This window comes from Melozone crissalis, unplaced genomic scaffold (assembly GCF_028551555.1).
Source record: "Melozone crissalis strain CALT ecotype California unplaced genomic scaffold, PUWL_Pcris_2 ptg000081l_1, whole genome shotgun sequence".
Classification (NCBI taxonomy): Eukaryota; Metazoa; Chordata; class Aves; order Passeriformes; family Passerellidae; genus Melozone; species Melozone crissalis.
This window is the reverse complement of record NW_026535858.1, coordinates 15,272,275-15,333,417: the sequence shown is the minus strand read 5'-3', so window position 1 is coordinate 15,333,417 and position 61,143 is coordinate 15,272,275. Positions and strand designations below refer to the sequence as shown.

At 43.9% G+C, this 61,143-nt stretch overlaps 1 protein-coding gene across 1 annotated transcript; it reads right to left on the bottom strand.

Moving 5' to 3' along the window:
• Nucleotides 1-467: 467 nt before the first annotated feature.
• Nucleotides 468-28,036, bottom strand: MRPS5 (mitochondrial ribosomal protein S5). Its single transcript, XM_054290231.1, has 11 exons — nt 27,965-28,036; nt 26,731-26,868; nt 16,522-16,647; nt 15,987-16,220; nt 13,568-13,602; nt 6,216-6,306; nt 5,350-5,396; nt 4,613-4,670; nt 3,705-3,767; nt 2,447-2,583; nt 468-1,036 (listed from the first exon to the last, which is right to left on the bottom strand). Exons 1-11 carry the CDS (start codon nt 28,029-28,031, stop codon nt 812-814), a joined length of 1,221 nt encoding a protein of 406 aa, XP_054146206.1. The 5' UTR covers nt 28,032-28,036; the 3' UTR covers nt 468-811.
• Nucleotides 28,037-61,143: the final 33,107 nt, after the last annotated feature.

Genomic DNA, 61,143 nt, shown 5'->3' with positions numbered 1-61,143 from the left:
TTGAAGGTATTTTTTTTTCCTGGCAAACAGGAAAAAACCTTCATCCCACTGCTCAGCAGGCATGGCCTTGGAAATAGAATTTTCATTGCAAGTGAGATAAAACTCAACTAAATTCACCCTGCCTGTCTGTATATCCACAACTGCTGTCTTTAGAAACCTGCATTGAAATCAGTGAAAAACACTGCTCCTAAATGTCTTTACCATCAGAACTCCAAATGTAACTCTTGAAAGACTGCTAAGGTATTTTCTCCCATAGTAACAAAAGAGGTGGCCCAAGCCTCTTTTGGCATTTGGGGAAATGCCATGACAGGCACTCACAGACTGGGAGGGACAGAACTGAGCTCCTGAGCCTGGGCAGTGGGACACAGGCTGCACATGAGCCCCCACTGCTGCTGCTTGCTGCAGCACCTCCCACACACCAGCACGTAGCAACAACAACAAAAAAAAAGACCCAAACAAACCCAAACTAAACTCACTCTGATGATTCTTTATTGCTTTCACTATCTTGAATTTTCAACAGTTTCCCAAGAGCTTGTGAAAGAAACATGGACAAACCATCCTCTGGAATGGAGTAAATGCATGCTTGAAGCCCAAGGCTCATTCTCTGACTGCTTCCATCTGAACATTCCCACCTGGACAGGCTCAGAGGAATTGTGGGAAAGCAAACAGTGCTCCTGGATGGCAGCAGTGACACGGACAGCATGAGACAGCTCCTGCTGCCCTCCCTGGAAGTCAAACCCAGTCAGCCTTGTCTTGAGCCAGGCTTTGCCAGCTGCTGTGAGCTGGAGACACCACGGCGGGACCGAAGTTGTCAGCACGCCGCCCGTCTGACCCTGGCCCAGGGGGATTTCAGCATTCCCTGCGCTTCCTTCACCTCCCTCCACTCCAGCTTTGTGTTGGGAACCTCATCCTCAGGCTCGGGCTCCTCCCGGACAGGCCCCTGGGGCAGGGCCACCACGATGGGCAGGGGGCCCTGCTCCTCCCGGAACTCCACCACGTAGAGGCTCTTCTGGTCTGCCAGCTGCTGGTGAGTCTCCTGGCAGCAGGGAAAGGACAACCAAAACCAGGATGAAAACTAGGATGGCTTTGCTTCAGCCCAAAACCTACACCTGATGTGGGGCAGGGCAAAAAGGCCCCAAAAAGTCATTTCCCAATTAACAGTTTAAGCACTGTGGAAATGAAATGACTTGTTGGGCTTATCTTACTGGGCAGCAATTCAGATAGCCAGACCTCAGGTACACTGGTCAGCCCTACAGTGTCATCCCAAAGGAACTTGCTTCTGGAAAGACATACCCTGCTCATAAACATGCCTGTTGGCAGGAACATCTTTGTGTCTTTATGTGGATATAAATTTTGCTTTGGTAACAGAAAAGTGCCTGTTACTGCCCAGACAGGTGGCATTAACTAACATAAAGGTACATTCATAAAGACATGAATGCAACATTATTTTCAATTACACCTGTCCCTGGCCTACAAGGTGTTTTGATCACACTCAGATTTTACAGAGTAAATGTTTACAGGTGACAGGAAAGTTTTCCTTCTCAGGGCAGTGAAGAAAACATATCAAATGCATAACTCCAAAAGCAATAACTTATACAGCAAGCCTTTCTTCTGTTTGTTCTGTGGAAGATTGTCAGATACAATAATTAAAAGTACAATGCCAGACTTCCCCAAGTGTGACTGCCCTGAGGTATTGCTAAACTGGGAGATCTGTGACTCCCAGCAGGCAAAGAGGATCACAACCCCTCACCTCCTGAGGCTGAACTGATGACATTGGCCAGGACAGCGTGACAGATCTGACAGCTACAGCTCTCAGGGCTGTATTGGGAATGGAAGCAGCTAAACCTTGGCAGCCACCAAAACTGCAAACAAGGGAGATAACCAGGAATTTCCAGAGGGCTGACTCATCCTGAGGCTGCTGTTCAGAGGAAGTAGGATATAATGCTGCATGTTGGAGCTTTTCCATCAATTCCAGGCAGCTGGCTCAGACAGAGACATCTCCACTGTGAGCACTCAGAGGTGGAGGGAACACCACCACCACCTCCCTGGCTGAATTCAGAGATCTCAATTACAGCAGCAATAGAAGCAGCTGGGGCTTCAGTCCTTGCTCAATGAGAACTTGGAGCACAAACAAGCAGCAGTAACCAAACCTGGCCCACAATTCCCTCTGCCCAGGATTTTTCAGTAGTCACCAAAACCCCACCAAATGAAAGCCCAGGAATCCAGATGTCCCCTGCAGACACCTGGCTGTGGAACAGGCAGAGTCACACACAGCTCTTCCTGACTGGACAACTCCATAAAACTGCTGAGGAATGACCTCCTTTGCTGATTTTGTTTGTAAGATCACCTCATTTTAAGCCTGGAATATAAACTGTTTGCCCACAAACTGTTACAACATCCATCCCCTCCTGTCCCCATACCCAAAGGGCACTGGGAGTGCACCCACCTGTAAGGTCAAGCCTCTAAAGAGAGCTCTGGTGATGTTAATCAAGTTTTTGGATCCAGTGACCTTGGCATACATGTCCTTAATGCCAATTAGCCTGCAGAGGGTGATAATGGCTCGGTGGCAGTGCAGGCCATACCCTGGGGGAAAAACATAAATGAGCATTGTGTGATTATTTATAAATACACAATTTAGTCAGAAGAGAGCACAGAGATGTCTTCTTTGTTGTTTCTGTTACCCAGCATGGTAGAACACATTAGATGTTGAAAATAGCTCCAGGGGCTGTGCAGAGGCATCACTTCCCTTTTCCTGGCCCAGCAATTGGAATCAGTTATACTTTGTCATAATTTTAGTGGCACAGAGTGAAGGAGAGACAAACATATTTCAAAATCCACAAACACAGAGGATTGTGTGTGACCTGCATCCCTCTCCATCACAGAGATGGAGATTTTATCAGCTCCAATGCATAACTGTACTACACTGCCATTAATTGCAGATGGTTTCTTACACTTGCCAGGTTTTAATGGAGGAGATATTTTTTTGAAGAGTCTACTTTTGTTCCAGAGAGGTTTGTTTCACATGGCTTAGCCCTAGTGATTTTTAAAAACTGCAGGACAGTCTTGCTGCTGCTGCTGCTGAGTAAAGGACACAAAAAAAAAGAAATACATCCTGGGGACCAAATGGCTGGAAAGCTGCAGAAAAGGTGTAGAATGTTTTATTCTAGTGAGGTTATCTGATTGGAGACCTTGCCAATTAGGAAATTGAGGGAAAAAGAGGAAACCAGAAACAAAATATACAGAGACACAGATCTGAAAGAAACCCAAAGAGACAAGGAAAAGAAAAAAACACCCCCCTAACTGATGAGCTCTCATGAAACTTCAGGTGCCACTTCCAGGAAGATCAAACTGAATTCACAACCACCAAGGCTGTAAAGGAAGGGAGACCTGGAGTGGGAGGGGTGTGAGAACTTAGAGCTCTGTACAAACCCACCAGTGGCTGGAGCAGGACCAGGCTCCACACCCAGGTAATTTAGGACTGAAGGAATTACATTTAGGAAGAGTGAAGAGCTCCCACCAGTGTCAAAGGGACAAATCCCAATTCTCAAGAGCAAAGCCATGTCAACAGCAGCAGGTATTTCTAAAGAAAAATAACTGATGATTTTCAACATTTAAAACATGGTAGACTAGACACTACGTAAGTTTATCAAATAAATATCAGTCAGTAATTATGAAAAATTCAAAATTTAAACTTCTTTAATTACCTTTGTTTTGTTTCTTCATGCGGATTTTTGTGCTTTTAAATTTCACAGAAATGTCGTGGTAAACTGGAGGGGGAAAAAAGGCATTACAGATAAATTCTGTACAGACACATTACAGATAAATTCTTTCTTCTAGGAAAGCTTTAGTTAGTGCCTTTCTTTTTTTGAACTGGGAAGTTGGTTTTACTCTCCCCTGACTTCTTTAAAGAGGATGATTAGTCTAGGTAAATTTCTGGAATAGATTATGAAAGCTGAGATACCAGTGAGTACTATGTTACTATTGAAAAATAGGTAGGTGTGCCTCCAGTGAGCCTCATTTAGTTTTGACCTGAGCTCACATGACACAGTTTGACTCATATTTTTTTAATAGTCTAGTTTTTAACCTAAGATTTCCCCACAGGCATCAGCATTCTTGGATTTCCATGCAAAATAGTAACAAAAAACTAACAGGAAACTTCAGGCTGACCCTCCAGCCCAGGTTCCCCTGGCTGCTGGGTCAGCACACATGGACTGAGTCACAGGGAGTCATCTCTTCTGACACAGTAAGGGGAAAAGCACAGGAGTTCACTGAAAAGAAAAATGCCCTGACAGTACCTGACTTCCTTAACTCAAACTGTGCCAGAAAAGATCTCATCTTGCTATTAAGAGCCTGAAATAGTATGCATGAGGTATCCAAATTCTAAGCACAGAACCATGGACCTGTTTGGGTTGGAAAGAAACTTTTAAAGGTCAGCTGGTCCAACCCCTCCACAATGAGCAGGGAAACCTGCAACTAGACCAGGCTGTCAAGAATTATAATACAACGCATCAGACCAGAAAAACTCGATTTAACATTTTTTTATGCTTTGCAAGTAGTTGCAACCAGTTCTTGCTGGCATATTCAGTGCTTAGATTGAAAGAATAATACTTACTTGTGTGGTTCTGATACAGTTCTATAAAGTGTAAGGAGCTTATTGCTTTATTCTTTGCCTAGGGAACAAGAGCAGAAAACGTTTTTCCCCTTGAATTCTTCAGCTGAGCATTTGCAATTTACCATTATTCAGTTAATTAGATATAAAAAAAGAAAGAGAAAAACAACTTAGGAAAACAGATTTGCCACATGTAAACCCTGTGGAAATGAAGATGTTTGGTCTGGAGAAAAGGAGGCTCAGGGGAGACCTTACTGCTCCCTACAGACTCCTGAAAGGAGACTCAAGTGAGGTGGGGGTTGCTGTCTTTTCCCAAGTGGCAAAGGATGGGATGAGAGGAAATTGCCTCAAACTGTGCCAGTGGAGGTTTAGATGGGAAAAATTTCTCCCCTGCAAGGGTTACAAGCACTGGAGCAGGCTGCCAGTGGAGTGGCTCAGTCACCATCCCTGGAGGTGTTTGGAAGATGTGCAGACAGGGCACTGAGGCTGCTGGTGGACTTGGCAGTGTCAGATCAACAGCTGGACTGGGTGATCTTAAAGGGCTTTTCTAACCTAAACCATTCTATGATTATCCTAAATCATTCTGTGATTATCTGTATCCAGACAGGCAAAGCAAACACATGGATTTACTTCTTTGCAAAGACTACAAATTATAACTGATTATTAGGGAAAAAAACCCATAAGTGTAGGTATGAATTATTTGTAATTGTCACCAAGTAAAAACAATTCAATCAACATACTTTCCTTAAAGCATTTGTCCTGTCACCTGCCTTCCCTATGGCAAAACCTGCAAGACAGAAAGAGGCATTTTATTGCTGAGAAACAGATGATGCAGATGATCTTCAGAAAGAAAACTGGAAAAAAACAAAGAACTTCACAGCCAAGTTTAGCATTTAAATTTCTGCTCCACTGCACACACCAAAAAAACCCAAAAGTAACCAAAAAACCCAAAGAACTTCACAGCCACGTTTAGCATTTAAATTTCCACTCCACTGCACAGACCATACTCAAAAAGTGGTTCAGAGAAAATCACAGAGACAAACAGTTTAGGAGTTATGAACACCTAACAACTGGATGCCAACTGCTTGTTGTCAAAGGAAAAAAAACCCAAGGCTTAAGCTGTTTTTGTGTGTTTGACCAAACTTTGTTTCAGACAATTGAGTAGTGGTGACTGCTTCAGACAAAATAAAAAGTCTACTCTGTTTAAAAATTAAGAAGGGAATGAAGAAAAAAAGCCTGGGACAACTTCAGTTCCATCATTTAGGACATCTGGATTACAGCGATAACACATTCCATGAAGAAGCTTTCCAAAGAAGAGGCAGGAAGATTTTTTTCAGAGTAACACAACAGAACCACACCTTCCTCTCTTTACAAGATTTCCTCCACTCCCAAGTGCAAGCAACATTCAGCTGGAGGAACACACGAGGCCTCGAATCTTTCACAGAAGCAAAGTTCAGCAAAACTCTGGCTGACCATGAACACAGCTGTCTTATGAGAGCTGCCACAAAACATTCCATCACCAGATGTTACCTTGTTCATACAATAAATACATACATACAATAACTACATACAATAAATACATACATCCAATAAATACAACACATACCTGCAGCCCCTTTACCATTCCCAACAGCCACTAAGGCACGGACTGATTTTTTTCTGCCTTCCTTTGCCTTCATACAAAACACATTTCTCACCTGAAGAAAAAAAACAACACGAAGTTTCCTGTTATTCTACATAATCCAAATGGGTTGGGTTTTGTTAGTTTTTATTTCTTTTTTTTTTTTTCTTAAGAGAATCAAGTTTGCAAAAAAAAAAAGGTACTGGAGGTCTGCAGTGTACACTTAAAATATCTATACTGTCTTTGTCAGTAGGTAGCATCTGCAGTGGGAGACTGGCTTCAAGGCATTAAATACATAAAGGTTGTTAAAAACCCACACTCAAAGAAAAAGTTACCTCATGAAAGTTACCTTTAATGCAAGCAACCCCTCTGTTGTCAGCTGCACAACAGATAATGCTCTAATGCTGCCAGCTTTATGTGTGATTTCAAGCATGATGAAAAAACATGGGAAAGAAATGGAAAGTAATGCTAATATTGAAAAAGTGACACCAATATTGAAGTGCCCTGCCCTCATATTTTAATCTAATTTAGAAGCACTCTCAGGAATTGCTCAAGGTCTGTTGTTGCTCTACACGAATTAAAATTTAGGACTGAAATCTACTTGCATGCTGCAGAAGGCAGTCTCAATACAGAGATGACAGCTGCTGAAAAGGAGATTCCATTTAGGAGAGGGGAAGAAGAAGGAAATAGCTTCAGGAATAGCCTGAAGCTGTGTCCCTGTGCCTGAAGCTCTGTCAGAGGAGCTTTAGTTTGGATATCAGGAAAAAGCTTTTCACCCAGAGGGTGCTTGGGCCCTGCAACAGGCTCCCCAGGGCAGTGCTCACAGCACCAAGCCTGACAGAGTTGAAGAAGCATTTGGACAACAGTCTCAGGCACACGCTGTGACCCTTGGGTTGTTCTGTGCAAGGACAGGAACTGGACTGGATGGTCCTGATGGGTCCCTTCCAAGTCAGAATATTCCATGATTCCATCAGCAAGTCACTGCTTTACAGCCCTCCCCTCCCTTATATGGTTCAATACATCTCAAAGTGGACAAGAGACAGATGTACAGGTGGGAGGGAGAGCACGTTCTGGGAAAAGGGAGGACAACCTGACCTAGAGAATGCAGAATGTGGCAAGAGGTCACTAAAATGATGAGATAATTGGAAGAGACTGGTTACATGTCAGCCCAAACCAGCTTTGGTCTGCTGGGGTTTAGAAATACTTCAGAGTTTGCCCTTTGGTGAACCTGGCTCGTTTGGATGTGCAAACCACAGCTCTGAGGCTGAGGCTACCTGCCTGTGAGTGGGGACCCCTAACACCAAACAGGAATTCAGAATGTGCTGTACCCTTAATTCCAGGTGAGAGACAGCCAAGCAAGGAGCAGCTTAGCCAAGCCGTGATGTAGATTCATGATGCAGAACTGCAAATAATCAAAAACTGTATAAATATGTTTGTATTTCTGGCTTTCAGTGTGCTAGCTTTACCCACAGCACCCCTGTTGGAGCAGAACTATAAATAAATCAAATAGCTCCACTGTGTGTGCACTGACTTCTTGCATACTGGGTGAGAGAACCCAATTTTGGGACAACAATCTGAGATCCTTTGTCCATTTGTTCTAGCTCCCCTGGTTTTGTTTATATATTGAACTAAATGTTTATTTAAATACAGACATACAGTTTATATGCTGTATGTAAGACATGAATAATATACCAAGTACCAAAAGATAACATGTAGCACATATAAAAATCCTTTTCCCTACATGTAATTCATCAGTAAGCTACTCTGCTTGTAGTGTTATGCATCTGAAAGTAGATTATTAGAAAATACTTGGTCATGGTTTAAACATTCTTACTAAAATTCACCATAAGAAATACAAACAAACAAACAAACAAACAAACCCAACAACCCAAAACCAACAACCCCTCTCAAAATTTCAGTGTCTTCACTAGGTACAGATTATGGTTAGGGTTTCAAAAATTTCACCTTGCTTTCATTAAAATAAAGATGCTGTTTAATTCAAGGTGCCCACACATTCTAGAGAGCACTTTGAAGAAATATCAGCCTTGCCAATTGCTTATTCCAAGCTATTTTTCTTTCTTCAAACTCACTGCTGACAAGAACAAGCTAAAAAATCACACCCCATAAGATGGAAGTGGCTGTGTAAATGGGCTATTTAGAGAAAATGCAAAATAATAATGGAAGAAAAGAGAGTGAAGCAGCATCATCTCCCCAGGAGCATCAAGAGAATACTATTTTTGCTTTGCACACACTTTTATCTTCTGCTGCCAATCTCCGTAGGTATCTGTACAAAAATAGATTCAGCACATCAAAAATAAAGGATGTAGAAATCTCATCATGGATTATTCCTCTCCCTTTCCAGAATGTGGCAATAAAGACACATGCAAGGAGCTTCTGTGCCACTCTTCAACCAGCACAGCCTCTGGAAAGTGACTGAAACCCAGGCACAACCACCCCTATGATCAGACTGCCACTCAAGTTAGACTGAAAGCCAAGTTTTAAACTTTGAAAGCAGATGCAGCACATGCTCAACCTAAATCCCAGTGTACCTCAAATTATCTGTCTCCTTGTATCCAGCATCCAGTGGTGAAATGCTGCAAACCCAGCCTTCTTTCTAGAACTGAGGGAAGAGCAGCACCCCAAAACCAAAATGAAACCACCTCAAACATCTGTCCAGAGGAGAAATGACAATGTGGAAGCAAGTTACACTCAAAGAAAGGCTGCTACACATTATTATGCTTTCAGCTGTTGCACTTGGTTAAAAAAAGGGTCAAAATCCAACACTTCCAGTGAGGTTTTCTTTCTGTAAAAGCCAAATGAATGACTGGCCAACTTTATTGCCCTTGGGAATCCCTCCTTTCTAGAAATCCCATTTTAGCCATGATTTCTAGGAACCTGCCACCTCTAGACCACGTTCCTGACCCCGCCACTGTTTTGCTGCTGCTATGCAGAGAAAAATCTGCACAGGCTGATCCCCTCAGGGGACAGCAGCCTCTGGTGCCAGCAGCTCTCCAAGGTACAAGGGGAAATGAGATCAAATGAGAGCAGGGTGCAGGGCTGAAGGAAAAGCACTTCCATGCCAATGAGCCCAGACAGGTCAGGGGCACAGCTAAAAGGTTTGGGAATCCAGTTACCTAAAAGAATTGAGCAATCAACTTGTTAACAAAAGCCAAAGCCATGGTAGCTACACCATGTGCCCATCAGCACTCTGTGCGCCAAGGGTGGAGCAGATTGGTACCACAATGGCAGAACCCCTCCCAGCTGCAGTGTTTGCACTGAAATGGTTCTTAACCTTCACCCTCAGAGCAGGAGATGCTCTCCCCATCCCAGCACCCTTACAGAAAGATAGGGATACAATCCCACACTGAGCCCTGCAAGCCAGCACAACAGAAATAACAACACTCACACAAAGACAAGCAGCACTAATAACCTTGTCCTGCTCCTCTCTCTCTCCTCTCAGTGTGGCCTCATGGAACAGCTCCCAGCTGAGTACAGATCCTTTGGACTGAGCTCCCAGAAAGGCATCCTCAAAGTCACTCTGCATCTGAAATGGCTTTATTTCCTTTTCAAAGGATGGGCCATAATTATGGCCAATTAAAAATCACTCAAAACCTTTTGGGTGTTCCAAATGTCAGTTATTCCTTCCATACAGCCTGACCGGTAAGAGATAAAAATCATTCAACAGAACCAGTTGAGGGTAGCATTCCTAAACTCTACTTTTAGGGCAGGCCAAAATCTTTTGAGTACTCTCAGAGTATCAGAAATAGTGCACAGCTCTGACCTCTCATGTTTTCCTGTCACAGGTAGCTCCAGGTGCTATGTTAAAAACTGTCTGAAATTTTCATTGCCAGTCTAAAGACACTGCCAGCATCATCTAGGGAACAGAAGACTTCCCTGTATTCTAAAAGCAAAATTTAGAGCCTACAAATACCCCAAAAGTACTTCTGAGGCAACATCTCATTAGAAGTAAATTATGACTCAAAGAGTATCCTTTATACCATGTAATTTTTTAGTCAAGGCTGTCAAACAATGGATCTCAGACACTGTAATTCATGCAGCATTTCTTTCACACAAGCCTTTTTTTTTTGCACTCTGCAAAAACAGCTTCCAATGACTTATAAAGAGAAACAAAGGGGTTTAGCCTGTGCATTAAAGAACATTCTTTTTGTCACAAGTAACAAGTCTACCAAGCTGAGTCAAGAAGAGTCAAGAAGAGGCCTGATGCAGGCAGGGAAGGACCTTCCTCATGTCAGAGTGACAGCAACAAGGCAAACAAGATGTCCAGGAAGGAACAGGAGCCATCATGCAGCCACTGCCACCCACAGCTCTCTGTCCCCTGCAGCCACCACCCTTTCATGCTGTGTTTCTGGCAGTTCCTCAGAGCCCCATAACTGATGGCAGTGGCACAGATGACATTTCCAGGCTGTGTGACATCAATGACACAGGTGCCTCTCAGTGCCACACCTGCACTGCAGCAGAGGAGGAAGGAGGAACACTCTGACTCTTGGTTTGGCAATTTTTTTCCTCACAGCTATCAGTTATGAACAAGGAACTTTCCAGTTAGAAACCTGATTAATTGAGTGAAGCACTAGTGAATTCCTGTGCTAGATGAGTCAGTACAAAGGGGATTGAGTGGCTGGTTGTTTTCCAGCCCAGCAAGCTCATGAAGTGAACTTTAATTTACAGGTTATATTGCTCTGCAAATCTGAGTGATCCAAATGGACTGAGACAAGAACACCTATTGCTACTCTGCATTCTGCAGTTCAACACTCAAACACAAATCTCTGTTTTTGTTGGTTTATTTAAAAATGCTATCACCATATCTGGCTCAAAACCAGATCTATTCTGACCCTGGAAAGGTTGCACTGATCCTGCTAAAATGGAGCTGTGCTTGCCCAAAATTCTTCAAGTTGTCTTCACCAGAAACAGGCAATGGAAACAAAAAACCATGAACAAACCAGCAAGTGATCACCAAGATCACAGTTTCCACAACTGCTAGGAGGCAATTTCAGTGTTGGACAAAACCCTTTTGAGATCTGTTTTTCACAAAGGGCTTTATTTATAACTTTATCTTCTCCTTAAGAAAGTTCCCCTTAATGAGAGACTCAGAGGGCCACCAACCTCATGCTCTGTGCCTTCAGGCCCTACTGAGCACAAGGTGTCACTTTCTACTTTTAATTGCACTACAAGGCAATTACTATTAAAGCACAGGATGTCATGTAGGCTACTTTTTTTTTCTGTGTTAGCATGCTCATTTTGGAGAAAAATAAAAGAAAAATTCATCTGAGGGTTGATGACACATGAAATGAAGCCTTAAAGTGAAAATAATAATGGCACATGTCAGCTGCACCTGTAGATTTTAATTACCACTGTGATTATATTATGTTAGAACACCAGTTAAGCATTACCATCAGCTCTATTTAAAGAGATTGTTCTTATCTCTAATATATGAGTAGAACTGGAAATGTTGCCTTAGGCTGGCAGGGAAAGTAGGAAAGTTAACCCAAGTTCTCTACAATAACTTTAGTTCTAGTTGACATGAAAATCTGAGCTTGTCTCTATTTTTCAGTCAGGAGAAATCAAATTACAGTTTTTCTGTTTCTACATTATAAGAAAACACTTTAATAAGCAATTTCTCTCTTTGATTAGCAAAACAGCACAGCCTTTTCAGTAGCATAATCACAAGAAAAAGGGCCTATTATACCTTTGTTCATAAGGCAGTCCTTTAAAAATGGCTCTGAGTTTCTTGCTGTGAAGCACAACTTGCCAGCAAACATTATTTTAATCTCCTGTACTGTTGTGAAGGCAAATATAATGGAAAACACATCCAGAAATAGCAGCATGTCTCTCACCTATTTAAGCCAGGAATGCTAAAATGATCTATTTATTTCAAAACTCATACTTGTTATCAGAAAATTGTAAGACTCAATTATCTTGAGCTCACTGCTGATTTTGAATAGAGAATTTTTGCTGCTGCTATTTTTCTGCAAAAACATTCCACTTTCTCAGATTGTCACAACTGTGGCAATCTCATGTAACAACAGAGCCCCAGCCTGCTTTCAAAAGCTTTTTTATTACTCAAATATAATAAAGCATTGAAACAGATTTCTGCAGCACATGGAACCACTGCAGAGCAACTCAGCTCTGCTGTGTGTAAATAATTCTGCCAGTACAGCAGGGCAAAGTCCCCTGCTCTGGCACCCAAAGTGAGAGCCAGCTGTGACAGCAGCATCCAACATCCTCTGCTCTGCCATGGGCCCCTTCAGGCAGCTGAAGGCACTGCCAGCTCAGGGCTTGGCAACAAAAATCACTTCTTTTAGAAACAATTCCTGTGCAATTCCATTTTTACAAATGGCCTTCAAACACAGACTCAGCTAAAGGCCAAGTGCTCCAAATGGTCTTTGCTGTATCAGTCAAAGCCCATGGTGTGGTCCAGTCCACTCCAAAAACCCACTGAGATATGAAAATGGTTTAACAGGTCACAGATTTTGTCTCCCCATCCCTTCTGAGAGATTAACTAACTTGTTTTTAAAAAGCTCCAATGACAAACATTCCATATAGTCCCAATTCATTCCAGCATTCAAATTCCCATTTGCAAGTCATTCTTTATGTCTAAATTTACCTTGCTTTTTATTTATATCCATTGCTTTTTATCTTTTGCTTTTTATCCTTACAGCAGACATCTAAAACAGTTTACATCTTTCCCCTCTACAGGATTAAAAAAAAACAAAAACAAAACCAGAAACAACCAACTCATGATTTTTAACTACCCAGACTGAGATTTCAATACAGCATCACTGTTTTTCTCCACATCTCAGGAGATACCAAAACCCACTGCCACAAGCAAAGATTTGGATTTATCCAGAAAACACTCAAGCCACTGGATAGAATTCCAACTGATGGTCATCTCAGCAAAATGCAGAAAGATAATCAAGGGCAAAGAAACCCATTTGCACATTTACCAGTGCAATGGGTAAATTCTTGGCTTCTCACCTGGAAGAGAGAAGGAGAAGAAGGAGAGAAGCCTCAGATGCATTTCTGGAGTACAGCTGTCAGGTAGCTCAGCTTCTGACTTGCCTGGTTATTCTTTTAACTTTCAGACAAGGAGCTGTTGTGAATCAGGCTATTTTGTTAAGAAAATGTTTCTCTTAGCCTTTCTCTCTCAAATGAAGGGCCAAGGTAACTCACTTTCTCATAGGTTGTGCAGCTGAAACAGAAAACCAGACTAATTCCTACTGCTACCATTCTGACTTAGCAAAGACTTGTTAAATAATTCCAAGGTCAATATAAAGTAGTGATAATTCTTCAAAGTCCCTGGAAAGATTTGCAATGCTTACCTCAATGACTCTTGCTTCAAAATCTTCATAAGTTTCTGTAGGGAGAAAAACAGAGTGTTACATTTCCTTGTGTTCCTTCTCTATCAGCACACCCTCCTGTAGGTGGTACAAATGAAGAAGGACACAACTTTTGTGGAGCTGTAATTTATAAAGCAGTCTCAGCAAGAAGTAGAAAAGGTAAGATAATTTGAACCAGCAGTGTAAACTGCCTTCTTCCCTAAATAACTGCTCTGAAACTGCAAATAAACCTCAAATTTTATATATACAGAGCAAAAGCTGTAAATCATTAAAATCACCAGATGGGTCACTTCCACTATGACTAAAGCATTATCCAAAATTTTTCAGAATATTCTGAAGCTTTTATCATATAATTAACAGGGATTCAAAGAGATTTGGGGTTTGGACTAGATGACCTGATAAAAAGCCTCTTCCAATTCAACCTGTTCTTTGATCCTATGGAAATGCAAGCACTTCTGTATCCACACTTTTGTGAAACTCCAGAAAGGGGAGGGGGAGCAAGAAACAAAACAATATATGATCACTTCAAATAACCATAGTCCTTACAAGCTCTTGCTTTTCCAACTCACCCCATGAACAAGAGTATTTCAGTATAACACAGGAAACCTTTACTTGGTGTTGTTACAGTGAGATTTTGGAGGAAAGCTTAAAAAGCTGTAATGGTGTAGAACTGGGGCCTTAGTCCTTGACCAAACATTGGTTTATTATTTACCCAAAACCTCCAAGATGTTTATAAACATGATCTTGGCACAGTTTAGAGACCTGTCAGGCTGCACAAAGCAGATTTCTAGCTGACAGTAAGGATATGAATCCCAGCAGGCACTCTCTGAACCCTCTGAAGCTCTTCAGCTGCTGAAGGAACACTGCAAACCTGGGAGAAAAGCAATTTGATTTCTGAGCAGAATACACTGTTCCTTCTGCACTCCTAGCTGGCACAAAAGTGCCACCAGGGAATCCAGTCATGGCACAGCCCCAGCCCAAAAGGATTCTTTGGGTTTGGCAGTTTCAGGTCTGCTCTTCCTATCACCTTGACATTGCTTTGCACACAGGGATTGTCCCAATTCCCCTGCAGAATCATTAATCCTCTGAATAAAAAGAAACTGAAAGAACTGTGGGGGCCTGAAGATCCCCAACATTTTTAGCAGACTAAAAGGAAATCAGTGCAGGCTAACCAGAAACTGCTTTTTCTCAAACTCATCTATAATGCAGGCTGACAGCTTCATTCTCCTATTTTGATTGCAGTGCCCTTTCCTCTTTTTGGCAGAACTTGATCTGACTGGAACAGGCTCCCCACTGCCAACTTTAATGCAAGTAATCCATATCAGTAGTACCAGCCAAAAGCAAAATCAAGGAAAACACCAGAAGGTAAAATTCACAAATGCATAAGCACTGTTTACAACAGCTGTCACTTCTTTTAGTGGGATAAACTCAACACAGTCTTGTGTTTAGAGTATGGAACTAAAACCATGGCACTTCCTAGATTTGCTCCATGTTCCACCACTGACTTATGGGGAATTTGGAGCAATTAATCTCTCAGATCTCCTATTTTTACATTAACAGATTCAGTGACAGCTGGCCAAATCCACTGCCCCATCACTGCCTTCCACAGAATATTTGCTTTTAGGGTAACAAAATGAAATGCAATAGTGCTAGAAAATACCACCTGTCTTTCTTAGCTCCTCTTGTCAGTAAGCAGAGTTTCACAATAAAAACTCAGCCCAACAGGATTGACAAGTCTTTTTCATGTTTAATTAGTTGAAAAAGATTAGGTTTCTAAATGTTAAAGCTACTATAGAATCTCTAGTAGTCTGAATAACAGCACTGTAAAAAAGTTACCTCTCTGCTGTACATATAAAAGCTCTAGCTTCACTATATTGAACTACTTAGGAAATAAGAAATAACTTTTATAGTTATTATGGTAGTTGTTTGTTGCAGCTTCTTCTAAAAGCTACATTCAAACTACATAATCTTTAACCCTATTTCATTATTTGAACTAGAATTTCAACAAGATTGATTTATCCCACAGGATCCTTTAAGAAACTATAAAAAAACCATGACTATACTTCATACTCAAGACAATTGATGGTGCACACAGAAGAACATTTCCATCCTTTAAGACTCCTGTAGCAGTCTGACAGAACAGAGTGCTCTGTAATACCACATAAAATCATTGTCTGTAATGGAACAGAACAGTCTAACAGCTGCAGGAAATAAAGCAGTGAAATTTTAACAGATTTCACTGTGTGAGCTGTACCTGCTCTTTGATTTAGCTTGCTTGTGTGTGGGCCTGGAACAAAGTACAAAACCAATTTTCATTCCCAGCAAAAGTCTGGATCTCACTTTCTCCAAGCCTCCCCTCAGAAAGGCAAAGGGAGAGGCAGAAGATAATTGGTTTTCTTACCTCCATTGGGACCAGGGTCAGGAGGATCCAGAATAACACCTCCCCAGCACTTTCCACTCCATCCTCCCTCTCTCTTAATTTTTATTTTCTTTTTCTTCTCAAATGTATCTCTCTGCTGAATGATTTCAGACTGAATTCTCTCTCGTTCTTCTTTTTTTCGTTGGGAAACTTCCTGCACTTTCCCAGTTTGCAGCACAGGAGCATTTAGACCAGGCCAGAGGAAACCAGAACGTCCTTAGAAATAACAGAGAAAAATTATGCTTTGCTCCAAGTGAGAATTGCAACTCTGCACTCAGGAAAATTGCAACAAAATGGAAAATTCTCATGTATTTCAAATGCATTCTATGATGCAGAATTTGTAACAGGAAAAACAAAAGCAACATTAAATAATCATATCAAGATTTTTTTGTTTAAAGACAAAAATATCTCAAGCAGTTCTGGCATCACAGAAAGGAACTTTGTCCATTTATGAAATCAAGAAACACTGCACACAAAAACATCAAGATGCGTTTTCAGCTTTGTATTTGGGATCTACCTTCACCAATCTCTTGGCCTCTATTGAGATTCTTCCTTAGCTTTTTCTTCTTTTTCTTTCCTCTTCCTTTCTTTACTCCCACGCCAGTCTCTGCCAAAGCTCCTTTCCATAGCTGATCAGCTGTCACTGAAATAAAAAACAAAACTTCCTTAAGTTATATTCAAGTACAGCTTACACTGGAAACTGAAGCTGAACAAAAAATAACCCCAAACTTGAAACCTGCCTGATCTTTGCTTTGCTGGAATTTAAACTGTAGCATTACTGCCTTGCCAAGAAAGTGATTTCCTACTCTGTGCATATGTATTTGGTGCAGAGATGTGTCTCTACTCCTGATTACTGCACTGAGAGAGGCCCACAGCCAAGGGCATGTTTTTTACAAGGTTTTTCAAGAGTGATTTAAGGACAAGTAACCACTATGGTATTCATTTCCAGGTCATGAAAAGAAAATCATTCATTAGTAACTCAGAGCAGCAATACCTTGCAGTACTTATCCAAGGACATTGATCAGTGACAGTCAACTTAAACCACCCCTAGAAATATCCAAGGGCTACCCTGCTTTAAAATGCACAAAACACAAAAAATTAAGCAAAACATAAACCTGCTGCTTTTCACAATTCTGAAAATATAATGTCCCCCTTATTGCCTGTGTGAGTGGAAAGGAAGGTAAGGAGAAGGAATACAAAACTGTTAAACACTTTAACAGCATCATCACAGAGCTCTGGCTCTGTCAGGCCTCCTCAGGGCCAGGACCATGAACTGCCTTGGGGCTTCACCTAGCACAGCAGAGCAAGACTTAGGAAACAAATTCAGTGATTACTTGTAAATTCCCACTCACCCAGCTGATGGCAATACAGGATACCACAGCAGCTTAGACCAAAAAAAAAAACAACCCAAAAAAACCCAAAAAAACCCCACCCAAAACAAAAACAAACCCCCCAAAAAAACAAAAGCAAAAACTATACCAAAAAGAAACTGATTATGTGAAAAGATGCCATAGATAATATTTCTCAGAATCCCAGGATGGGTCAGGCTGGCAGGGACCACTGTGGGACATCTGCTCCAACCTCCCTGCTCCAGCAGGGCCATCCCAGAGCACAGGGCACAGGATGGTGCCCAGGTGGTTCTTGGCTATCCCCAGTGAGGGAGACTCCAGAGCCTCTGGGCAATCTGTCCCAGTGCTCGGGCACTGCACAGGGAAGCTCTTCCTCATGTTCAGGTGGAACTTCCTGAGCCTCAGTTCCTGCCCCATTGTCCCACTGCCTCTGGACAGAGCTGGTCCATGCTCTGGCCCCTCCCTGCAGGCACTGGCAGACATGGATGAGGTTCCTCTCAGTGTCTCTTCTCCAGCTGAGCAGGCCCAGCTCCCCCAGCCTCTCCTCAGAGCTGAGGTGCTCCAGTCCCTTCCCCATCTCTGTCCCCTCTGCTGGACCCTCTCCAGGAGCTCCAGGTCTCTCTTGTCCTGAGGATGCCAGAACTGGAGCCAGCATTCCAGACTGGCCTCCCCAGGGCTGAGCAGAGGGGCAGGATCACCTCCCTGCCCTGCTGGCACTGCAGCTCCTGGTGCAGCCCAGGGTCCCCTTGGCCTCTTGTGCCCAGGGCAGGGCTGGCCCATGGACAGCTCCTTGTCCAGCAGCACCCCCAGGTCCCTCTGTGCAGAGCTGCTGCCCAGCAGGGCACCCCAGCCTGTGCTGGTGCCTGGGGCTGTTCCTGCCCAGCTGCAGGACCCTGCCCTTGCCCTGTTCAGTTCCAGGAGGTTCTTCCCTGCCCATCTCTCCAGCCAGAATGCAGCAGCATCACCAAGGTTCTGTCTGCAGACCAATGCCATTGTGTGCTTGACCCAGGGGCAGTGTAAATCTTGTCTTCTCTGATTAAAAACTGATTTTGTTTATTTAAAGAAGACAAAAAAAACTCAGTAAAAACTTTTAACCGGAGGAATTAAAATAACAATAGAATCGCTACCACTTCCCACCAGCAATTACTTATTTTCAGAATAATGTGCTTGAGAGATCCTGCCCCACAGACTGGAAAATGCTTTGGAACTGGGCAAGCTCTGCCATCCTGAAGGACAGAAACAATCCAGGATGCCCAGAGATGCCACTGAGTGCCCAGGTTCATTTTTGTACTAAGTTTGTTTAAGGTGTCAAGGTGGCACTTCCAAGAGTTTGACACACACCTATTCACTCAAATATCTTTTTCCAAGTAGGAAGCATTACTGATTCCTTTTTGAGAATCCTGAATCCAGCAGTCAAAGCTCAGCACACAAGGAAGGACACACAACTCTGCAAGCCCAGGGAGCTACAAAACAATATTACCTCAAGACAGCCAAGAGGAGGGTGGCCTCCAAAGTCACCACATACCCAAAAACATGGGGTATGAACAGCTCAACAAGGCAAAACATGTAACAGGGATTTTGGCTCTACTGCAGACAAGTGCAAATCTGTGTATTACAGACCAGCACAAATGCCCATGGATAACAGCAAAGTTTATCCCACTTCTTATATGCTGTGAGGCAAGAATTGAAAAGCCTCCTAGGTAGGCTTTAGTCCCTGTAAAAAAGATGTTTTTGTCTCAAAATTACATGCTCTTTTCTACACATTCAAGTGAATCCCAATGTCCAGAGGTTTGGAAGTTAAAAAAAATCCCACAAGCAGCAGCTGCATCAAATGGCTTAAAACCAGGGTCTGAACTGTCAGCCACTAAAAACCTTCCAGCTGATTACAACACACCAATCCATGTAGCTGTGAGTTAAGTGTGTGGGGGAAACAAAACCAACAAAAAACCCCACCAAAACCAACAAAAACTTATATAAAAATGCATTACCTCCCTAGTGCAAATTTTTTTTTTGGAGAAAAAAAAGCAAAGTAAGTAGGTAATGTGTTTTTCAGTAAATCATGCTAAGTTAACTATGGGGCTGTTCCATTAGGTGGAAGGCAGATCATCAATCCTGTTAAGCTTCTTAGCTGATTCAGAAAACACTGTGTAACCAGCAATTCTTTTTTAAAAATGATAATCCTGCTAGCCTATGGAATCATAATAAAGGTACTCACATTTTTCTTTGCAAGACTATTTTTAAGCTGGGACAGTCCCTCAATCTGCAGTTTGGGTGACCCTATAAAGGGTCAAATACTGACAAAAGAGGCTGCAGAGGGGCAGCAACAAGAGAAAAGAGCAGCTCTGGAGCTGGTAAAATATGCCAAAAAAATCCTGCTCTTTGAGCTGCACTCCAAATATACATACAATCAGATCACTTTAATTCCAATAGAGGGAAGTAGCAAAGGTCACAGAGTCAGGACATTGTGCTGCACCAGAGGAGAACATTCAATGCCAGCACATCCATGAAGAACAGGTCAGGCTGAGTCAAGCTTTGGCCTCAAGCACTGCACAAATCCTGACAAAATTAGAACCAGATGAAAACATCACATTTGGTCCCAAAGTGCAGCTCATCTCATCAGTCTACAATAATACCATCATGTGTTTGGAAAGCAGCTGCATTTAATGAAACACATCAGAAGCCTGCAGGCTGCTGAGTTCTTTATAGGATGGAGGTATCACGCTGATTTTAAGACAAAGTGACAAGAATGGGATGTGAAAGGGATAGGCTGTCATCAGGAGCACTGTAGTGCTGGGGACATTGCTTATGACAGACAGACAACACACCACTGGAGAAAATAAAAATCTGTGTGTAAGAAAGGTCAATCTGACTTGGCAGCAAAGCACCAAGGTGATTAGTGAGCACACTCACAGGCAGGAGGAGTGGATGATTTGGAGGAAGTAACTGCCGGCAGAAAGGAGCACCAGTGCACTGCCTTCACACTTGTGGAGATGCTCTGGAATTAACACTACAGCAGACATGTAGTGTCTTTGAGATTTATGGGCTTATTTTATTTTGTCTCTGTGAAATAGGATGTTGCATGCATTCCTCAGGAGCTAAAATAAAACCAGTCATAAAAGCCACTACACATTTTTAGTCAGTTACCCAAAAGCACAGAGCTACTGAGTGGGGGGAAAAAGTGTCATCTTTAGGATTTTATTTTATAGACTAGAAAAAGATCCACTACTGAACAGAGCTGAAAGCATGCTTCATGCAAGCTGATCACTAACAACAGTTAAGTCTGTGTGACATCACTCCCTTCTGCTTAATCTACACAAAAGGTATTTGTAATATTCTAGAAAGGATTTGGGTCTTTTTATATTATCCCTGAATAGCTGGAATGAGACAGGTAATTATCAGATTAATATTTGGCCACACCTCAGTAAACCAAAAGCATTGAAATACTTGCAGTAAGCCCCATCAGAACCCAGTATCCTAGATACTCATTAACTGAGATTAAAATCAGATTTCTTTGTCTCCTGGAAGATGAGTTCACAGCTTGCTGAGCATACAAAGAAAGACAAAGAGCAGTAAGCTGGAAAACTGAAGGGAATAAAAGGAGAAGAAAGAATCAATTTTCTAAAGCGGCTAAGTAGGCTCACTTCTTTCCAATACAAGTAATCTTTCCCTAAGGTTTTTGATAACAAATAGCTTGTGGCAGCACAGCAGCAGATATAGAAAGACATTAATATTGGCATAATAAAAATACTAAAGAACTTGTTATAATAATCATACTTCTACTTACAGTAAACAGTGCCTCAGTGCACTGCTGTCCACTAACACCATTACATTTGTGCACCTGTACTACCTAAGGAACATAGTAAGGTCTTTTCCATCACTTACATTCTCTTCCAAGTTTCAGCCTGGAATACACACTTTTATTAACAGATGAAATCTTAGAAAACACCAATTTCCACCATCTCCAAACAAAAACAGGATTTAGAAAGAAATGCTTCATACATATGAAATATGAACGAGCAGAGAACGTGCTGCTACAAATTTAATGATAAATTACAGTCTATACACAGCTGATTAATGACCACAGTGAGACATTTCTTCTTGCATGCAGACCTTTAACTTCATTAACTTACCCCTTTTACTTAATCCAGAAGTTTAACACACTTATCTGGAACCAGGAGACCCACACACTTCCTGATTTGAAGGACTTCAACCTTGGTCCCCCATTTTCTACAGGAATATACATCTCCCTGTTGTTTCACAAACAACATTCCAAAAATTAACTTTCTGCTTTCAGCTCCCTTTCCACGTGTGCTTCAAAGATTCCTAGGACAGAGGCTGGCACAGAGCAGGCCACATCAACCACTCTAACCAGGATTTGGCAAAAAACTGCAATTTAAGTAGCTTAGGTGAGGAAAAGGAGTGATCCAAAATCTAAGCTTATGGTATCATATTCTCTCTCCAGCATCTTACAAAATGTGCCTGACAACAATATCCTTAACTACAAAGCATTTAGGGTAAAGGTGCTAGGAAAAAACATAGAGCAGCTGTCTTAAGAGCAAAACCTACAACTCAATGCAGTGGCTGAACATGACTGAAATAATTTAGATGTCATTTCCAATTGAATGTATTAACATTCAACTTCAAGCTCAATTCTTATGAGTGGCTGCAGTCATTCTCACAATTACATTAAAACCCACTTCCAAAACAACAGCAGTGAACCATCCAAAACAATGATGGAGTTTGACTTTATCCACCTTAATCATCTTCAGCTGAACTCATACACTGCTCAAAACCTGTCAACTCAGTTCACACCATCTGTTATTCCTGAGGAGTTATGTTTCTAATGTGTTTTCCTCTTAGCTTTAAACATGGAAGTCTTTCATTCCAAGACCTACTCAGGCTTTGTAAAGTTACTTATGGAAAATGCTTAACTCCTCTAGGTTGAATCCTCTCCTCCATGATTCAAAAGGAAATATTCTGCAGATGAAAATACAAAGAGATTTATTAATGAGAGAAAAATGGAACAATGGCATTCCAATACCAGAGGGATCACTTTTAACATGTGAGATTCTACAGCAGACTCATGAACATCAGTGTGCCCATCCCAAATGAGAGCTGCTCTTGCCACCTGACCTCTGCAATGCCACTGTCTGCCATCATATGACATCAGTTTCCTGATCTCCTGTCTAACCCTAGCCCATGAGCAGAAAACCATGGATCTATAAGATCAATAAAAAATGAGATATAGTGCCAGATTATTCTTGTTATTATTAAGTCACCACACTCAAAACATTGTTTTCTTCAAAGAAAGAGACCCTTTCTCAAAAGAGACCTCTCGGATTTTAAAAATGGCAGTGTGTGATGCATATCTGAAACTGAGCTCTGCTGGAAGAGAATGAGAAGACAAAAATCTCCCCCTCCCTGGTGAGGCCATTAAAAACCAGGGCTGCTTAAGCAAAATACATTCTCCTCTTTGCCATTCTGCCTCCAGCCCCAGCAAATGGCATCTTCTGAGGGTATCAAAAGGTCTGAGGGTATCAGAGGGTTCTGAGGGTATCATCTGTGAGCTCTCCAGGGCTTTCCACAAACCTGGGCAGCCCTGAGGACTGTGAAGTGCTCAGTCTGGACAGCCCTGCTGAGTCCCACAGCAGTAACTGCTGCAGCATCATCCAGCTGCCAGAACCTGGGCACTGGAAATGTCTCACCAGGACAAGGGCTACAGCAACACCACAAAAATCAACATGAAGCCATCCAAGGGATCACTACCATGGGACAGATATGAAAATGGTTTTAGATAAAAGTTAACAGGTTAAAAATATGAACTGCACATACCTGGTATGCTTCCACTGAAAACTTAAGCTCAGTTCTACTTCTCACTGATAGAGGGATTTCCACAAGAGTGAAACAGGGAAAAAAACCCCTCATCTACCACCAAACTTTCTCTGTTTGATTTTGGTAATACAAGTCTGAAGCTCTTGGGGCTATCCATTTATTCATAGTAATTTAATAACATTGATAAAAAATGCAAAAGCTCCAATTATGTGGATTGCATGAAAATTTTGTTTAGGTGGGCTTGCAAATGTGTTGACACATAAAGACATCTATAGTCTAATCATTTTTTCCCCCAAGATAGAATGGGAAAGTTTTGGGCACTTCCCTCAAAATCCAGACACAAAACTTGCATCCTGATAGTGCAACAAAACCTGGAAAATATTCCAAAAGATGCATTCACAGTGCTGCACTGTCACAGGAAATAACCCCACTTAACTGCAAGCCCTGAGCACACTTCCACAGTGCACTCAGATTAGAGTTCCACATTTTCTAAAACTGGCAATTTGTCACAATGTCAGCAGAAGCTGCAGACATGGGATTGTCAGGTTGATTGTCAGTCTCAATTCAAACCCTGAATAAATCCAGCTACAATTCCAGCGTCTGAGAAATTGTATTTTTTTTCCTTTATAACATTTTATGAAAAACCAAGGACCTTAAATGTGGCTAGTATATGTTGCTGTAAATGCTACCATCTTTTGAAGGTTGCTTTGATTATTAAAGCTTTCATTTTTTGTTTTTAGTAACTATCATGTCTCAGTGTCACCAGATGGATATGGAGAAGAGATTTCAGTGAGGTTTCTGCAAACTAAGCACCTTTGGCTTGGTTCAGTTCCTCAGAACAAAATGAAAATCAGGCCAAATGCCTTTGAAAAGTAATATCATAAAACTATCAAAATGAATACTGTAAAAAAAAGTCCAATCAAATCAAAGCCCAATAGAATTGTGCCTCTCCAGGTACAATTAACTATAAGGCATTCAGTCCCCTTTCTTTTGACTAAAAGCAATTAACTATTTTTCAACATACACACAACTCTCTTGTAAAAGGAAAAAAAAATTAAAAGCAGTGGTACAGATGTAACTCTTTACATCCTTAATGCTGAAACATCAAAACTCTTAAGGTACCACTGATAATGACAAGGGCAGGTCTGTAATTATTTATCTGGAATGCTCCTACTTCAAGAAAAATTCTTTGTAAATTGAAAAAGTAAGTATTTTTAAATTCTGATCATGGAGTAAGACATGGCTGTCAAATTGAATAATTTATCCCAGGGAAAATTCACATAAGACTACAAAAACATGGTACAAAATGTCATTCAGGAGCAGCCTCAAGGAGCAGTGGAAGCTGTATGAAAGGTCACAGAAGTGCCTTTGGAACAAGATGCTCTTTAAGGCCCTTCCTACCCAAACCATGAGTAGCTCCCAAGGGTAAATAATGGAATCACCTGTGAGTTGGACAGTCTAATTTTTATAGAGTCCCAGTATCAAATAAAAGCTCTTTATCTCACATGCACTTGGATACATGACAGATGTTGAGAAAATCATGCCTGGGGTCAAAGATAATTCCTAGGGCTGGGAGGCAGCCAAAGCAGTAAATGAAAACTGAACTGCTTCCCATGGTCAGGAGGCTGGAAAGGGGAAAGAATAAGCCTGGAATAAGAAGATAATTTTACATTATTTCATTAAAATCTCACTGAAATATGTCACAGGACAGGAATAAATCCCTGTGTCTGTTTTTGTGTCAGAGCTGAAGGAGAGAGCTACCTGGGTAAGGATCAGATACAAATGCCTAGGGTAATTGCAGTTCCTCCTATTTAAATGAATTCCTTCTATTTAAACCAGTCAAACCATTAAAAATAAGAGTTATATTGAAGGTACAGACGACCCTACCAACAAGAGCCTGGTGATATTGCCCAAGGAATGATGGAATATCATTAAGCATTCACTAAGGAGGGAGAAAAATCCAGTCATCCTTCCCAGGCACAAAGCTCTGTCATTTGGCTGACATTTCACTTGACAGCTACTCCACATAAAATGGTCACATCTGCATTTTAAATGTTGCCACTTCTGGAGGAACTGCACTGCTAAGGATTTGAGTGATTTCTACTGTTTGTATCCACTTCATTTGCATTGTGAAGGTTTTGCTTTTTACCTCTGTAAGAGAAAGTGTTCTCAGAATAATTGTACTTTGAAATACAAAACCCTGAGTCTTCTGAATCTCACGGCTACTGTCTCTGCTTCACATATACAGGAGGTACACTTTCATTTTTCCAGGTTGTTACACCTCATTAAATAAGACAATAGTTTTAGGTAGTTTGCCTAAATGGATCAAATTTTATTAAACAACACAGATGTCATCACAGCAAATATTTCTAATTCAGTCATTCAACCAGACATCTGGAAAAGCTCCTGGTAAAACAGAGCTCCTCCAGAGCTTGTGAGTATGAATACAAGGCTAATTAAGGAAATAATCTAACCTACAAATCCTAATCATGCTGCAATCACTTGTGGTGCTACATGTTTAATTTAAGATAAACAAAATAACAGCAGAGGGTGACTTCTTACATATTCTCATCTTGCTCTGCTTGTCTGAACGAGTTCTCCCTGCAGGTGGCATCCTTAGAAAGCCTTTTCCACGCAGAGCCTGCAGCTCTCACTGCAGCCTTTCCCAAGCCTTTGGAGACCTCTCCACCCTCGATTACTTGGAACCAGTCAATGGTCAAAATTTACAGGATAAGATGAGCAGCAAGCCCAGCCTGACTGGTTAACCCCTTCTCTTGAGCAGTTGTAAAGAAAGCAAATGCAGTATTCTGCACCCAGGTGTTGAAAATGGGAAGAGACCACCAAGAGAGGCTGATTCTACAGAGCTTTTAAATTCTGTGGATCAGAAACAATCAAATTTTGACTCTCTGATTGCTGCAGTTATCTCTGCCAGAGACTGTGTCCTTGCCATTTCTTCTCTCCCCATGTGGGACAGGAATAGGGAGCACAAAGCAGGTGGAAAAGCCCCCCAGGTACCTCAGTTCACAGCTCTGAGTGTGGATTTAAACAGCCAGCACTCCTCAGCTATGGCAAGCATGGGGGAAATTCCTTTAGGGCTGAGGAAAACACTGCACCAGAGCAGGCAATCTGCAGGGTTGGTACCAATAGGTTTTGTGTAACTCCTTCTTGCATTGCAGCAATTTCACTTTGAGGCAGCACAGCTTGAACAGGAGGCCTTGCCTGTGGCTCAGAAATAATTTAGGAGATAAACACACAATTTAAACTCTGAATAAAGGCCTAGGAAACAGAGGGGAAGCTGCTTCCTCCTCCCATCCAATGACACACATTAGATGGAGTCACTGTGACACAAAGCAAGCCCTTGTTTGCTACTAAAAGATGATAAATTGATTTTGTGCACACACTTCTGTCCACACCTGCAGCTGCCCCTATAATCTCAGGAGACACAAAAAGTCAGCATACACAGATTTCATGTCTCTCCAAGGCAGTGTTTTCTTCCCCTCTCCTGATTGTTCCAGTTAATAATTTTTATGCACCTCAGGACTTACAGGTGTTGAAGAAGCTGCTTTTCCTGCTCTGCTCCAGTGTCCCAGTCCAGGGGGCAGAGAGGGAGCACCGTGTCTGGAGAGCCCATGCCAGGCTGGAGTAGGAGCTGCAGCTCCCTGCCACTGGCACAGGAGCAAACCCTGGGGACAGAGACACAGCTGTTTATAGACATTATAAAGCACATTATAGCACATTTCCTTCCTTAAAGCTGTGGTTTCTGCAAATACAGGCATGGGAAGGGAAGCCAGGGATTTTCAAAAGGAATCAGACTTGAACCTTTTGTCTTGAAGTGCAAAGCAGAATGTGGGAGGGAAAACATTGCAACAGAAAATGTCACAAAGAGAAGAAGGCACTCTGTCTTGCTGATAGAGTGATTTTAATAAATTATTAAGAAGTAGTTGCAGCCTTTTATTTTTCCTGGCTAACCTGCAAGAAATGGTTGGGGTTTTTTAAGGATATTCTTGTGACTAGACTGTGGAAATATTTCCCTTCACTAAGGAAAAACCACCAGCCTGTTTTCAAGCCCTGCTTAATGTTCAGGCTCTAATATCACAGTTTGGCACCACTTCATTACAGATTGCCCTCAGGATGAAAAGAGACCTGAAATTCATTAACTGTTGAGGTTTGGCTGAAGAAAAGAAAGGAAAAAAAGTTTCCAGAGGACTGTGGAAGATAAAGATGTTTTCTCTTCTTTCTGTGTATACTTTAAAAAATAATACATTTGAGTTTCAAAAAGTCACTGCAAAGGATCCATGTGCCCATGGATGGGGGTGTGCCCATGGATGGGGGGGTGCCCATGGATGGGGGGGTGCCCATGGATGGCGAAGTGCCCATGGATGTCTGTGTGTGCCCATGGATGCCTGGCTGTGCCCATGGATGTCTGGATGTGCCCATGGATGGGGATGTGCCCATGGATGTCTGGCTGTGCCCATGGATGCCCAGCTGTGCCCATGGATGTCTGTGTGTGCCCATGGATGGGGGTGTGCCCATGCCTGCCCAGATGTGCCCATGGATGTCTGTGTGTGCCCATGGATGTCTGGATGTGCCCATGGATGCCTGGCTGTGCCCACGGATGCCCAGATGTGCCCATGGATGCCTGGCTGTGCCCATGGACAGATGTCCGTGTGTGCCCCCGATCGCGCTCCCCTCGCCCTGCGGGTCCCCCCCGCCTCCCTGCGGTGTCGGTGCCCGCTGCCCTCCCCGCGGAGGCTGCCCCGGCTCCCGCTGCCCCATCACCTCTCCAGGCCGCCCGGAGCGCGCCGCGGGCACAGGCCCGCCCGGCCGCCACCACCGCCGCCGCCATGCCGGGCCCGCGCCCCCTCCCGGCCGCCGTAGCGAGGTGCCCCGCGCGGTGCCTGATCACACAGCGCAGCGAGCGAGAGCGGCTGGGGATAAAGCGGGCGGAGAGGGAAGGGCAGCGGCTGCCGCTCTGCTGGAGCTTTGCTGCCGCTGTAGTGACGCCTCTGCCGACACTGCCCCCTGTACCCTTAACAATCCCGCTGGCAGGCAGGCGCAGGACAGCCGCAAAGGGAAAGGCCCTGGCAGGTCCCCAGCGCCGCCATGGCGGGGCCCGGCAGTGCGTGCGGAGCCCGCTCGGGTTTGCGTTCTGTGGGCGCTGAGGCCTCTTTGGGAAGCAATTCTCTATGGGTGCTTCTGTTCCAGCTCCGCCGGTGCTTCAGCGTTCCAACTGCACCTTTAAAGTTGTTAATGCCTCGTTCCCCCATACTCGGGATAAATACTGGCGTTCGGGAGGCGTTCGGGGCTCTGCTGCCATTGCAGTGCTGCTGTCGGCCGCCAACATCGCTGGGCGAGCCAATAAATACACACCCGAGAGAGACATCCATTTTTTATTTCAGTTTCACAAACCCGGGTGCTCGGTGATACTCCAGAAATCAAGGAATGAATGAATGCTCATTGGCTACAAATTACACAGTTCTGTTGTTAATTCGTATTCTCTATTGTTTAATGACTCTCTCACTTCTCATGCTGAGTAGTCTGCATGCTCAGGCTTTTCTTGCTCCGAGGTGGGCTCAGCTGGTGGCTGATGTGGAAACCCTGGGCACCAGGAAAATTTCCCTGTCTGCCCTGACCCCCCGGGGGAGCACTGGCTTTGACCCTCATTCACGGAGAAAGTTTCCCAGACTTCAAGACAGACTAGAACCCACAAAAGTGTGAAATGGATTATAGAGAGTGGTGTAGGTGTTTCACTTGGTGAGAAATTTAGGGTTTGGGGTTTTTAGTGTGTTATGGATGGAAGCAAGATGGAGAGCACAGTGTGTCCACCTGGGTTTCTTCTTCATTTTCTTCTTCAGTTTCTTCTTCATGCTTCTTCTTCCTCCTTCTCCATGGGTTTGGGTGGCATTTTGTAACTGGGCAGAAAAGTCCCCATGGTGAGCTCTTTGGGAGCAGTTACTGGGTTAAAAGGGAAAATAATTCAGGTGTCAGTTCTTAATTGGATAGTTTAGTCTTAGAAGACCTTGTAATAAGAGATAGTTGGCCGTTTTGTGCTTTTTAATGAAAAGCTGCTGAACTCACAGTAGTGGGACTGTTTTACTGGTAAGAACTAATAAACACCTGAGTCCAAACATGAACTACTGTCTCCAGTGCCTTCAATCCAGACCAGAGAAACCCATGGTTGTGATCTGTCCCTGCTGGAATTGTATTTTACCCAGCAGAGCTGATTCAGCATGGTCACTGAGTTGTCTTTATTGGTTTCTTCCTTATCTTGGGAGTTCTGCTCAATGTCCTTGGGGCCCGTAAATTCTGCATTCTTTGTGTCCACTATCAGTGGTGCATCCTTCTTCCCAAGCCTGGTTAACAGAAATAAAAACTGTGAAAAATGGCAATCACTTGTTTTTAAAATTTTCAAAGTTTAATAGTAATAAAATGGTTGTAAAAATAGCAATATAATTAGAGTAATAAAAATTTTGAACAGTTTGGATTAGGACAATATGAGACAACAGAAACTAAGAGTTATGGATGTCTGGGATGGATGTCACCTTTTTCTGGGTGAAACAAGCCTGAAAAAGGACCCACGTTAACAGAGGATTAACCCTTAAAAACAATAACCTGTTGCATGTTCATACACCTCACACATGATGCATAAATTCCATTCAAACACAGGATTCTGTCTGGTCAGTGTCAGCTTCTTCCTCTGAATCCTGATGGCGGCATCCTGGCTGAGCAAGGCAGGAAGAAGTTCATTTCTTCTGATAATGCAGCAATAAATTCTCTTTCTCTGAAAGATTCAGGTGTCCTGTGGCTGTGAGTCCTTTCTTTTTAAAAAGCATCCTACATAGCATAGTTTCTGTTTTAACATTTTGTTGTAACCTAAAACTATATTTAACACACAAATTAATGCAACATAACTTTCTAACATAACACATATAATATTCATTTTAATATTTGCAAAAAGCCAACCATAAAATACACATTTTTCACAAAACTATATAACAAAGTTACTTTAACACTACACCATATAAAATCTATTTTAATATCTGCAAAAATCCAGTATTATAATATGTATTTATAACAGGCTGTGAAGAGTGTGAAGTGTCACCTCTGAGCCTCCTTTTCTCCAGGTTAAACCCCCCCAGCTGCTCCTCACAGGACTTGTGCTCCAGCCCCTTTGGCAGCTCCATTGTTCTTCTCTGGAGTCTTTCCAGCCCCTCCATGTCCTTCCTGACTGGGGGCCCAGAACTGGCCACAGCATTCCAGGTGTGACCTCAGTGCCCAGCGCAGGGGACAATCCCTGCCCTGCTCCTGCTGGCCAGGGACGCTATTCCAGACAATATTCCAGATCCAGGCCTGTCACAGACATCTTTTGTGAAAAATCCTTTCTTGGGATTTTTCTCACTTCTGAGAAGCTGTGGCCTCAGCAACAAGATATAAACAATGGTTATCTGCTGCTGTGGAATGCAACAGGTGGATCTGTGATTGGTCTCCTGTGGATGTTTGGATTTACTGACCACTCATGGCAGAGCTGGGTCTTGCTCTCTGCCAGGAGACCTTTGTTATTAATTTTTTGCTATTCTTAGCTTAGCTAGCTTTCTGAGAACTTTTCCTTCTATTTCTTTTAGTATAGTCATAATGTGATATATATAGCATAAAAGAATAAATCAAGCCTTCTGAACATGAGGTCAACATTCTCTCCTCTCTCTTCATCCTGCAACCCTTGTGACCACCGTCACACAGGCCAGGTGACATTGGCCTCCCTGGCCCATGTTCAGTCTGCTGTCACCTGTGGGAAATGAATTTGTAGAGAATTTTTCAAGTCTGATAGAAGGTTTATGTAGTATGTATCTGTATGTAAATTCTGAGATCGGAAATATTGATTTAGAAATGGAACAGGGTAGATATGGTTGAGAGAGAAATAGAATTAGAAATAAGTTATAAAAGATGGCTTTATAAATAAGATGAGTAATTTTGTGAAGAGTAATTTTAGATGATTAGCTTTAAAGTATTTATAGTATAGTGCAGTAAAAGCTGATAAGCTAAGAAATGTTTATCATGTACTTAATTAGGAAATAGTTGATTTTTGATTGTAATGGTGTGAATAGTAATATTTGTATTGTTTTATTTTTACATGAGATTGAAAATGGAATAAAAGGTTTCTTTTTTTTTTTTTTTTTTTTTTTTTTTTTTAGTTTGGAAGCTATCTTGAGTTCTCTATTTAGTGTAAAATTTTTGATTGTGGGGTGGAAATAAAGTTTTTGTCATGAAATACTGATAAATATGAGGTGAGGTGTCTGTCCTGAATGGAGGGCCCAGAACTGGACACAGCACTCAAGGTGTGACCTCAGTGCCCATACAGGGGACAATCCCTGCCCTACTCCTGCTGGCCACATTATCCCAGATCCAGGCCAGGTGCCATTGGCTTTCCTGGCCCCCTGGGCACACCTGGCTCACGTTCAGTGCTGCCATCCAACACCCCCAGCTCCTCTTTCCTGGGCCCCTTCCCAGGCACTGCCCCAGCCTGTGCTGCTGCAGGGCTGCTGAGGCCAAAGTGCCTGAGCTGGCACTTGGCCATGCTGAACCCCATCAATTGGCTCAGCCCATGGATCCAGCCTGCCCAGGTGCCTCTGCAGAGCCTTCCTGCCCTCCAGCAACCAGCACTGCCACCAAACGGGGTGTCATCCACACATTTACTGAGGCTGCTCTCAGTCCCCTCATTCAGATCAGTGATAAAAGATATTAAACAGGACTGGGCCCAATACTGAGCACTGGGGACACTGCTGGTGACCAGACACATTCTGGGGGCAGAATTCCCCATTCCCCACCATACCCTGGGCCTGGCCATCCATGTAGTTCTTTCCCCAGCAAAGAGAGTCCCTGCCCAATCTGGGGGCTGCCAGCTTTTCCCAGAGAATGCTGTGGGAGGTGCTGTCAAAGGCTTTGCTGAAGGTGGACACATCCACAGCTTTTCCCTTTTTCCCATCCACTAGTTAGGTCATTTGGTCGTGAAAGGAGATCAGGCTGGTCAGGCCTTTCCTGAAACCCATCCTGGCTGTCCTTGATCCCCTGGCTGTCCTGTGTGTGCCCTGTGATCACACTGAAGATCTGCCCCATTGCCTTCCCAGGCACTGAGGTCAGGCTGACAGGCCTGGAGTTCCCCAGATCCTCTTCCAACCCTTCCTGTGGATGGATGTGTGTCACACTGACCAGCCTCCATCACCTGGGACCTCCATGGTCAGCCAGAGCTGGTGGTGAATGATGGGGAGTGCCTTGGGGTCAGCCAGGGCTGGTGGTGAATGATGGGGAGTGCCTTGGGGTCAGCCAGGACTGATGGTGAATGATGGGGAGTGCCTTGGGGTCAGCCAGGACTGATGGTGAATGATGGGGAGTGCCTTGGGGTCAGCCAGGACTGGTGCTGGATGATGGGGAGTGCCTTGGGGACCCCTGCCAGCAGCTCCCTCAGTGCCCTGGGATGGATCTCATCCAGTCCCATAGACTTGTGAGAGTCCAAAAGTGCTTTGGGAGCTGCTCAGGACCCTAAAGTCCCTCACAGCAAGGGTGAGAAGGTGGCCTGGCAGTTCAGCGGCACACACCTTGTCCCCTTGGGTGCAGTCCCCTTGGGGTGGGATCAGTCTCTGCATTGCCACTGTGGCTGTGGGCCATTGCCCTGCCAAGGATGAGAAGGCAGAATGCTGAGGAATGAATTCTTGCTCTCTCAGAACATTTTTCTGAAGGGAAAATGTTTCTCTAGATGCTTCACAGCAGCTTTTTTCCCCTTGTTATTCTCTCCTTTCTGTGCAGCAAAGGCAGTGGAGTTGTTGGTCTGAACAGCACCTTCCACAATACAGGCATGTCTGTATGTATGTATACAGCATTACCAATCTGCTCCCTGGTTTCAGAATTAAAGACTTCAGGAATAACAAACTGCTTCACTGGCATCAGTGAGCAGAAGCACACAGCCTACAGTGTCCCCAGTACTTGTCATACATTCAACATGCAACACAATGATTGCTTTGTACCTTATGGGACAAAAATACACCCAGAAGCTGTAAAGAAGAATTTCCTGTAGTGTTCTGGCAGATTAGCTGCTGGCAGAAAATTGATGCAAGACATAATCTTTTAAACAGGATTTTTATCTTATCTTCTGGCACTTTAAATATGCCCATTCTCACAGTGTTAAGATATCACATGTGCCAGGACATGACCCTGCAGTGTCACCCTGGATAAAACCAATTAGTCCCTCATAAATTCCTGCAGATATGTTCACTGAGCTCTTTATTTCCAGTTCTTCCTTTTGGAAGTAATTGTGTCATGTAGAGAATTATACCCTCTTTTATATTTATGCACTGGGTGATGTAATGGAAATGCCACTTTCTGTGCATCATTTACCAAAGAGAAGGAATTTGCCTTGTACAAATTTGTTACCCAGGCAGTGAAATGGCTCTTTAGTCAGTGTACCTTGTTACACTGGGACAGCTGCTCAGTGCCAGCACTGTGAGCAGGGCTGAGTTTTCTTGTCTTGTGCCAGTAGGAATTGCTTTATGCACTAACCAGCCTCTGAGAATGCTGCATAGAATAAAAAAAGATGGAGAAAAAGTAAAATACAGTCCTGAAAGCCAGTCCCTGAAGTTCAGCTTAAAGATTAAACTCAGAGAGGATGAATTTCCTCCTTCTTGAGAGTTACTACACTGATTTTCTTCCCACTCCCTCTAAAAAATGGAGCTACATTTTAAGGAAAGAATTTCTAAAAGGGTCTAAACCATCTTGGAGCAAAAGCTGCATTTAGTATCCCACTGTGAGACACATATCAGGTCTGCCCTGCACTGGAATACTTTCAGCACAGTGATGTTAACAGCATTTCTTTGCTGTCTCAGGGCACAGAAAACAATTCCATCATATCTGATAACTGATCTGGATCAGGATTAATCATTGATTTGTGAACGGTGCTGCTGCCACCGGGAGGGGCACAATGCAGGCTGATAATGGCCATAGCAGGGCAGGCTTCCTGCTCCAACCAAGGAGGAATTGTGCACTCTAATGCCAGCAGACAAAAATTCCAGAGGAGATGTGATTTTGATTAGGGTTTTCCCCGACTTTGAATAATAGCCAAGTCTCAATCTAGTTAATTTGTATCTGCAAGACTGATAATTTTAAACAACTGATAACATAAAGCCCTGGGGGGGTTTTTGCCTGGCTCACTGCTTGTAAGTCTCTAATATTTTAAGTCACTCCCCAGTGCACATTTTCCCATTGTAAAAGCAGTATCAAACAAATGCCTCCCACTGCTTTGGCTCCTCCTTGGTAGGAACCTCAGATATGCAGGGAGAAAGCAGAATAGATTCTCCATGGAAACATGGAGTTTGCTTTTGTGCATTTTGGGAGCTGATGGCTGAATCCTGTTTCAACGAGGTGTCATGCAAGATGCCAGACCAAGGCCATCAACAGCAGCCATGAAGCCATGGGGGTGCTCCTTGCCAGAATGCAGATATCTTTAGGACAAACGTGGTTTTAGGGTTTCTGCCAAAAACCTGTTTATCCTCCAGCCAGGCAGCAGTGACTGATACACCATCTCCTAGGTGGTCATTCCTTTGTTTGGTGGCAGCAAAATCAAAATTCCCTTTGCAAATGCTACCCCTACAGTTCCTGCCTGTTTGTGTCAGGGTTTAACCCCAGCCAGCAAGAGCTGCTACAAGGTCTCTGGGACCAAAGATCAGATCAGGAGAGTGGCAAAGCCAATACAAATCTCTGCTAATCTAGAGGTGCTGTGCAACTGCTGAGGGCAGGCAGCTTTCAGTAATTTGAAATCTTCAGGGGGTGTTAAATAATACACTTGCTCATTGATTTGGGGTCAGAAACCTTCCTGCCCTGCTCAGTATGTTTTCTCCTCCTCTCTGTCTCTCCCTCTCTTTTTTCTGTACATTTGTCTCACATTTGTCTGATCACTTATTTTCTTCAGGAGTTCCAGGTACTTGACTTTTCTTATTATTTGGGCATAAGCATCAGTTTTATGGAGGTGGTGGTGGCATGTGAATCCCAGGTGCTTTCATTATCAGAGCTGCAGCAGCTGTAGTGATGCTGCACCCAACAGCACTGTGTGATGTGGCATCATGTGAAACCCTTGCTGCCTCTTCCCAACAAAAAATGATACAAAAATTGATATCAATGTTCATATCTAAAGCACTTGCTGGTTGCTCTGCTTGGCTACTCCTTCACTTTTGATAAACAGTTGGTCAGCTTGCTGCTTGTGCTGGGAGTCACCCAGGAAAATCAGTCACTCATAACAGTTAACCTGTTTTGAAAGCTGTGCAGTCAGAAAAATAGTCAATCACTTATACAGACCAATAAACAAATCAGGATCTGACAGGCCCAGAGGCTGCTCAGAGATACCTCCATCCAGGATAACATTCATCTCAGCCCTGCTTGGCCCCACATTTCCTCTGAGGTGTGAATATGATTGTTACCTGGCACCAAATGCATTGCAGTTGGATTCTGTATGGCAGCAGCCAGACACAGGAGTAGTGAACAAATCAACTGAGCTGCTCTTCACATTATTTGTGTGCTCTCCATCATTGCTGGCAGGAACAATCCACCTGTCTCACACACATGATTTGCTAAGCAGAAGGCTGCTGTCCCCAAAAAGCAGCTGCTGGCACTGTACAGTGGGCACATCCAAGAGCTCTGGCTGAGCTCTGCACTGGCAGCAGAGCTGGGACACACAGACACTGGTGTGACAGTGACACAGGTGACAGTGACAGCACGCCTGGCCCATCCAGGGTCTCTGTACAAGTCCTCTTGTCACTATAATGCTGGCATGAGCAGATCCCAAGAACAGGAAATCAGAGGGGTCTGGCACACCAGGCTTCAGGTATTCCACACTTGAATTCCTCAAGATTTGATCTGAAGTAGAGGGTGCAGGAATCCTACAGAACAGTGAGGAATCCTACAGGAGCAGCTGCTGCAGTTAAGCTGGACACTCCTGTCTGCAAAACTCCTCTCCCAAAGGCTCCTTGCCAGGGCCACTGTCACATGGCAGCAGGAAATAAAGCTGCAAGCTGCTGCTGGCAGGCTCAGATCCCTGCCTCTGGCTGCAGCATGAGTGTGGACAACAAAAAACAGAAGAGGGAACTTTGATACTGGTCACCCTGAAAGATACCAGTTATCACAAAGGAAGGCAGAAACTCTGTACAGGACCAAGGCATTCACTGCCAGCACTGAACCTACAAGGTGGAACCTACAGGTTGGAACCTCTAAACCTTTAAGTTGGAATTTCTCCTTTTACTATGTGGGGTCTTTGTTTTCCTTCTCTAAAAACATTGCACAGAGAGAAGTAAGAGCAGTGTTTGTCACAGAGTCACTCCATGAGGAATTTTTACCTGGATGCTATCTGCCAGGATAACAGGTTATTTATTGACCTGCAGAATCTCAATTTTTGCAATGACTACAGGACCCTCAGGACAACATTCTGTTGCATATTCCTGGGTTGTTAAATCAGCTCTAGCAGTCAGAGCTGGCAGGAAAAGGCAGCTTAAAGAGTTCTGCACTTGGGTTTGCCTCTTCCCTGTGCTGGTGGCAAGGACGGTCCTGCCACAAAGTTCACCATCTTTTGGGCTGCACTCCTGGGCTGTCCTGCTCCCTGGCAGCCCAGCACCTCACATTCCCTGGTTTCCCATCTGCATGACTTGTCTGAGCCACACCCAGCTCCACTTATGCATCAAAGGCTCATTCATGAGATAGCAGATGTAGTGAAGCACCAAGCAAAAAGTCAAATCTCATGTTGGTTGCCTGCCCGCAGTAGTAGCACAAAATTAGGAGGCTGGAGGTCTCAGAGCTGGTATTGGGGCACTGCTTCTCTCCCAGCCACAATGACCACCTGCCTTGTCTTCCTGAGGAGGAGCCTGGTGTTTTCCCAGAAGTCACTCAAGGTCCAGAGAAATCAGTCCTAATAAGAGTGACATGTTGCCAGGGACTGGGACATCTCTAGAGAATGTCAAGAAGCCAAAGGGTACATTGTGAATAACAGAGATGAGGAGTTATGGCTCAGAAAATAGATGCTTTCAGGCACAAAATGAATGTTCATTTTGCTTGAGAGGACTTTAAAGAAATTAAAGCATACTGTCATCTCCTCTTTAAGCTACATCTCTAGAACAGAGGCGATGAGATTTTCTTTTTTGCCTCCCTGACAAGTCAGAGATTAAAGAAATTTAAAATAATGTAACACTCAAAAAAATTTAAAAAATAAAAAAGAAACTCCCTGTCTGCCAATCCTGTGGGCTGGTGGAAGTGACCTGGGCCAGGGCAGCTGGGCTGGTTTGTGTCAGGGTCTGAAATACAGAACAAACAAAGGCAGAATAGCTGTCAGACAGCTCTGAACTCCCTGCCTCAGACATCCCAGCACACTGAGGGGCAATCTCAGCCCCTTCTCTCTTGGGTGGGCTGGGTAAGCATGAGCACACTGTCAAAGAGGATGCAAAAGGCTACTCTGGCTATGAGCAAAGGCTGAGGGAGCTGGGGCTGTTCAGCCTGGAGCAGGGAAGGGGCTCCAGGGAGACTTTATTGTGGCCATTCAATACTTAAAGGAGCCTTAGAAGAAAGACAGGGGCAAACTTTCGAGTAGTGCTATTTTTTTTTTTTTGCAATAGAATGGGGGATAATGGTTTAAAACAAAAAGAGGGTAGATTTAGGCCAAGTATAAGATATAATTTTTATAATGAGAATGATAAAATGCTGGAAGAGTTTGCCCCATCCCTGAAAGCATTCAAGGCCAGGTTGGATGGGCCTGTCAGCAAACTGGTCTGGTTGAAGTTGTCCCTGTGAATTTCAGGGGATTGGACTAGATGACCTTTAAATGTGCTTATCAACTCAAATGGTTCTGTGAGGGCTGTCAGGAAGACTGGCAGGTGGCTCTGGGAGGGGAGGCTGGTGAGGACAGGTTTCCATGAGGCACCTGAAACAGGCTGGGGGAGATTCACAGCAGCACAGACAGCTGCATCATTTCTAACACAGTCCTTTGAGATGTTCCTCCTTCTTTTTATTGCTCCCTACTTATCTGTGTTTTCCTCTTTTCCTCTCCACTTCTGGTTTAGCCACAGCACGAGGCTACCCCTGGAGGGGCCCTGGCTGATGCTGTGATGTGTTTTACAGGCTGGGATCTCCAGGCAATTACAGACTGACTGGAAATCAGTGGAACAACTTCACAGCCACATCCTGTCAAGATTTGATCTAAGCAATTGTACAAAAATTGAAAACTAGTATCTTCACATGCATAATGCATGCTTTGATTTTCTGCTTGCTTGGCACCCTTCTAAAGAAGCTGTTGAAATATTTCATCAACAAATGAAGATCTCAGCAGAAGCCTGGGATGACATGCTGAAGGAAAGGAAACCAAAGCAATGGGAGATACTAGATTTTCCTGAAGTAAAGTCCTGTCCTGCTCCTCAGCATTCCTGTGGCAGATCCTGACCTGTGAATGGTCCAAGCACTGCTGAGGGCCCAGAGGTCAGGCTGATCTCTGGGGTGGACAATGATGTCCAGCAGCTGCACAAACAGCAGCAGCAACTCCCAGGGACACAGCTGAAGGGATGCCCACAGGAGCACATCATTGCTGAGGCAAATTTTCTCTTGCCCATAAAAGAGGCAAAGAACAAAGCAGAACCCTTTTATTTGTGCTGGGCTTTGGGAAAAATATTAAAGCAAGAATGTTTGGAAGCCCAAAGAAGAATGGTCTCCTAAGGAGACTTTAATTTCCATGCTGAGAAATTTCACTGGAACTCCAACTTCAGTTACTGGGTTTTGCCAGTGTTTTATAGCTAGAAATAAAAGAAATACTACAGTAGCTTCTCCCTGCCGTCCCAAGTAAAGCAATGAAATTTAAATTACGTGCAGTGAATAATTTTTAAAATACTGCAGAGAAAGTTGCTTGAGCACTTGTGAGCAGTTGAAAGGGATTATTTTTAGCAGTGTGCTTGGGGTGCTCTGCTCCAGAACACACCCTGTGGAATGCTATTAGCACAGTGGGCCAAACCATTTGGGAAAAGGCATAGCCCCACTAATCCACTGACCCCACTGCTTCCCCTTCCCCCTTCTGCCTTGGGAAAAGCCTGTCTGGTTTGCCAACAAAAGATACTTCAGCCTCAGAGAGAAGAGCTCAATTACCAATAACTGAATCAAGTGCAATATATCCAGTCCATGGTCTGCAGTATGTGCTCAGGGTGTGCAAACCCCTCCATTTTACAAGGGAAGAATCCCATCAGTGCCATGGAGTAATTCCAGACCTTGGACTGAGGATAAAATTTTGGGAGCTTCAGGGCCTGAAGTGCAGAATAAACTCTAATAAGAAAATTTGGTCTTTAGGCCAGATGACCCATGGTGGGACAAAGTCATTTAGCCAAGAACAGAGATCTTTCTTGGTGAAGGCACATTGTGTCCCCAAAGATCACATTTCCAAGCAATAAGAAATCCATGCAGAGAAATCTGTTCAGTCTGTATCTTCAGGCCATCTTTAAAGATCCCCAGAAGAAACCACCACCACGGATAAAAGGTTCTTGTCATTGCATGGTCATGCTACAGAAGCAAACTGGGAGCTTTATTCTCTCTTTTTGGATGGCCATTGAGAAAATGTTGGTTTTAGATATATCCCTACAAGAGTGTGAAGCTGAACACCTGATTTCAGAAAATAGCAATTCTCTGTCAAGGGAAAACTGAGAGTATTTTGCTCTTGGGAAAATAAGAGCAATGGCCTTCCCTTCTCCTTCCCTTCTCCTTCCCTTCTCCTTCCCTTCTCCTTCCCTTCCCTTCCCTTCTCCTTCCCTTCCCTTCCCTTCCCTTCCCTTCCCTTCCCTTCCCTTCCCTTCCCTTCCCTTTTTCTCACATGGAGAAGCAGCTGTTCCCCCTCAGGGTGGGAGAAGATAAAACCTTAGACTCAGCTTTTCCCCTGGCAAATATTTCCAGGAGGTGAAGGTCAGGATTGATCATGGAGGTTTCAAAGGTCTTAGAAGGAACCAAGTGTCCCAACCCTACTGGCCATTAATAAAAATATATATTGGAAATTGTTTAAAGAATCTTCTTTTTATTCCTCTGAATGAGGCAGTCACAGACACACATTTCTCCACCCACAGAAAATAACACACAAAAATATGTTAATGCTGGAGAGCTTAAAACCTTGAAGACTCCAAGGGTCGCTTAGATTTATTGCTGGCTTGTAACCAGTGCACCTTCTGCTGTATCACCAGAGTGAAATAATACTAAAAACAAAAGAACAGTGTTGAGAAGGTGAATCGTTGCTGTGTTTAAATCCTGAAAATAATTGATTTTAATTGATGACTAATGGTTTAGTCATCAGACTAAACTGATGACTAATTGGTTTAGTCATCAGACCAGCCAGAACAGTGAGGAGTAGAAAAGTGAGTTATCCAAGCTGCTGGCAAAATCCTGCTCCAGGCATTGTGAGGAAGGCACAAGTTGACCTGAAACAGGTCCACAAGAAGCTCCTGAACTGAAGGGCTCTCAGGCAGAACTGCAGAGCATTTGCAAAGCTGCTGAAAGCACAGAGCAACATGAGGAAAGGCATGAACTGGCAGGGATGGGCAGTGCAAGCATTGTAAGGAAAACAGACCGTCCTCTTCCACTCCTAAAACCCTTTGAACTAGCTGATGAAAACATTGCCACAGGAAGAAATGGAGAATATTGTCACTGCAGCCAAAAGCCAGCAAAAGGTAAGGGCATGTCTGTGATTTTGTGAAGGTTTCAGATATTGCATCTCATTTTTATGTCTTGAAACCAACACAGAATCACAGAATTATAAACAAGTCCAATTGTAATATCAATTTGCTTGAGTTTGAGCACTCCTTCCTAGAGGATCTCCAAGGCAGAGGTGGGGCATACATCTGCCCAGACCTGTCCTCATGTAGCTTGGGAAGCTCTTGGAGTGATCCCTGCCCATCAAAGGGGAACAGGTGCCTGCCCCAAACCAGAAAATACTCAGTGTAAGATCCCTGTCAGCCCCCAGAGGTTCCCCATTTTGCTTCAGGGTTTTTTTCCCATTTTCCTTTTTTTGTTTAAGCTGTGGCTGTCGCTGCAGCTACATGAGGCTGGCTTGGATCAGCTGCTGAGGGATGTGAGTGCTCCAGGGTGAGCAGGAAGTGACACCCTCACTGAGCTGCCTTGGGGTTCTTTGTGTCACTTCACCCACCTGGGGTGTGCAGCTGAGCTGACTCACGTCTGGCACAGGAGCTGCACAGCTTCCCTGTGCTCCCTGTGGGCTCCACCTGCCCTGCCAGCCTCTCACCCTCAGCCAAAGAAAATCTCAATTATTAGTGTCATCCCTGTTCCCCATCTCCTCTTGGTGTCTCTGGATTTTGCTGTATCTGCTGGCACTCCCCAGGGTGCACAGTGTGGCATGTCCCAGACCTGGGGTGCTCCCAGCATGTTTCACTGCTGGTACAACCAACACCTGCAGTATTTGCTCCTGAACCAAGGGAGGCTGTTCTCCATGCACTGCTGATCAGCCCTTCAGGGGCAGATTCCCCCTGCCATGGGACAGAAGTTCTGCCCATCCTGTCACACTCACCTTCTCCCTGTGTGGTTCCATTTCTCCTCACAGAGAAAAGCAAGGCACAGTTCTTCTCAAGAATATTTTTGGGATTCTCTGAACTTCAGAGAAAGAGAACACAATCTTTATTATTTGCTGTGCTTGTGTTTGTGTGAAAGTAGAATGCAACATGGAGATTGCCTAGCCAAAGTTAGGGTATTTTGTTTCCTTGGCCTATCAGGGCCAAGACTGTGTGTGTGTGTCAGGACTGTCAGGTAACAGTCACAAAATTGAGTGCAGTGTGTGCAGTTGTGGGTAGGGTTGAGTGTTTGGCAGATTCAGTTTTAGATGTATAGAATAATATAGTATAATAAAGTAATGAATTAACCTTCTAATATCAATAGAATCAAATGCATCATTCTCTCCCCTCTCAACATTGCAACATCTCAGCCCCTCCTTTGCCCCAGGAGCAGCAGGGACTGCACAGTCCCCACCACTGTCCCTCTCCCAGGCCAGGGCAAGACCAAAAGCACCATGAAAACCAGAGTGCACAAAGGGATGTATTGGCTAAGAGGATGGGCAGGAAACTGATCCCTGTTTCTCTGCTTTGAGTCCAGCAGGAAGGCTGGAGGAGCCTCTAGAACTCTCCGTGGCTTTCCTGATTCTCTTCCCTCTGTTTCCTTCCTGCGTGGATGATGAGTTGGGCAGCATCCAGGGAATTGAACCCCGAGCTCAGCCAGATGAGTGGAAAAATCCAGGACACAAAGACCAAGATGGAAAATTTGTCTGTGTTCAAATTATCATTAGATTTCACAGAACCAGAGATAAACTTTCCCTTAAGAGACTAAGTGTCTTTTTTTTTTGTGGGATCTAGGGGTTGTAGGAGATCTGCCAAAGAAATAATATCTCTTCTCCATTTTCTCTGCCCCTGCTTCCCCTGCCCCCTGCAAACTTGAGTCAAGAGAGTTTGGAGGTTTCCATAGTTACACAGCACCATTAAGCAAGAGGGAAAAATAATACCTTGGGGACCGTGCAAGAAAAAGAAAAAAAAATGTTTATTAATCCGTCCAGTTGAACTGCTCCCTGTTGGCTACGTCCCAATTAAATTAGCTGTGGAGGAGAAGGGGGCTGCTAGTGAAAATCCTGTGAGTGCCCCGTTCGTTTGTGGGTGTCAGACTCTGACTCAGGGTGTGATGTCTCTGGTGCCCGAGCTGATAATGACCAGCACTCTCCCAGACTCCTGCTCTGCAGCACTCTCAGTAGTGACAATGGGGACCTCTTGTGGGATCCCATTACAGCTCATCACCAACGTGCAAAACGCCATTCCCCAGCCCAGGGAGGGAAGCCTGGCAGCAAATTTACAGTAAATGCTCAGAAGATGTGGCAAGTTTCTCATCCTGCTCTTGTTTTCTGTCTAACACTGAGCTTTGCAGGCTACATTGTACTAACAAGGCAAACAGGTTGCAGTCTCTGGCAAACTATTTGTTAGGAAAAGTGCATTGATTCAGGAGTTTTCCATCTCCTTTACAAAAGTCATGCACTGGTGGAAGTGAACAAACAAAACTTTTTTAATTACTCTAGGGCAATGCCTAATATTCCAAAATAAGATTTATGCCAATTTACTTCCATTCTCTGGTTACAAAGCAGCATACAGGAAAGCTGCTGAAAACAATATTCATATTATTATACTCAGTTTTGTCTTGAGGTTGGGGTGTGTGTCCCTTTTAAATTTAGAGAGATTCCCATATATCTTTAGGAAATTGGACATTATGGTGTAATAAAGTACCTCATTTTTTCAGTGAATGCCATATGTTATATTAATTGCTAGGAAAATCAAAATCATACCAGCATTTATGAACAACAGAAGTGAAATTATGGCTTAGATGCTCTGCAGGTAAGGTACCTGCAGGAAGAGGCACTTTGGGACTTGGGTCAGCCCATGGGGATGATGAAGAGAGAAGCAGCAGCAGCACAAAGGAGAAAATACTTGGTACCTATGGACACAGTGGGAGAAACACAGAAGTCCAGAAGGGGAGAGCAAAATGTGGAGAAGTCCCAAGATTGCTGTTTTGGCGGAGTAGGGTGGAGACAGGAGAGAGAAGGGTTGCAAGCCCAGAGCAGATTCTTGATTTGCAGGAGGACCTGAGATGCTCAGATGGAAAAGTCAAAGTCTGCCAGGGCCATGCAGTGGCTTCACAGGGAACATGACCCCATCCTGTCTGGAAGTCAATCCCCCCTGCCATGCTATCAGCTGGGAGGGCACGGAATTGGTATGAATGAAAACCACTCTCATGAGGAAAGCAATATTAGTTAAAATGTCTTCTCATGCATTTGGTTAATTACTATGTGAATTGCTTTAATGCTACACAGAATACACAGCTGTGTTTAATGAGCTGCTGAGAGGCTTTCTGGGCAAACTTTAATAATATCAGTATTCTCACTGAGGAAAATGGCTGCAGGGGAAAATGCAGCTGTTGGCACCTCACATGTTCCGAGTGACAGCTCGCCAGCCATTATCTGTAGGGCACACGGGAGCCTGGTTCATTAATATGAAATGTTAAATATTTCTGCTTATCACCAGTGTGCAGCCGCCTGGGCAGGCTGCAAGCCCAGTGCCTCTGGTGACAATTTCCAGGACAGGTTAAACAAAGCCAACCCCTCCTTTTCACTTCTGTCACAACTCTGCCACCCTTCCCAGGCCTCAGACCTGGAACCACCTCACGCCTTCCCTGGGAATGCATCCCCTCCATGAGGAATGGACACAGCTCATACACAGCTGACCTGCGACAATTAGCAAAGAACCAGCTGACTGATTACTCAGCTGCAAGGAAGGCTGTGGTACATCCCAGTTGTTCCAGATGTTTTCTAGATAAACAAGATGTTTTCTATTACCATCTGTATGGCAGATTATAATTTTGTCAAGTGGGCAGTTTGCCTTATCTCTCTCACAATCACTCCTCCCTTGGGAGGGGGTGTTGCTGACAACAGGCTACTGAATGTCACTGCATGACTGATAAGAACTACAGCATCCCACTGGGAGATGTGAGCCCAGAGGGAGGAGCCAAGCATTGCTACCCAGATATAATCCAGAGGTTCTGAGACACCAGCACAGCTTCTCCACGGGATTCCCCAGAGGAACAGCAGCTGCCTCTTCTTCCACGGGATCTTCAGAGGAAGACTACATCCTTCTCTACAGATCCCCCTTGGTCCAACAGAACCACACCTGACACTCTAGGGGGACTGCAACCACGTTTCCAATTGGACTGCCACCAACACCCTGACCCACAGAGTGTCAGGGTGGGTTCTGACTCTGTCAGTGCTGTTCTAGTGTACTGCATTGTTTATTTTATCCTTTTAATTTTTTTCTTCCCTGTTAAAGAACTGTTATTTCCTGCTCCCATATTTTTGCCTGAGAGCCCCTTAATTTAAAATTTATAGCAATTCAGAGGGGTGGGGAGGGTTTTATATTCTCCATTTCAGGGGAGGCTCCTGCCTTCCTTAGCAGACTCCTGTCTTTCCAAACCAAGACACCAGTGTGAGGCACACCTTCCCTGGGACACACAGCTGTCCCCTGGCTGTGCCTGGGGTCACTTCAGTAGCTCTCCAAGCCAGGGTCCCCCCCAGGGACAGCCTGCAGTGAGCTGCCCCTGTTCATGGCTCTGGCTGCAGGTGGGGAAGGGCAGAGTGCTGAGAAAAATGGCAGATTTGTCTTTACAAACAAGCTGTGGGTCTGCTGGTAGATAAAACTAGTAGAAAAAAGAAACAATGGGAAAGATTCCACTGATTGATTAATGGGAAAATATATTTGCTTTTACAAATAAACTTTAGGTTTGCTGATAAATGAAATTAGATATTGAAAATGAAAGAAACAATGGGGAAGAAAAACCCTTAAATTCAGTAAGAATTAAAAAATTATTCTTTAATTAAAAGGGAGGGTTATACATTAGAGGGAAATCGTTGGGAAATCTTTGGTATCAGGTGTATCAGGAAGACTGTACCTCTCAAGTACCTCAGCCAATGGGGAAAGAGAGAAGGGAAACGCGGCCGGGAAATTGGGATAAAAAGGAGTCTGCGTCCTCCAAAAATTCAAGAGATTCCAGGGGAATGCCCCATGGCCTCTCCCTTTATTGGAATAAAGCCAGAAAGGACTCCTCTGTCTCCTTTTTGGACATAAACCTCTGGTGTTTGTGGATTAATTTTCCTAACAGTGCTGACAGTTTTCTTCTGAGAACTTCCCCCGGAGTCTTCTGCTGCCTCAAAGTGACTTTGGGTATCGGGATGAGTTGAGACAACCTGAAGCACTCAGAGATCTGAGAACACCAAGAGAAGCATTTGTTTATCTTTGCTTGGAAGAAGCACAGCCACTTGGGAAAGATAAATTTCAGCGCTGTTTTTGACATCTATAAACAAAGTCAAATATTTTGACTGTAGCGATGTAGTGACTGCCATGCATTACAAACACAGTCAGAAGCACTTTCTGCTGAGCACTTGATCAGGCTGGTGGGTACTTGGTCTGCCCTCTATTTCTTGCCTCATTCAGAATAAAGTACCAACGTTCTGAATATAATTTGTGAATACATTACTCTATTTTCAGCTCAGGAAACGCTTCAGTCTTTTCCGATTTTCAGAGCACTTGAAGGACCAAGTGCAAACATTCTTGTCTGTATCATTTATTGAGGAAAGAAACCATTAGCTGCAGCAAGAGCAATATCTTAGCTGTGCAATTATGCTTATGACTTGTCATCTGCCACTAATGCCTAGGGGAAAGAGAGCTTTTATTGCAGAATTATGCTGAAAAAGAAATCAGCACCTGTGTGCTGGGGAAATCTTGCCTTAACTCGCTCAGCAATAGTGGCCAGCTCTGTTTGCTCCTTCTCTTGATGGACATTCTTGATGTGGGGTCATTCTGCTTGATGACTCTTTGCTCAGGTTGCTATAGCTCACATGTGAGGAAGTGCTGTGGATGCTCCCAGCCCACTCTGTTTTTTCCCTGGGTGCCTCTGTCCCTGCCTTGCAAGAGCCCTCGGAATTGCATCCTGCTCAGGGCATAAATGTATTTGTGAATATACATGGGGCCATAAAATCCCACTTTGCACTCTGCAGTTTTTAGATCACTGCTTTGAAGGAGGCTCACAAGATATGTAACTGGCTGAGTTGCTGGATGGGAAGTGGCTTGTGGATGGAGCTAAGAGCTTTCTGGAGACTTTTTCCAAACCAGGCAATTCTTCTCTAAGCCTCTTTGATCTTCAGTAACAAGACCTCCCAGGAGACTTGCAGCTCTGTCTGGCTTCTGCCAGGCTAAAGAGAACAGTATTTTTCTCTCCTTTTTCCCTCTTATTGAAGCATTTTGCCTTCTGGGCACGGTTTTCCTTCATAATAACCTGATTTTGCTTGTCTTAAAAAAAAAAAAAAAAAAAAAAAGAAAAGAGAAGAGATGGATTGGAGAAAAAACCAAACCAGCAAAAATCTGGGGCCAGCCAAATCTTTGTCAGGGCAGAGCTAATGTTATGACCTGAAAGGAAATAAGAATGAGAATGTGTCCGTAATCAGTCTTTTGGAGAAAAGAAGAGCCAAGGACAGGCAGAGGAGCTGTGCTCCCCCAGTGCAGTGTGAGCCAGCAGCACAGTGCAGGGCTCCAAAGTTCACAACAGACACCTTGGAAGTGATGCTGGGAGTTCTTCATCTCATCTGGGAGTTCTTCACCTTCTGCTTTCTCCCAGCACTGTTCCTGCAGCAGGTGACAGCACAGAGAAAAGCCAAGGGAGGCCTGGATTGTCCCTGTAGGAACCCAGGACATGGCTCTGACTGCCCTGGAGGACTCAAGACCCTGGCAGGGGGCTCAGAGACCTTGGCACACAGTGAAAAACACCTGTGCCTTTGATTTTAGCCCATGGAAACAATTACCAACTTTGTGCAAGGAGTTACAAGCCACAAGGGTTTGAAAAGAATGATAGTGAATTTATCAAAGGGTGAAAATGTAGAATTTTGGGGATTTAGAATGGGGGTTCAGGAGGCAAGATGGAGGAATCTGGGCATTTCCAGTCTTTCTCCTTCTTCTTCTGGGCCTCCATCTTCTGCTGTGATGGTGGCACTTTTGGATTGGTTTAGAGTAGAGACAGACTGCCTAACATAGGTGACAGGTATTGGAAAATTATTGTAAATATTGTACACGTAGTTCTTAGTATAAAAAGATAACACGGCCCTGAGGGTGGTCAGTGTGCCACTGACTGACCTGTTGAATGGACCTCAGCAGGGCAGAGAAACAATGTACAGATAACAGAAAATAAACAACCTTGAGAACCAGAGCCAAGGAATTCTGCCTTCTTCTTCAGCCTTGGGGCTGGGAAAAAGAGACTTTCTAACACCTCGGGGTCACCTCGACACCAGAGACCCCGTCATGTCCCCTGAGCCGCCAACCTGTGCAAGCCCAGGGCCTGGATTTCCATGGCACTCCTGAAGTGACAAAGAGCACATCAGCTCCACAAAGGAACAGCTAGTTGTTCTCATCCCTCATGCCCAGTGCAGAAATCTTGTTTTCTTTGCTCTGCCTATGACTCATTGAAATTTTCCTCCAGGTGTGCAACAGACACCAACAAGGAGAGGAGCTGGTAGTGACAGTCTGTAGCATCACCATTCATACAAATTCCTGCAGGTTAACTGGATTCATGCACTAATTTAACTCTCTCTGACTCTCTTGTTGTTTTTTTTAATTTTATTTTTTAATAAGAGAAGAGCTGTCTTCTCCAAGTAAGTAAAACATTCCAGGCCTGAAGGGGTTTGCCAAGGGAATTGAGAGTTTCCTGTAAGAGAGCACATATGTGGAAGTGCCAGAAGAAGCAGCAGGGCACCAGTCAAGGAATGGCAGACATGCAGCAAGTCAAGGGAGCAGCTGTGCCATCCAGGATGGAGCACAGATCATTCCTGGGAGCTGGCAGCAGGAACTGTGAGCACTGCTGGGTGCACATTGCTGCTGGGACACCTGGTGTGACTTCTGCCTCGGTTCCTGAAGCCAACTGAGGTCTGGGTTGGGTTGTAAAGTAATAGTGACACAGTGTCATGGGTGATGTCAGGAGACTTGGAATCTGTTGTTTCTAATCTTCTGTGTCCCTATAAGGAACCCTGGAAAGCCATGTCTAGATGCTTGTGAGTGCTGAAGAATGGGAGAACAACAGAAATGAATCTTTCCAGAAACCAAAAATGGTTTAAAATCAGCTTTTTCCTCCCCTTTTACAGTTCCTCACCATGAGTTTTGCCACAGTCCTGTGAGCTCTCCACTGTCGCAGACATCTTTTTATCAAAATCCTTTCCTTAGGATTGTTCCTCCTAAGAAGCTGAGAGGCCTCAGGAACAAAATGTAAACATTGATTATCTGCTGCTGTGGAATGCAACAGGTGGATCTGTGATTGGTCTCATGTGCTTGTTTGTAATTAATGGCCAATCACAGCACAGCTGGCTCGGACAGAGAGTCTGGGACAGCTGCCTTTGTTATCATTCCTTTCTATTCTTAGCTTAGCTTGCCTTCTGACTTTTCTTCTATTCTTTTTGTATAGTTTTAATGTAATATATATCATAAAATAATAAATCAAGCCTTCTGAAACACGGAGTCAAAACCTTGTCTCTTCCTTCAACATAAGACCCCCGTGACCACCATCACACTCCACTGTCTCTGCCCATTTAGTCCCTGGGGAGAAATGCCTATTCTGGCAACAGGAGCTGACCAAGGTGCCAGCTCTTTGTTTGGGATTATCACTTTGGCATCTTCCTGGCAGGGTGGCATAGCCAAGCCCCAGATCTCCACAGAGATGGGGACTGCCGGCCAGGGAGGCTGCTAGGGCACAGGAAAAGGCATGATCTGTCGTTGGCACCAGCCCAGCTGTGGGTCGGGGGCCATTCTCATGTTAATGAAACCACCCCATCAGAGCATCCAGGAGCCCCTCTGGAGCCTCTCCTGCACCACCTGATCTGGGACTGAAGCCCCTTCTCAGCTTGTCTTGGTTTAGAAAGACAGGAGTCTGCTAAGGAAGGCAGGAGCCTCCCCTGAAATGGAGAATGTAAAACCCTCCCCACCCCTCTGAATTGCTATAAATTTTAAATTAAGGGGCTCTCAGGCAAAAAATATGGGAGCAGGAAATAACAGTTCTTTAACGGGGAAGAAAAAAATAAAATAATAAAATAAACAATGCAGTAAACTGGAATAACACTGACAGAGTCAGAACCCAACCTGACACCCTGTGGGTCAGGGTGTTGGTGGCAGTCCAATTGGAATTGTGGCTGCAGCCCTCCTGGAGTGTCAGGTGTGGTTCTGCTGGAGCAGGGATCCTGTAGAGAAGGACAGGATTCCTGTATTCTTCCTCCGAAGATCCAGTGGAAGAAGAGGCAGCTGCTGTTCCTCTGGGGAATCCCGTGGAGAAGCTGTGCTGGTGTCTCAGAACCTCTGGATTATATCTGGGTAGCAATGCTTGGCTCCTCCCTCTGGGCAGAGCATCTCCCAATGGGATGCTGTAGTTCTTATCAGTCATGCAGAGACATTCAATAGCTGTTATCAGCAGATCTCCCTTCGGGAGGGAGGAGTGATTGTGGTCACTCAGAGAGAGAGATAAAGCAAACTGCCCACTTGACAAAAGACAACTGCCATCCAGATGGTAATAGAAAACATCTTGCCTTGCAATCTGGAACACAACTACACCGCCCACACTCACAGTCAGACCAGGTTTTCTTACCAGCTCCACCTCCAGTGTAAATTAATTTAATTACAGAGGATTGGTACTGCATGATCTTTATTCCTAGAGATACTCTGCACCTCTGCTACTTTGTGCTCTTCTCATTTGTGTACCCCCATAAATGCTGAATAGGAGATGGCCTGCAGCTTCCTTGGTTACCAATGCCATGGACAGCTGAATCTGGCAGCTGGGAGCTCTTCTTCTCCAGGGACTTGTGCCTGACAAATGCTGAAAGCCATTAAAGACCAACTCACCTGAACAGATCACTTATTATTCATATATTAGGAAAAAAAAATTGATGGCTGCCTAATAAATAAATGGTAAAGGCATTAAGTGATGCATTCTTTTTATTGTTGGTAGAAAAATCCATATGGGTAAAAGATGTGCACAGGAATGGCTGAGGATGCTGTGTCCTGACCAAAAGCCAATGCCATGGAGGAGAAAAATTGGGAAAACTTGATCTGTTTGCTCTGGTGTCTCTATCTAAACAGGAGCCCTGGGGCTGGTAGCCCTCAGCAAGGCTGTTTCCCACCTGGAGGAATGCTGGTGTCATTGTGCTCATTCAAGCCAGAGCAAGAGCACACCAGGAGGCAGAGCTGAGTAGCAGAAAAATGCCCTGGGAGACAGCTTGGGAAAAGTAGGTTTGTTCTCAGCTGCAGGACAAAACTTGTGGTCGAGCCAGGTCCTTCATCTATAAAGCAGACATCTGTGCTTAGAAAGTCAGGTGCTGGAATTGTACAGGAGCTGCTCTGTGGAAACAGACCAGCTTTAAAAAAGGACAGTTGTTCTTGGAAATAAGTGTGTGTGTATATATATATATATATGTATATATATGGATGGATGTAATTTTATTTATACCTATTTATATTTATTTGTCTACATAAATATGTATTTGTGTACCTATATTTATCTACAAATATGTATATTTGTTTGTATATGTGGATGTATATATACATACACATATTCATGTGCAGAAATAAATTGATTCTGTGAGGACCAGAATCTCAGCTTGTGCTATTCTCCTTCTCACTTCTCCTTCTCCTTCACTTTCTCCTTCTCCTCCTTTTCCTTCTTCTTTAATGAAATGGAGTGAAAAGGCTTGAAACTGTGAAATGAGTGCCAGGAGGCAGAACAGAAGGCCTCTCTATCTATCTGTGTAAGGATTTAAATAACTCAGCTTTCAGGGGCAAGGCTCAGAAGTTTTGAATGCTGAGGGCTGGTAGATTGCCCTGCCTCTAAAAGCAGTTCTCGGGCTGCCCTTCCTGTGGGTTTCTCCAGCTGACATCTTGCTGTGTTAAATCTTGCCAAATTAGGGGGAGATAAATGGTGAGGTGCACAATTTATATGGTGGTGCTTTTATGGTGGTATTTATATGGTATTTATATGGTATTTATCCCTCTGCCCTGCATAAGAGAACTTCTGGGCAGGCTTACGTCAGTGACCAAAGGATGGTCAGGGTCCTTGACATCGTGATTTGCTCTTTCTATGATTAAAAAAAAGAGAACATTTCCACATAGGGACAACCTGCAAAGTGCCCAGGTGAGGCATCTCCCTTCCCTCAGCCTGTGAGGGGTTCTCTGCACAGCTGGGCTCAGATGTGCCACAGTGGTCTCACCACAGAACTCCACCTGTGCTGATGTGAATTGAGTGTTTCAAACCTGTGCTTAGGTCTTTAGGAAGCCTATGAAGCAGTTTAGCCATCTTTTAATCAATGCCAAGACCCTTTGAAAGACCTGGGAACAGGGAAAGCAAACCAGAAAACTTCATCCAGTCACTAAAATCAGAGTGTGTAACGATGGAAGAAGAGAGCAGTGCCACATATTGAGCTGCAAACAGCAGCATTGCACATCCAGGAGTGCCTGCCAAAACAAAGAAAAGCACAGTGCATGGAGCAAACTCTCAGAACTGGGATTCCCAGAGCAGTGGGTTTGGCTTAGAGACTTTCCAATGGCAGAGGAGGCAGTCAGGGGTTAAGGAATCAAACCTGTCATCACCAGCTCTTATTCCAGAGCCCAAGGGAGGAGGAGGGCTCTGGGCTCCATGCCAGGACCCCATCACACAGTAACATTACCCAAAGTTCTAGTTAGGGCTGACTGGGAAGACTTAGACCAGGCAACAAACCCTAAGAACATGCCTTTCTGTCAAAGCTGGAAAAAAACTTGTGAGAACTGTGTGATTCTGACAAAAAACACACAGTGAAAATGTTTTGCACTTCATTTTGGAATATTTTATTGCCTCTGCCGTTATTTCTTGATTTTGTTTTTAATATTCTGACATCATGGGAGAAAATATGGATTCAATATTTTTATGGGAAAATGCCACAGTTGAAAATCTCTTTTTTCCGTGACTCTCCATTTAACAGGAAAATGGATTTTTCACAAAATGTGCTGGAACAGGGACCAGAGTGACTGTGGGATTGCCATCCCTGCAGATACTCAGACCTCAGCTGAACATGGCCCTGGGCAAACCCATGTAATTGGACCTGCTTGGAGCAGGGAGTCAGACTGGAACTCCTCCGAGCCAACCTACATTATTCTGTATTCTGTGATGCAGAGGATGAGATGAGGCTTGCTATGACACAGGAGAATGAAAGCCTAAGGAAGATTTTTTTCCCCCATTTCACTCTCTTCTCCACAGAAAATCATGAAGTGCAAACCATTAAATTTCAAGAGCCTAAAAATATTCCATAGTGCTGCCTCCTCTGGCAGAAGGGTGGTGGGGTCATTTGATCTTCTTTTTAACACAGACTTTTTTTCTTTTCAGTTTAACATCAAACAGCTCCAGTTACAAGTGGGACCTGAAGGATTTGCCCTCCTTGGACCTGGCCTACTCCTGCAGAGCTGTGACGAGGCAATCCAGCCTGGAAGTTCACAGTGCTGGGTGGAAGGCTCACAGCAGGCACTGACAGCAGCACCAGCTCCCCTTCCTCTGCATTTCCCAGCTGCTTTTCCACAGAGCCAAACAGGATTCTCTGCTTTTGCACATGGATCACCACAAGTCCCTGTTCTTTCATGTTAAAGGCAATTAGTGGATATTTATAGTGCACCCCACGTGGAGGGACTGCTTTGGATTTAAGTGCTTTGGCCCAGCCCAAAGAGGGATTCGTGACTGTGGCTGCCTCTGCTGCCATGCTTTAACTTCAGATTTAGTAACCCTCAAACAGTTTCTATTTCCACTTTCCTCAGTGCTTCCATACATCCACCTCGACACCCCCACCTCTCTGAGGCCCCAGTGCTGGTGGTTTGGGAGCACAGGAGTTCCCAGGGTTTGGAGCAGGGGATGGAAGCAGCTGCCTGCACTGGCAGCTGCCAGACCCATCCTGTGGTGGGTTCTGCCACGTTCTGGCTACCCCTTGCAGATTCCCTTGCTGAAGACACTGATTTAAACAGACCCCAGTCTAGAATTAGTCCCCCCTCTCTCTCTGTCTTAATAACACTCTGTACTCCATACTGCAAATATTTCTTCCTGTGCTCTGCTACATGCAGAGAAAATGAAGCAGCACACAAACCTTTGCAGTTCAAGCGTCCCAAATACCATTACACAGCCACTTTCAAATTCTCAGCATTTGCCATCCAGGCTGCTCAGGAGGAATTCATATTAACAATATATTATAGTTAAATATTATGTAGTTAGAAAATCGAATTTCCTCCATAAGAGAGACATAAGCACTGTAGAAAAAAAGCAGTTGATGACATTGCAATCAAGCACTCTTGTGGGGTGGGGGAGAGTACAATAAAGTTCACACAGGCAGCATTAAATCTGTTACCTGCTAAAGCATGGGTACTTGGTTTTTACAGCGGCAAACATTTTCCTTTAATGCTTTTTCCTGTTATGCATTTTCTTGAGCCACAATTTATCCTGGGCAGAAATCCCTACAGATCTCATCTCCTGTGGTTATTTCCCCTAGGACAGGTTGGCAATGGCTGGGAACCCTCTTTGAATTATGGTTTGAAACTTCCACTTTCATTGCAGCAGGGCACAAGGCTGATGGGCAGGTTGAAGCAGATGTGGTTTGAGACTCCACAGAGAATTACAGACCCTGAGGAGCCAAATTCTGGACCTCAAATCCTGCAAGGGAACCTGTGAGGTCTCTGGGACACCCACTGACTCACCAGCCAGTCTCACCTGCACTCCAGATCTTACAGCACCTCCCACTTGTTAAGGGCAAGAAACAGCTTTCTCCTGCAAACCTATGTGCTAATCTTAGTTTAATTAAAAAAAAAAACCCTTCAGATTCAATTAGCAGTGGCAGTTAAGGCTTCTGCAGATGTTAAAGCAAACATCCTCCTGATTTTAATGTGTGTCTGACACCTGGCATATCTGGGAGGATGGTGGGATCTGTTCCCTTGCTCATTTGCCTGACCCTGGTACAGGATACCAATTTACTGTACTCAATTTAAATTTGGCTGAGCCATCATGAGAGGAGGAGGCCCAGGAGAAGCTGCCACCCCCAGGCATCTCCTTGCAAGTGACCAAGCTTCCATGGCCCTGCCCTCTATCTCTGTTTAAAACTATCACAGCGACTTCCCACAGGGAAAAGGGTATCTCAGTGAGGTTTGGGACGAAAACTTAATTCTTGACATTCTCTACTCTCAACTTCTCCAGCATTCACAGAGCCTTTCTCTTTCTCTTTTTTGTTCACTTTGACCCTGCTCCAAAACTACTCCTGCCTCTTGATGTGGAATTCAGCTCTTCCACTTCTGCCTTCTTTTCAACACCTGCCCAAACATGCACCAGCCCACGTGCACAGCCACAGGAGCTCCTTTGCAAGAGAGCTTTGGTCCCTGAGAGAAATGAAAACCCCAGTTGCTTATTCAGCCTGCTCAATACAGGGAGACTGTTCCCTGCCTTGCTTTTACTTGGTGAGTAATTCAAATTTGACAACTGCGTGGTCTTTTTGCTTCTGTGATTACAAATTTGCATTTGTAAAAGCTGCAAGAACTGGATGCTTCCCAAAGACTGATAATATTTCTAAATCACATTAGAGATTGGGGATGCACCCTGACCTCCTCCTTATTTTAGCTGGGCCCTCCACTGTCACCATCATATTTTCTGAAAAATCCTCTTTGCCTGGGAAGCTTAGAGGCCTCAGAGAAAAAGGAGAACATTATTATCTCATTTGCTTCTCCTGTGTTTTGCTGCTTTGGAATGTGATTGGGACATTGTTTATCCAACAGGTGGTTGTTTGATTGGTTTCATGTGAATTGTTTTAACTTAATGACCAATCACAGTCAGGCTGTGTCAGCCTCTGGAGAGAGTCAGGAGATTCATGATCATTCTTTGTATCCTTCTGTAAGTATCCTTTCTCTATTCTTTAGTATAGTTTTAGCTTAATATAATATAATATGATATAATATAATATAATATAATATAATATACTATAATATAATATAATATAATATAATATAATATAATATAATATATATAATATCAGCCTTCTAAGAACATGGAGTCAGATTCATTCCTTCCTGCCATGGGGGACCACAGAAAATACCATACTCCACTTTTTATTTCAATGAGTTGCTTGTATTGGGCATTTCTGACATTTGAGAGAACACAGTGATGCCTTTTGGAACCTTCCTTTTCCTAAGCAGGCCCATCACAGCCAAAATCCCAGCTATTTCTTGAACCAGCCCTGCCCTGGCAGCACAAAATGATGGCTGTGTATTACCAGTAGTTATAAGTGGTGTTTTACAGAACATTTGCCCCTCTTTGCAATGTGTGCAGATGTGAAGCAAATCTGATCCCTGCTGTTTACAGGCTGGGCAATTAAAGCACCTCTGTGGTTATTCCAATGGTCACCATCAGAGCTGCTGTTCTACAAGGAAGCAAGCAAGTCTGAGAGGAATGATGCTTATCTCAGCAGGATGACTCTTGGTTTTCTTTCCTTTAATGCTCTTTTCTGTCTCAAGAAGTAATATGTTATTAAGTGTCCTTTGTGTGAGAGTTCAGGGAATGATGGCAGTGATCTGAGTCTCTCTTTGCTAGTTGCTAATGCAAACAGCATTTTGGCGTTGCTTATTTAAATGGAATCACTCTAAAATCAGCATTTACCTTAAAAGCACAAAAAACTTCCTTCTGAATAAATGATAGCAATAGATACCGAAAAAGCCCAACATATATTTTTATTAGGAACACACAGTGTTGGCCTCTGAGCACTTATGATGAACTTCACTTTCCAAATTGCTTCAAGAAATGCTTTCCACTCAGTTGCAGGACTCATCTCTCTTTATTCTCCCATTGCTTCTGTGCAGAGCAGTGCAACTAATTGATGTTTATTTCCCTGGCTGTTAAGAAAATGAAACAATTTCCATTGCTATTTTTGTTTTTAACTGAGGCCCCTACGAGTTAAAAATACATTTCACATTGGCCTATGAAGTTTAGCTGGAAAATGACTAAAAAATAAAAGTTGACAAGAGTATAAATTTGCATTAAAAGTCCAACATAGTGCATTAAAAAAAGGCAAGAGTAAGATTTTCTGAGCTGCTGTGAGCAATCTGGTGAAAAAGCACATACTCCATGGAACATTTTGGTGTCAACTGAATTGGCTTTCCTGCTTTAGTATTTTTGGGATCCAGTTGTACTTTCTTCACCCCACAGATTGTGGGCTGTTGCTCTGGCCACAGACCCCATGTTGTGGTGAGCAGAATGCAGGTGTCTCGTCCTGAAGAGATTTATTAAGTGCACAGAGCAAAGACCTTGTAATTGGGAATCTGATTCAGAAAGCAGACAGGTGTTGGTCGAGCTTTGCCTTCAGCAAAATCCTGCTGACTGCAACACAATTGAAAATCCTCTTGGGAGCTGATATCTGACTGCTTTGAGGAATGCTTAGTCATACTCAAATGTCACATTTGGTGCTTGCATTGCTCTGGGGTGTTGCTCTGTTCCTCAGACAAAGAGTGGACAGTATCTCCCAGGTTTTAAAGGGTTTTGCTCCCTGCAGACACGCACAGGAGGAATAGATACAGGTTCCTGTAAAAATCCTGAGCATCCAGGCCCTTACAATACAGGAGGGTCTAGTGTTCACATCCCAAAAGGGTTTTATAACATGAAGTTAATTGTATCTGATGTATCAACTCCTCTGTTCTGCAGAGCTCGTAATGAGAGTCTGGCAAACAATTTCTTCTGAATAATTTGCTGCATGAATCCAACCCCTTTCCCAGGTGGCAGAAGCCATGAATACTGTGCAATTCCTCCAATATATTCAGTGCTGCACGAATTAATGGAAATATGTTCTTCCCAACTTGCCCTTCTTGGTTGGGAGGCCAGGTATAAAACCAGCACTGCCAGTTCCTGGCTGCTTCACCAAACTTTCCCTTCCTTTGGTGGTGAAGGGCAGCCTGTCTGTTCCCCAGGGGAAGGGCACCAGGATTTCTGTGGAGCTGCTGCCTGCCTTTGGGGCAGTATGGAGCAGCAGCAAGGAGCAGGGTCCCTATCTGGGCAGGAAGGATCCCAGCAGAGCAGGCATGGTCCAGCTGCACTGCCCCCAAGTCCAGCTGCATCCACATCCACACTCTCTTAAAATCAGCCTAAAGTCACAGCCTCAAACCTTGTGCCATCCAATCCAGCATTGGAGCTTTACTTCCCTCTTAGGGTAGAAAGAGACCTGAGAATTAGTCTGAAGTTGGCTGCAAATAAAACTTGCCAGAACTGCAAAGAAAAAGAAAAAAAAGCCTCAGAAGGGGGTTGTGGGGTTTTTTTGAGGCTATGAAAGCTGATATCCAAAATGTCTTAATATCAAGCCCTGCTGGAACAGGTTGGTATGTTTTCCTCTCTCATCCTCTTACCTAAGGACAGTCTTGGGTCAGAGGTAAGAATTGCACAGTCCTTTGCCCTGATTTTTTTTTTGGAGGGGGCAGGGGGGTAGGGGGGGAGATTGGTGGTGTATGGAATGGGGGTTGTGGTTATTTTTGGTTTTTTGGGCTTTTTGTTTTTTTTTTTTTTTAAGTGATCACCCTCCAAATAAAACACTACTGGAGAAGACATGTGACTTTGTGAAACACCTGATGAGAGAAGACTGACAGAAATATTTCCTGACCCCCATCCATCCTGACTAAGAGGACCAGGAGAAATTGGCTGTTGGTCTTAGTAGTAGATAAAATACTGCTCTTGAAAGCAATGGCTAAACAAAGGGGCAGCTTCTTGTGGAACTCTGGCTCTGTATCTCTTTTGAACAATTACATGGTGTTGCTGTGTAAACAGCTCAGTGCCATAGCTTGTGTTCTGGTACCTTCCAAAACAATGCATAAAGGCATTGTAATTAACCTTAGTGATCCACCAGTATTCAAACAGCAATGATCTGTTTTTTCCTCCCCCTCTAGAGTTTTCCTATTTCTGTTTTACACCATGGCAGTGTGGTTAAGGGCTAAGTAAGTTTGGGAAGATGTAGTCAGCTCCTTTCAACAGGAAGAGAAGCCACATTCTGCAGGGCAAATGGAGCATTAAAGCTCCTCACAGGCCAGTGGAAACAGAATTTCAATTGTTTTGAAACAGGTGGTTTCAAAAGCAAAGACAGAAAAAGAATCAAGGTGATTTTTCACCTGCTGCCCCCAGGACTGATAATTCAGTTTGTCACTGTGATTTTGGGTGGAGAACAAAAAAATATTAATTTTTTTCCACCTGAGTGAGCTTTACAAAATGTGCCCATTGAAGGTGTGAGAGTGCCTGAAGGGATGTGATGTGTTTGCTGTGCAGAATTCATGACTGGTGATTTTATTTCCTCTTTCTGCACCGAGTTCATTCCAGCTGGTGCATGAATCTCTCAGCACCGTTCATCTTCCAGCTCACCCAGGGATGCACAGCTGGTAATCTGGCTTCTAAAAATGCTTCAAAGTCCCCAATGATACTTTAAAACAACTAAGAGGGGTGAATAATCTCTTTAATTTAGGCCATCATACTACCTGAACTAATAACTCCTTTAGCTCAGAGGGAATCCTGCCTATTCCCTCTTCCTTCTCTTCTCTGTTTCAAACTGATGGAAGAGACTCACTTGCCACGACTCCCACACTGCTCTGCTCATTTCAGACCTGACCATGCTGCAAACATTTCTCATCACAATTATTTAATGGTTACTTTTTCCTCATAAAAGGTCATATTAACCCAATTTCTTCACGAAAGAAAAATTACCATTCTTGCAGATGCCTATGAGGTGCTAGGAGCCGTGGCAGGGTGATTGCAGCAGACATGGTTCTCCTGTCTGAAAAGTCTTATCACTTTGATAAGAGTGAAGTGATATCAGAAGAGAGAGAAGAGATTTCAGTTGGATGGGACCTACAATGATCATTTAGTCCAGCTGCCTCAGTACTTTGAGGCTGATAAAAAGAGAAATTACAATTGGAAATAAGAAAAAATGTTCCCCATAAACCTCATGCCATTGTGAGATGCCCTTTAAAAAAAAGTCTATAGAGACGTCCTTGTGTCCATGTGCCATTTCCAAGAAGTTTAGCTGGCTGTTGTTCTTTCCTGCCACAGAACTTCCCTGTGCAATCACTATCAGTGGTAAAGAAGGCTGAAAACACCATTTCATTGTGATAAAGACCCATGAACCTCTTTCCTCTTGGTGGAAAAGAGCTTCCCACTTGTCCCACTGCACTAATTCCAGGGCCCCTCCCCAGCACTGCCCCTGGAAGATCCCTGACATGGGGATGGAGATGCAGCACAAGCAAGAGCAGTGGAGAAGTAGGAAAACATTGGATTCCTCTTTATGGATTCCATGCCTGAGGCCTGCAGCCCCCAGAATATGAGTGCCCTCTAGAAAAGCCTGAATGCTTTGTTTTAACATTAATCACAGCCCTGCTGCACTTGCTCTGCTTGGGCATCATCCTGCTACAAAAGCACTTAAAATGACCCAGTCTCCTTGAGGCAAGGTCCCTCTCTATATCTGGATAGCAACAAGCACAAAGTGGATTTTAGCCCTCAGTTGTGCATCTTTGGCACAACTGTGATAATATCCAAGAAAGAATATTTTTCAAGTAGTATCTGTGTTGAGATCCATTGATTTTTCTTCAGGCTTTCTGAATGTGCAGGGATTGCCGAAAGCCTCTCAGCTACAGCCACGTACCTGCCTGATGCAGGATTACTCTAAAAAAGTCCAATTTATTGGGGCTTGCTGTCTGAAGTTCATCTCCACCTCCCTGCTCTTGGCTGGGCACAAGGGGAGCAGCTTTCCTGTGCAAGCCTTCATTAAGATTGAAGAATTGTTGCTGAATGCAGAGATATTTTATGTAGCAGGGTTTGGCTATGACTGATGCTTTATATTAAAACTGATTAGTGTTCACAGCAGAACAGATGTGGAACTCTGATTCCTTCCTCCGTGTTAGTTCTGCTTTTTTGATTGTGATCCTAAATAATTTTTTCCTTCTCTAGAGAGAAGGTCCATGGAACTATCCCAGCAGCACAAAGCTCCTGGGGCACCACGCTGTGGGCAGTGGCAGAGGGGTGGCAAATATGGGGCAAACCCTGTCCTCAGGGTGCCTCGGGCTGGTCCAGGTCACCCAGCTCATGCCAGGACAGGGCACTGTGCCACCAGCAGGGCTGCACTGCAGGGTGGGAAGCAGAGGAGGAGAACAGGGCTGAAATGCAGTGCTGACTTTAAAAGGGGATAGCAAGGAAGAGCTGAAATTAAAGCCCAGTATGAGCCCATTTCCCAAGGCCCCTCCACTTCCTGGGGGCTCACCAAATTAGATGTAACTATTTCCCTTGGTTCTTGGAAAATT

Coding starts and splice junctions, on each gene's coding strand:
- MRPS5 (XM_054290231.1), bottom strand. CDS start 28,031: ATGGCGGCGGCGGTGGTGGCGGCCGGGCGGGCCTGTGCCCGCGGCGCG. Junction 3,768..4,612: donor ACTGTATCAGAACCACACAA/GTAAGTATTATT, acceptor TTCCCCCTCCAG/TTTACCACGACATTTCTGTG. Junction 2,584..3,704: donor CATGAAGAAACAAAACAAAG/GTAATTAAAGAA, acceptor TTTTTCCCCCAG/GGTATGGCCTGCACTGCCAC.